A 70,181-nucleotide genomic window follows, 5' to 3' on the forward strand; every position below is an offset into this window, starting at 1 on the left:
ATGATGTTTACAGGGTAAGCACTAAATTATGCCAGAAGACACCGATTGCCTAGAGAAGCACACATTAAATTTGCAAGGAAAAAAGTGAGAGAGGTCTGGAGGGCTGCTGAAATGGACCCATGGTTTTCATCTAACTAGCCCATTGGTATGCTTGTGCTTGCAGTCTGTGTGATGACAATTTTGAACTACATGCACTTTTCAGACTGAAGTTCCCACAGGGGGTAAATTATTGGAGACTTTTTCAGTAAGCAGACCGTGGATATGTTGGACTTGACCTGGGCTTTGCAGCCTTTTGAGCTAAATGATATTTTGACTGTCCTTGGTTGCTTATGGCGCAAGGGAGCTGTGTGTAAGTTGTAGACCTGTGATGGTGAGCACATAAAACCCTCTCTGTGGGCACGTGCGCTGTTATCAGCTGCTCTTTTGGTTTACGGTGCACCGATGCACGCTGGCCAGCTGGTCTTCGCTGGCTGTGGAAAACAGCCTGAAAACGGCTCGAAGAATGCCCCAAAAACAGGGCTGGGGGGGGGCATTTTCAAAAACTGTTGCCTGCACAAAATTCTCTCTCACAGCGAACTGGTAGTAAACTGTTTAGGAACCCACCACTGGTGCAGATATGTCAGTTGCACAATCCTGGCAGCCATCTTAACTTTTTGAGCCTGTCCTGAACTTACCCAATGCTCTCACTTGTGTTATGAGGGAAACAGGAGTCCAAACAAGGGGGGACATATATCAATATTTACACAATAGATGGCACAATCCCATGGCTTCTTGTGCTCCCTCAGGCTGCTCAGTTTGTTCTCTCTGTGCTGGACAAAAAATTCCTGGAAGAACTTTCTAATCATTTGCCTACGGGACCTCCTGGAAGCAGTTCAGTGCATCCTGTCTGATTTTATAAACTATTCCGCCATGAGTGTTCAGCAAATGATTGTGGTTGTTAAAGGGAATCACACAACCACTCAGCGAATCCAGTATTCATTATCGATTGCCTGTGTCAGCTGGCCAGGAAGGTCCCAGTTCGTGTTGACATGAGCTAGGATGCTGAAACCATTCTAGGCCTATTACGGTCTCTTCCAATGGATATAAGTCTCTTCTCACAGTTCATTTAAACCTGACTAATCCTTTTTCCTCCCATCCTTCCAATCTAGAAGCATCCAAGGAGCCGCAGGTTGCCTTCAGAGGATGTGCTACCAAGGACCTGTGTGACATGGGAGCGGTGGCATTGTTTGCTGCTGGCCGCGATGTGGATGTCACAACCAACATGTGCAGTTTTGCACCAGGGATTTTTTCTCGACACAGCTTGGTCTGGTCTTTTCTAGTGGGGCTGCTCATTCTTGTTACTTGCTTCTGATATTTCCTAGAAACTCCCAGCTTTGCCTGTCTGGTCATCTTTGATGGTCCCTTCCTCCTTCTTCTTCTACTCTGTTGGTTCTGCTTACATCTCCCCTTTCAGACAGGTTGTCCCAAAGATACTTTTTTCAGGAGGCAACTGGACTTTCTTGGGGTTTTTTTGAAAATTTTTTGCTTCTCATTCAAGAGGTTTTCTTCAATTCTGACAGGATAGTGGGGAATGGAAGGATTATCCTGTCAGAGGTGAAGATGGATGAGAAGCAAAATAGAATAGATAGAATTCTTTATTGGCCAAGTCTGATTGGACGCACAAGGAATTTATCTTTGGTGCATAAGCTCTCAGTGTACTTAAGGAGAATGAAATACATTCATCAAGAATAAAAAGATACAACACTTAGTCAAGGTTACTAATAAGTTATCAAATCGCATTAGGAAACAAATAAAACAATATAAATTGAAAGATACAAGCAACATGGTTATAGTAATAAGTTGGAAGAGACAGATACTAAAAGGAAGAGAAGAAAAATAGTAGCACAGTGTTAGTAATTTAGTTGATTGTTGTGGGAGTTAGTTGTTAAGCAGAGTGATGGCATTGGGGGAAAAACTGTCCTGTGTCTTGTTGTTCTGGTGTGCAGTGCTGTATAGCAGCGTTTTGAGGGTAGGAGTTGAAACCATTTATGTCCAGGATGTGAGGGGTCTGTAGATATTTTGACAGCTCTCTTTTTGACTCATGCAGAATACAACAAAAGAAAAAACAAGGAAGTCCAGTTGCCTCCTGAAAAAGCACCTTTGGGACAATTATGTTGACTGAGAATTTCTACAGACTGTCAGACAAGTTATTGTAACTTTGATTTACCAAAGAACTGAGAAAGGCTGGCAAACCCTTTGTCAGCATTCCAAGTATCATGTAGAATTCAATCAGAGTCCATGGCAAAATGATTCTAAAAGTTCCAATTTAATAAATCAGACATCTTAGCACATCTGTCTAATCCCAATTCTGGAAATTACATCAGAATCCCACCCAGTTAAAAGTTCATGATCTTGTCCCCACACCCACAATCCATCACATGGTCCAATCTTCTTCCACGCTGGCGTCTCCACCCAGCTGCTTCTGATCAGGTGCAAAAGTGTGGAGACAAAAGATGATCTTGGTCTTCTAGAAAAGAATGACAACAATACATTCCACAATCCTTTCTATTCCCCCCTCCCAACTACTACACTAATGAAAAAGCATAATGAAATAAGAGAAAGTGTGGCAGGCCAAAATTCTAAAAGGAATATAATTGCAGGCCTGACACCCTTGTCTCTATTAGTAGTTTACCAGTGGCTAAACACCCAGCCTGAAATGTGAAGGGAAGTGTTGGACATGGAATCAAATTGTGCCGATTTCTTCGGACTTGGTCAGTGGGTTAGGTTTCTGCCCAGGGAAGAGTCCATTATTTTCCCCCAGAAGAGACAGGTTGGTAAAGTGTGAGTAGAGGAAGTCAGGGTGGTTTTAATGGATTTGAACATTGTTACTAAACGTTTCTGGTATTTAAGGTAATGGAGGAGCAATTTGAGTATTTTGATACCTGCACCCTAGTCCCACTCATGTTTTGCACTGCAGCTCTCAGCTAGCCACTCAGGAAATTCTACCCTCCTCTTTAGTGGGTAAAGAATTGGAATTGGACCAGGTCGAACACTTCACTTAGCTATGAGAAACAGAAGCTGTATTTACTCACAACATGGCTATTCCATTTCCTTTGTTTGCCCAACTGCAATATGGGCTAATCAAATCGGATCATGGAATATGGTCGGCCACCTAGCCCTATTTAAACACCAATTACACATATGAGAACACCGATTTAAGTTTGTAACGGACCTGATTAAGCCTGTTGTGTGAAGGCAGTCATGACTGGACATTTCAAAGGAGAAGGGATAGAGGAAAAAGGAAGCACATTTACTATTGCCCCTGAGTCTCGCCTCTCCCCACCGCACCCTTCTTTTTCATGGCTGTAAGAAAATAAGCTTTAAAAGGTATTGCCACTGCTATTCAGACAATTTTTACTCACTTGATGCTAGCTTAATGGCGGTTGAAAGTTAAGAAAGAATCTCACAGTGAGCTGGAAAATCCAAGCGTAGTAATTAAACCCCATCACCCATCACCAACTCAAATCACCAACTGTAATCTCGAATCTGAGTGTCTTTGATCCCAAATTCTTACGGCTCTTTGGATTAAGCCCTTAATTCCATCCCCACCCCATTGTTTTTGAAAAGCCATTCCATCCTTCCATTCCCTGAGGATCCTGACATTCTAATTTTTCAAGATTGAGACGAAGTAATCCATTCCCTTGTTCCGTTTCTCCTTTTGGGTAAGTACAAACATTCTGAGTTGCACATCCTTTGGCGTTGATTGTTACAGGGAATGCTGCCACTGGGGAAGAAAAGGGGGAGAAGGAAGCATTTAGGAAACCTTTCTTAATTTTCTCTTAATTTTTTTTTATTAAAAAGTTTTAATAAGTTTTACAATTCTATACCTTTCCCCTTCCCTCCCACCCCCACAATCCCACATCCTCCCCCCCCCCCCGCAACCTCCCAGGGCAAATACAGGGTATAAACATTTAGCAATCATACACTAAAATACGCTAACTAACTTTAGCATTGTACCTTCGCTTATACTTTAACTCCCCTTTTATAAAGCTAACTTTAGATATATTGTACAATCCTTGTTCATTCATTCATAAGCTAACTGAAATTTCTTAGTCCCATATTTATTTTGAATATAATCAGTCCATCTTCTCCATTCCAACTTGTATTTCTCATCTGAATGATCTTTGAGGTATGCTGATATTTTAGCCATCTCTGCTAAGTTTGTTACTTTTAATGTCCATTTTTCAATAGTAGGCAAATCTTCCTTCTTCCAGTACTGCGTCACCAACAATCTTGTTGCCGTTGTTAAATTCAGAATCAAATTAGTCTCTATAACTGTACAATCTGTAATTATACCTAACAAGAACAACTGAGGAGTAACCTTTATCCTCTTTTTAAGAATATTTTGAGTAATCTACCATATTTTTATCCAAAATGCTTTGACTTTTTTACATGTCACCATATTTGATAATACCTAGCATCAGCACAATCACATCTTCAGCATTTAGATTGTAAGTTTGGATTACATAAAAGCTAATTTTTTTAGGATCTAAATGCCATCTATAAAACATCTTATAAAAATTCTCTCTCAAGTTTTGGGCTTGCGTAAATTTTACATTTCTTACCCATATCTTTTCCCATGTTTCCATCATTATTGGTGCTTCAAAATTTTGTGCCCATTTTTTCATACAGTCTTTAACTTGCTCTGTTTCAGAATCTGTTTCTATCAATATATTATATAACCTTCTTATATGCATTTGACTCTGGTCCCTAATTTGTTTTACTAAATTATCCATCAAAATAATTACGTTGTTTTGGCCGAAGACTCCATCCACCTCAACTCTCCTCCCCTTCAGCTCCAAACCGTGTCATGCTGAATTGATGTGAGAGTAACCCAGGATATAAACAATCCCACAGCCCGGTCAGATTTAGGCTTGACACAGGGATGGGTTGCTGCTGGTTTTACTACTGGTTCACAACTCATGCACAATCGCTTCACTCGCACTTGCCAGATGTGTGCTGTGCCTGCACTACTCAATGGAAATTGCAGGACAATTTACAGTGAACTGCGCACGTGCAGTCAGTAAAATCCAACATGGCGGCGACATCAGCGGCGATGAGGGAAGCGGTTTGGTGGGGTGGGTGTCAAGCCTGGGGCGCTGCCAATTCTGCGACCCAGGCCTGAATTCCACTACCGGTTCGGCTGAACTGGGCCGAACCAGCAGCAACCCACATCTGGCTTCACATAAGGAGTGGTTGAGATGTTGGGTAGCCAAAAGACTTGGACAGTTTCTTCCCAGAGGCATGTCCTACCTCCCCCCGCCCCATGTCAGCTATCCCCAAATTACTAAAAATCTATTTTAAATCAAGCAGTATTTGGCCTCCCCTTTCATTAACAAGGGGGAGGGGAATCTATCTCAAGTTTTTAATTGAAAGATTTTCTTGTTGTTTTGGTTCTTAAAAAAAAAAAAAGAACTGAATGTTGCCGAAGACCGAAATATTCCCCCAAGGAATGAGTCCCATTTGGTTTTACTTTGCACTGTTTATATTTCCTTCATTTCCTGTATGCTTAATTTTATTTGGTGTCTAAAATATTCCTCCCCAAACTGATAAAGAATGAGGTACTTACATGCACGCATTCGGAGTTTCCCATTGTAACATTGGTCCTCATTGCCCAGACACAAGACGGTTCCATTTTCTATAGAGGAGCCATTTTCTTCATAAGCGCCTGGACAGGTCAACCCATTCGGTTTAAGGTCGTTATGTCGTAGTACTGTAGAGAGGAAGTTTTGGAGTTAGCAAATAGTTTTAACAACCACAATCCTTTCTGAGGTATTGAGAGCCCAATCGAGTGCCTAGATGTGGCCCCTGGGGACAGCCTTGAAACAGCCAGGAACCAGCCATGATGCCTCTGCCAGCAAAAATGGAGCTTGGGAAGACTGTGCATGGCCCTGCCAAGCTCCATTTTTGCTGGCAGAGGGCTGCAGGAAGCCATCACAACCAAAAACAGACCTCAGGAGCCCGTTTTCACTGGCAATGCTCGGGCTACCACAGGCGCCCTCCAACATGAGTAACGCCGAACTGGCCATGCCCCCCCGATGTCAAACACAACTCTGATGTGGCCCTCAATGAAAACGTGTTTGACCTGAGGTGGCAGGCTGAACCAAAGTAGGCCTCAAGCCTGAACCAAACTAGGGTTTCATGATATTAGGCTTTAACTGTTCATATATAGAAATTGCAAAGGTTTGCTTTTAGGAAGTCTGCACATGAAATCTGCTGAAGCAAAGTATCTAATTTAACCTATTTGCTGGCTTGACTGTAAATCTGCTTGGTAGACGCATATTGTTAGTTCTTCAAAATGTATGTTATGTTTGACCGTTGACATATGTATTATGACTTCCTGTAGACATAGTATTGCTGTAACTCAAGGGCAAACTTGAGGGGTGTATCCAAAACTAACAGATGGCTTTAGGTAAAAGCAATAAACTATATAAGGAATTTCCTGACTGTCACTCATTGTTCAGGCCATTCTTTCTGAACCTGCGCAATAAACCTTTCCTTCTCTGAAGAGCTGGCTTCCGTGTCCTGTCTTTTCTACAACAGAACCTTCTGCTCTAAGCATTTTGACTACACTTCTTGTCATTCTCAGTCAGGAAAAGATTTCTTTTCCCCTTGTGTTCATACTGGAGCAGGGCATTAAATTTAGAACCGCACCATTGTTTAACGAACCTTCAGGCGTCAAAGTTCCAAGTAACCCCCCCCGCCCCCCAAAATAAGAACTCTGAGGCAGGCATATTCCTCGAAGGACATGTTATTGGGATATATCATATTGGCACACTCAGTGGAAAAATGGCTCTGGGACCCTGCTGGTTTTCCACCCAATTAAAAGTAAAACTTTGCCACTTCCCCAGTAAAGCAGAGCGGGGGGGGGGGGGGCTGCTGCCAGTTTGGACCAGCTTGCTTGAACCAGTTGTTCTGATTCTACGTGGTTCGGAGAACTAGCAAATCAGCTGGTCCCGCCTATTTTTCGGGCCATTTTCAAACATTTTTCTGGGGAAAAATAGCGTGAAAAACGCCTCAAAAAAACCCGGCCTGAAAATGGCCAAAACCCAGGTCATTTTTCAGGCTTTTTTTCAAGCTGTTTTTCACGCCACTTTCAGGCTGCAAAATTGGCCCAGAAAATGACCCAAAAAACAGCTTGAAAATGGCCCCAAGAGGCTGGCTGCGAGAGAAAGAGAAGCTGGATGAGCCGACCCAGATTAACACTCACACACACTCTCTCTCCCTCTCCCTCCCCCACTCTCTCTCTCTCTCACACACTCACACCTACACACATGTTGGATATTTCTCCCCCAATCCCTGGAGACCCCTGGGTTCCCTTCCTAACCCTGCCTGTCCCATATAGGTACCACCCACACAAGTGACATAGGGCTGGCCATGCCCACTCAGTCATATGATACCCACCCAGCCACGCCCACTCAGCCTGTCCTTAGGAGAGAGAACTGGTTGTTAAATATTTGCAGCCCACCACTGCTGCAAAGTTGCCAGTCACATGAGCCAATAATCATCATATAGCCCAGTTGGTGGGCATCTTCCATCTTCTCTGCTCAAAAACCTGCAGAGGAACTCCAATCATTGCACTGATGCTGGAGGGCGTTTTGTAGCTATATTGTTCTGCTTTTAGCTGCAAGTTCTTTCTGAGGACTTTCATGCCAGTTGATCCCTCCAACGCTAAACACCCAGGGTGCCGAAAGGGATGAGAAGTTACTCGTTCACATGGAGGATCTGCTGCTGGTTGTTAGAACGAACATTTTAATCTCAGGTTACTTACTAGGAAGAGGTTCCCAATTACAGCCGTCACTCTCACAACACGCCACTATCATCTGCTGGTGTTTGTCGGCTAGCGATGTGGCGCCATAATAAGCTTTGGCACATTGGTCAGTTCTTGCACAGCCTTTGAAAGTAAAGGACAGCGTAGGAGTCACTGCAAATTTAATCAGAAGAAACAAAAACAAAAACCTCATTAGGGCAGGTAACAGAGGAATAAAAACATCAATCCTTCCAATTTAAAGGTTTAAGTTCAGATGCTTCAGATGATCAGTTCTAATTATTGGAGAGGGTTTCACCTGAGGATAGGGGCGGGAGGGAGGGGGGAAGAGATACATCTCATGCTTCTCCCTCCAGGATATCATGAGATGAAATGGAAATCATGGAGAGGTGCCATAAAGAGCTGCGGTGGTGCAGTGCTGACAGTGCAGTACTGCAGGCTACTTCTGCTGACTGCCGGATGTCTGCAATTTGGCAGATCGAGTCTCACCAGGCTCAAGACTGACTCAGGTGGGTAAAATGTGGACCGAGATTGTTGGGGCAATAAGCTGACTCTGTAAACCACTGTAAACAGCTATGAATATAAGTCTAAGGGGCATTGATTTTCCCTTTCCCTTTTCCTTTTCCCCTTTCCTCCTTCCTTTTCTTTTTCCTTTCCTTTCCTTTCCTGTTAGAGTGCAGCATTGCAGACTAACTTTGCCCACTGCCAGGAGTTCAATCCCGATGGGCTCAAAATCAACTCAGCCTTCCGTCCTTGAGGTCAGTAAAATAAGGCCCCAGATTGTTGAGGGCGAGAGGCTGACTCTGTAAACTGCTTAGAGAGGGCTGTAAAGCATCGTGAAGCAGTATATAGGTCTAAGTGCTATTGCTATTGGAGAGCATTTCAACACTTTTGACTTCACCCAGGAGAAAGGGAATATTTCTTTTTTTTAAGCTGAATGAGGCGCAGTATAATAAGATTGACAGAAGCCATTCTGTTCCTGGGTTAATGGCAACTAGACGTTGGAAACAGCCCAGGTACGGTGAAATGTCTGTTGTGACTCCCACCACTATAAGTTACTCCTTGATGCTTTGGGGACCAAGGGATGAACATGGCAAACATCGTTAAGACTGAAAGTGCATTTCACTCACTCATAGTGCTGTGATAGGAAAGTGTAAGACAATGTCCTTCATTCACTTTACATTCCACCATCTTCATGTCCTCGTTTCTGCATTCTCCCCTGCTGGAAATGCAGGTCTGACATTTTAAAGATGCCCCTGCAAATAAAAGAAGAAAATAAGGAAGGAAGGAAGGAAGGAAGGAGGGAAGGAAGGAAGGAAGGAAGGAAGCATCTAATCAGTCATGCTGTAGTTCTAGCATTGTTCAAGATCTGTAATGAGATAATAACCATATTTTTTGGAGTATAAGATGCACCGGAGTATAAGACGTACCAAAGTTTTGAAGAGGCAAATAAAAAAAAAGGTTTTGCACTCTGCAAACCTTCCAAAAATGGCCCATTTTTCATGAAAATGCACCCATTTTTTAAAAAGTCATGAAGCTATGGAGGTGGGGGTCAAAATTGAGCAAAAATCCAGCCTGTTTTTCACTCATTTCTGCCCTCCCCAGCCCCCAGAGATTCTCTGAAAGCCTCCTACAGGCTCTGAACGGTCATTTTGGAGAAGGGGACGGGGTTTCAGGAGGCAAAAAAACCTACTGTATTCAGTGTATAAGATGCACCCAGATTTTCATCCTCTTTTTTGAGGGAAAAAGGTGCGTTTTATACTCTGAAAAATACGGTAACAGGTAGTCCTCAACTTATGGTGATCATTCAAAATAGAGAGATTACTTGAGAGGACCCACAATTGAAGTTCTTCCTTACTGTGGGAAAATCCTTAACCACAATTTAGTCCAAATGCTTCCAAATTTCTCTTACCTCACATATTTACCACTGGTGTTACTTACCTGTTGAGATGACCGAAGACAGGAGGAACAAGACAAAAATTCTAGCAGACATTATGGATCGACTGTGTTTAGGAAAGGCAGTGTGAGATTTTTATAGTTGCTGGGGTTTGCCTACTGTGGAGGATGAGTTGGAAGAATTCTGCTGTGGAGGTGGAAAGGGAGTGGAGATGACAATCAAATCCCATACAGAGGAATAGAGCAACATCAATTTACACAAGAAGTTGGGGAAAGGGAAAACTTGTACAGAATCCCTCAAGATGAGTAAGGCAGTTTGTCATATTGACAATTACGTGCGGCCCATTTTTAGCAGAAGGTTTGTGCGTCAGTAATGCCCATCTATTAATGGGTCATTACTGGGGTAAGAAATGAAGATCAAAATCACCATTGGGTTGAGATCACTTTTTTAACATTTCAGGAGGAAGTGTGATCAGGCAGTAGAAGCACCTGGCTCAACAGTGGTGACTGTGAGAGGGATCTTGGAGACCTAGTGGACAATCACTTAAATATGAGCCAACAGTGTATTTCAGCCGCCAAAAAAGCCAACACAGTCCTAGGCTTCGTTAACAGAGGGATAGAATGAAGACTATGTGAAGTGTTAGTACTGGTTTATAATGCCCTGGTAAGATCACACTTTGAATATTGTATCCAGTTTTGGTCCCCACAATGTGCAGAGAAGAGCAACAAAGATGATTAGGGGACTGGATGATAAAACATATGAAGAACAATTGCTGGACTTGGGTAGAAAAGAAGGACCAGGGGTGACATGATAGCAGTGTTCCAATATCTCAGGGGTTGCCCCAAAGAAGAGGGAGTCAAGCTATTCTCCAAAGCACCTGAAGGCAGGACAAGAAGCAATGGGTGGAAAACCAATCAAGGAGAGAAAGAAGATAGAACTAAGGAGAAATTTCCTAACAGTTAGAACAATTAATCAGTGGAACAGCTTGGCTCCAGAAGTTGTGAATGTTCCAGCACTGGAAGTTTTTAAAGAAGATGTTGGATAACCATTTGTCTGAAGTGGCATAGGGTTTCCTGCCTGAGCAGGGGGTTGGACTAGAAGACCTCCAAGGTCCCTTCCAACTCTGTCATTCACCATGGGCTGAAAAACTGGGGACACTCCTAGTTGAACATGTCTACTCTGTCCATCGAGGCCAGTTTACCACTCTCAAAGATAGGAAACACACATGATACACTCAAAGAACCAGCCATTCCTAGAAACTGTTGATTGTAAATCACCCTGAATTTAATGTCGTTGCTTTCCATTTGTGTTGCACAGGATTGCAGCACAACACTTGGGAAGAATTCACATAAATTAAGCTCTGCAACTTTTTGGACCATTCCATAAGAAAGTCCAGAATCATGAGCTGTGTGGGGGAGGGAAAGGATGATGGATAGATGTGGGAAAGAGTAGCTGGTTGAATGAGAAAAGAGTGGAACCTGGTCCCTCTAAGGCTTGGCCCCAGCTCCCTTGTCCCTTCAGCCTTAGGGCAAAACTGCTTTGCAAAGAGCAGAAAGACTCGTTTGGCGTCATTGAATACTTTAGAGATATATAAAGACATATACAGACATATTTATATTACTTACATTGCTATAGGATAATTGATTGTGGATTAACATAGATAAAATAAGCTAAGTTAAGGAATTACTTTAATTTTTTAATTTTTTTAAAAGTAATTAATTAAAAAACAACAAACTTAACAGCAAAGCAAGTATACTATACTATCAGTAGTAATTAGTGTAACAGAATATATTAATAGCAAACAGAAATTTCCTAAACCAGAAGAGCAGCTGACAACAGCGCACATGCCCACAGAGAGGGTTCTACGTGCTATCTCTGGCACGGGTGCCATCGGTTCACCATCACAGGTCTACAACTTACACACAGCTCCCTTGCGCCATAAGCAACCAAGGACAGTCAAAATATCATTTAGCTCAGAAGGCTGCAAATAATTTACCCCCTGTGGGAACGTCAGTCTGAAAAGTGCATGTAGTTCAAAATTGTCATCACACAGACTGCAAGCACAAGCAAACCAACGGGCTAGTTAGATTAAACCATGGGTCCATTTCAGCAGCCCTCCAGACCAAGGACAAGGCCTATGCAGAATGGCAGACTGGCCCATCCTCTGTCTCAAAGAAAGACAAGTTTAAACACAAGATGTCCAAAGTACAAGTGGAAGGACGAGAAATGCAGGACAAGCAGAGAAAGTCTGAGCAGATTGTTAAATTAGTCAAGACCTGCAATCCACCGGAGAGGTGTATTTTTTCCCAGTACAGTTAAAGCAGTCTATAGTAGGGTGGATAAAAAGCAATGCTTTTTTAAAAAAGTTCTTTTTTAATGGTTTTTAAAAAACTTTAAATTGGATTTTTTAAATTTAAATGGGAGTTTTTGATTTTTATCAAATTTATTTTAATAAAATGCTTTGGGAGAAAAAAATCTTTCTAAAGATAGTTTACTATTTGAGATACATTCATGACGTATTTTATTCAGCATGAAACGGAGCTTAGTGATGTAGCAAGTGATGTAGCATGAGGCTGTATATTCTGCAATATGGCGACTGTCGCTGAGTCAACAGCGGGTCAGAGGAGGAGCCACTGCGGGACAGAGATGATAGCGGCCCTTTAAAAATCATGGTTTAAATCGAGTCGATTAAAATCGAGCTTTTTTACTCATGATTTAAATCGACTTGATTTCAATCAAATCCACCTTGGTTTACGGTCCTTCTAAATCAGGATGCTCCCCCTTGCTGACATTGAGCCTGATCAAGGACCAGGAAGAACTGAAAAACACAGCCATTCAAAAAAAAAAACCCTTTACTGCTGACTGTGCACGCATGACATACAAAGACAGTGATCTGGCTTCTAGATTCTAACTCCTCCTTACTGCTCTCTTCCTCTTCTGGGCCTGCCAGTTGCTCATATAAATCCTGTGCCTTCTCCAGATTATCAACTTTAATCCTTTTCTCCTGCCAAGTTGCCAGCATCCCTTCAGGGACCAACCACCTAAATAGTAGATCCTATTTAACTAATTGTATTGCTAAAAATCGATAGCCTCTCCGTTGTTACCTCACTCTTCATGGAATTTGTTTCAGGGTTTGTATCTCCTTTCCTTTTTATATCATTGGTTCATCTCTTATTATTCTATAAATTATATCCCTCACTTTTTTCCTTGCATATTTAATGTGTTCTTCTCTAGGCAATCGGTGTCTTCTGGCATAATTTAGTGCTTACCCTGTAAACATCGTTCAACTCATTTAGTATCTCATGCTTTTCTCTTTGTAACATCTCTGCTATTATTTCTGTCATTATCATTTGTAAATCTTCCTCTTGTTTCTGTTACGTTTTGGAATCAGAGATAGAATGCTGCACAGTCCATTTCCAGATGGATGAGGGAGTTTTCTAAGTCTTTGTTTGATGTTTTCATCTTTTTTTCAACTATCTCTAGTTTCTTCTCCATTTATTCTGTTCTTTTTTCTACCACTTTTATTGACTATTCACTTTTTTCCAGTGTTTGTTGTATTATTCCCATTTTATCATCTAGTTTCTGTACATCATTTTTAACTTCATTTTTCATTTCACTCATCTCTGTTTTCATTTCATTCATCTCCGCTTTCAATTCACTGTGGTTTTTAGTTATTGCCTCTTGAAGGTTGATCATGGTTTCTTGAATGACTCGCAATGTAGCCTGCACATTTTGGATATTCAATGCTGTATTTTGCTTTTCCATTGTGGCCTTTACTTTTGTTGACCTTTGGGATGCTGGAGAGGCAGTCAATACTATTATTGCTGGATTTGCAGTTGTCTTTTTTCTGTCTTTCAAAGATGTTGTTGTGATACTTGTCATCTCTTTTAAAATTTTATCTCGTTCTTTTAATATAGTGTACATGTTGTCCCAAAGTTGCATCCAATATCTTAACTATTATTTTATTTCAACTTAACTTCTTTCTATCTATAAATATTCTTTTTTCTTTTTTGATCACAGTCCCAAATTTGCTATTAATAAGATATATTCTGTTTCACTAATTACTACTGATAGTATAATATATTTGCTTTGCTGCTAAGTTTGTTGTTTTTTAATTAATTACTTTTAAATTTTGTAAAATTTTTTTAAAGTAATTCCTTAAATTAGGTTATTTTATCTATGTTAATCCATAATCAATTATCCTATAGCAATGTAAGGAATATAAATATGTCTGTATATGTCTTTATCTATCTCTAAATTATTCAATGAGACCAAACGAGTCTTTCTGCTGTTTGCAAAGCAGTTTTACCCTAAGGCTGAAGGGACAAGGGAGCTGGGGCCAAGCCTTAGAGGGACCAGGTTCCACTCTTTCCTCATTCAACCAGCTACTCTTTCCCACATCTATCCATCATCCTTTCCCTCCCCCACACAGCTCATGATTCTGGACTTTCTTATGGAATGGTCCAAAAAGTTGCAGAGCTTAATTTATGTGAATTCTTCCCAAGTGTTGTGCTGCAATCCGGTGCAACACAAATGGAAAGCAACGACATTGAATTCAGGGTGATTTACAATCAACAGTTTCTAGGAATGGCTGGTTCTTTGAGTGTATCATGTGTGTCTCCTATCTCTGAGAGTGGCAAACTGGCCTCGATGGACAGAGTAGACATGTTCAACTAGGAGTGTCCCCAGTTTTTCAGCCCATAGATAAAGAGGCTAGAGAAAAGGATCTGGAGGACATTCTTCTTTCATCACATCTTCCTGGTGAATGACAGAGTTGGAAGGGACCTTGGAGGTCTTCTAGTCCAACCCCCTGCTCAGGCTGGAAACCCTATGCCACTTCAGACAAATGGTTATCCAACATCTTCTTTAAAAACTTCCAGTGTTGGAACATTCACAACTTCTGGAGGCAAGCTGTTCCACTGATTAATTGTTCTAACTGTTAGGAAATTTCTCCTTAGTTCTAAGTTGCTTCTCTCCTTGATTAGCTTCCATCCATTACTTCTTGTCCTGCCTTCAGGTGCTTTGGAGAATAGCTTGACTCCCTCTTCTTTGGGGCAACCCCTGAGATATTGGAACACTGCTATCATGTCACCCCTAGTCCTTCTTTTCTACCCAATTCCAGCAATTGTTCTTCATGTTTTATCATCCAGTCCCCTAATCATCCTTGTTGCTCTTCTCTGCACATTGTGGGGACCAAAACTGGATACAATATTCAAAGTGTGATCTTACCAGGGCATTATAAACCAGTACTAACACTTCACATAGTCTTCATTCTATCCCTCTGTTAATGAAGCCTAGAATTGTCTTGGCTTTTTTGGTGGCTGCAACACACTGTTGGCTCATATTTAAGTGATTGTCCACTAGGACTCCAAGATCCCTCTCACAGTCACCACTGTTGAGCCAGGTGCTTCTACTGCCTGATCACACTTCCTCCTGAAAAGTTACCAAACTGATCTCAACCCAATGGTGATTTTGATCCTCATTTCTTACCCGAGTAATGATCCATTAATCGATGGGCATTACTGACACACAAACCTTCTCCTAAACATGGCCCCCACGTAATTGTCAATATGACAAACTGCCTTACTCATCTGGATGGATTCTGTACAGGTTTTCCCTTTCCCCGACTTCTTGTGTAAATTGATGTTGCTCTACTCCTCTGTATGGGATTTGATTGTCATCTCCAACTCCCTTTCCACCTCCACAGCAGAATTCTTCCAACTCATCCTCAAAAGTAGGCAAACACCAGCAACTATAAATGTTTCGCGCTGCCTTCCCTAAACACTGTCGATCCATAATGTCTGCTAGAATTTTTGTCTTGTGCCTCCTGTCTTCAGTCATCTCAACAGGTAAGTAACACCAGTGGTAAATATGTGAGGTAAGAGAAATCTGGAAGCATTTGGACTAAATTGTGGTTAAGGATCTGCCCAAAGTAAGGAAGAATTGTGGGTTCTCTCAGGGAATCTCCCTATTTCAAATGATCACCATAAGTTGAGGACTACCTGTTACCTTAGTTTTCAGAATATAAGATGCACCTTTTTCCCTCAAAAAAGAGGCTGAAAATCTGGGTGCATTTTATACACTGAATACAGCAGGGTTTTTTGCCTCCCGAAACCCCATCCCTTTCTCCAAAATGACCGTGCAGAGCCTGTAGGAGGCTTTCAGAGAACTCCTGGGGGCTGGGGAGGGCAGAAATGAGTGAAAAACAGGCTGGGTTTTTGCTCAATTTTGACCCCCACCTCCAAGCCCCAAGAGTACTGTGCAAGTGCCCTAAACGCTATTCATGACTTTTTTTTTAAAAATGGGCCTATTTTCATGAAAAACGGGCTGTTTTTGGGAAGTTTGCAGAGTGCAAAACCTTTTTTTTATTATTTGCCTCTTCAAAACCTTGGTGCGTCTTATACTCCAGTGCGTCTTATACTCTGAAAAATATGGTAATTATCTCATTAGAGATCTTGAACACTGCTAGATCTACAGCATGACTGATTAGACGTTTCCTCCCTCCCTCCCTCCCTTCCTTCCTTCCTTCCTTCCTTCCTTCCTTCCTTCCTTCCTTCCTTTTTTTCTTCCTTTATTTGCAGCGGCATCTTTAAAATGCCAGACCTGCATTTCCAGCAGGGGAGAATGCAGAAACGAGGACATGAAGATGGTGGAATGTAAAGCGAATGAAGGACATTGTCTTACACTTTCCTTTCGCAGCACTATGAGTGAGTGAAATGCACTTCCAGTCTTAACGATGTTTGCCATGTTCATCCCTTGGTTCCCAAAGCATCAAGGGGTAATTTAGAGGTGTTGGTGGGAGTCACAACAGACATTTCACTGTACCTGGGCTGTTTCCTATGTCTAGTTGCCATTAACCCAGGAACAGAATGGCTTCTGTCAATCTTATCATACTGCACCTCATTCAGCTTAAAAAAAGGAAATATCCCCTTTCTCCTGGGTGAAGTCAAAAGTGTTGAAATGCTCTCCAATAGCAATAGCACTTAGACTTATATACTGCTTCACAGTACTTTACAGCCCTCTCTAAGCAGTTTACAGAGTCAGCCTCTTGCCCTCGACAATCTGGGTCCTTATTTTACTGACCTCAAGGACGGAATGCTGAGTTGATCTTGAGCCCATCAGGATTGAACTCCTGGCAGTGGGCAAAGTTAGCCTGCAATACTGCATTCTAACAGGAAAAGAAAGGAAAGGAAAAGGAAGGGGGAAAGGGGGAAAGGGGGAAAGGGGGAAAGGGGGAAAGGGGGAAAGGGGGAAAGGGGGAAAGGAAAAGCAAAAGGAAAAATCAATTGCCCTTAGACTTATATTCATAGCTGTTTACAGCGGTTTACAGAGTCAGCTTATTGCGCCCAACAATCTCGTTCCACATTTTACCCACCTGAGTCAGTCTTGAGCCTGGTGAGTCTCGATCTGCCAAATTGCAGACATCCGGCAGTCAGCAGAAGTAGCCTGCAGTACTGCACTGTTCACCACGGCGCCACCGCAGCTCTTTATGGCACCTCTCCATGATTTCCATTTCATCTCAGGATATCCTGGAGGGAGAAGCATGAGATGTATCTCTTCCACCTTCCTCCCGCCCCTATCCTCAGGTGAAACCCTCTTCAACAATTAGAACTGATCATCTGAAGCATCTGAACGTAAACCTTTAAATTGGAAGGCTTGATGTTTTTATTCCTCTGTTACCTGCCCTAATGAGGTTTTTGTTTTTGTTTCTTATGATTAAATTTTGCAGACACTCCTACGCTGTCCTTGGCTTTCAAAGGCTGTGCAAGAACTGACCAATGTGCCAAAGGTTATTATAGCGGCACATCGCTAGCCGACAAGCACAAGCAGACAAGAGTAGCGTGTTGTGAGAGTGACGGCTGTAATTCGGGACCTCTTCCTAGTAAGTAACCTGAGATTAAAGTGTCTGTTCTAACAACCAGCAGCAGATCCTCCGTGTGAACGAGTAAGTTCTCATCCCTTTCGGCACTCTGTGTGTTTACTGTTGGAGGGATCAACTGGCATGAAAGTGCTCAGAAAGAACTTGCAGCTAAAAGCAGAACAATATAGCTAGAAAATGCCCGCCACCATCAGTGCAATGATCAGGGGTCCTTCTGCAGGTTTTTGAGCAGAGAAGATTGAAGATGCCCACCAACTGGGCTATATGATGATTGGCCCATGTGACTGGCAACTTTGCAGCAGTGATGGGCTGCAAATTTTTAACAACCAGTTCTCTGTCCTAATGACTGGCTGGGTGGGCGTGGCTGGGTGGGTGTCATGTGACTGACCGGGCATGGCCAACCCTATGTCGCTTATGTGGGTGGTACCTATATGGGACAGGCAGAGTTGGGAAGGGAATCCAGGGGTCTCTGGGGATTGGGGGAGAATGATCCAACGTGTGTGTAGGTGTGAGTGTGTGTGAGAGAGAGAGAGTGGGGGAGGGAGAGGGAGGGAGAGGGAGAGAGAGTGTGTGTGAGTGTCAGTCTGGGTCTGGCTTACCCAGCCGGGGAAAAGAAATCTTTTCCTGACTGCGAATGACAAGAAGTGTAGTCAAAATGCTTTGAGTAGGAGGTTCAAACAGGTTTACATTGAGGGCCGCCTCAGAGTTGCGTTTGACATTGGGGGGGGGGCATGGCCAGCTCAGCATGACTCATGTTGGAGGGCACCTGTGGTAGCCCGAGCACTGCCAGTGAAAACAGGCTCCCAAGCTCTGTTTTTGGTGGTGATTTTTTTAGAGATTTTTTAGAGATTTTAATAAGACTTATAGGCCGCCCTTCTCCCTGAGGGGACTCAGGGCGGCTTACAATCACGAAGGGAAGGGTGTGCAATAACAAGACAAACTATAAGTGACCAATAATAAAATAGTAAACCACAACATACATTCAACAATCAACATTCGGGCGGGTAAATTGAAAACCTATCCCCAGGCCTGCTGGGAGAGCCAGGTCTTGAGGGCTGTGCGGAAGGTCTGGATGGTGGTGAGGGTACGAATCTCAACGGGGAGATCATTCCACAGGGTCGGAGCTGCAACAGAAAAGGCTCTCCTTCGTGTAGTCGCCAGTCGGCATTGACTGGCGGATGGGATCCGGAGGAGGCCCAGCCTGTGTGATCTAATCGGTCGGAGGGAGGTAATCGGCAGAAGGCGGTCTTTCAAGTATCCAGATCCACTACCATGGAGTGCTTTAAAGGTGGTCATCAGTACCCTGAAGCGCACCCGGAGACCAACAGGCAGCCAGTGCAGCTCGCGGAGGATGGGTGTAATGTGGGCGAACCGTGGTGCGCCCACTATCACTCGCGCGGCCGCATTCTGGACTAACTGCAGTCGCCGGGTGCTCTTCAAGGGCAACCCCATGTAGAGCCCATTGCAGTATTCCAGCCTAGAGATCACAAGGGCTCGAGTGACTGTTGCGAGAGCCTCCCGGTTCAGGTAGGGCCGTAACTGGCGGACCAGGCGAACCTGGGCAAATGCCCCCCTGGTCACAGCCGACAACTGGTGGTCGAGAGTCAGCTGTGGATCCAGGAGGACTCCTAAGTTACGGACCCTATCTGAGGGGTATAAAATTTGACCCCCCAGCCTGAGTGTTGGAATGTCGGCCAAATTATTGGGAGGAAAGCACAACAGCCACTCGGTCTTGTCCGGGTTGAGTACCAGTTTGTTAGCGCTCATCCAGTTCTTAACGGCCTCAAGGCCCTGGCTCATCACGTCCACCGCTTCTTTGAGTTGGCACGGGGCGGACAGATACAATTGTGTATCGTCCGCGTATTGGTGGTATTTTATCCCGTGCCTCCGAATGATCTCGCCCAGCGGTTTCATGTATATGTTAAATAGTAGGGGGGATAAGACCGAGCCCTGCGGCACCCCATATGTTAGGGGCCTCAGGGACGATCTCTGCCCCCCGACCAACACCGACTGTGACCTGTCCGAGAGGTAAGAGGAGAACCACTGCAAAACAGTGCCTCCCACCCCCACCTCCCACAGTCGTCGCAGAAGGATACCATGGTCGATGGTATCGAAAGCCGCTGAGAGGTCAAGGAGAACCAGGATGGACGCATGGCCTCCATCTCTGGTCCTCCAGAGATCATCGGTCAATGCGACCAAAGCGGTTTCTGTGCTGTAACCAGGTCTGAAGCCGGACTGGAAGGGGTCAAGATAACTAGCTTCCTCCAAGGCCCGTTGAAGCTGGAAGGCCACCACCTTCTCAACAACCTTCCCGATAAAGGGGAGGTTGGAGACAGGACGATAGTTGTTTAAAATGGCTGGATCCAAGGATGGTTTCTTCAGGAGGGGTCTCACCACCGCCGTTTTAAGTACGGCGGGGAAGTGCCCCTCCCGAAGGGAGGCGGTCACAACCGCCTGGATCCAGCCATGTGTCACCTCCCTGCTGTTGGCAACCAGCCAGGAGGGACACGGGTCCAAAATACAGGTGGAGGCACTTACAGCTCGAATGGCCTTGTCCACATCCCCGGAGGCAACATCCTGGAACTCAACCCAGAGATGGTTTGCCAAGTAATCTCCCTGTGTCTCGGCTGAATCTACTGCGGTGGAGTCCAAGTCCGACCGAAACCGAGCAACTTTGTCCGCCAAGAACTGAGCATAGTCCTCAGCCCTACCCTGCAAGGGGTCTCCCACATCCCTCTTATTAAGGAGGGAGCGGGTGATCCTAAACAGGGCGGCTGGGCGTGACTCGGCAGACGCAACCAAGGCGGAGATATGCGTTCTTTTGGCAGCTCTCAGTGCCCGATTGTAATCCTTGGTGCAGGTGGTCAGAAGTGCTCGGTTCGCCTCGGACTTATCGGACCTCCACAGGTGCTCTAGGCGTCTCCTCCGGCGCTTCTTCTCCCGGAGTTCCTCGGTGAACCAAGGAGATCTCCGGGATCCACTGACCCGGAGGGGCCGTAGTGGCACAATCCGGTCAAGAGACTCCGATGCCGCCGAATGCCAGGCGGCAACCAGAGCCTCCGCCGAACTGTGGGCGAGAGCGTCAGGAATTACCCCAAGCTCCGTCTGGAACCTCAAAGGGTCCATAAGTCGCCTGGGGCGGAACCACCTGGTCGGTTCCTCCTCCCTACGGTGGGGGTTTGGCCTCCGGAAGTCAAGCCTCAGTAGGCAGTGGTCTGACCACGACAGGGGTATGATCTCATTACCCCTCAGACCAAGATCACACATCCACTGCTCCGAGAGGAATACGAGGTCGAGCATGTGACCCGCTGTATGGGTTGGGCCCCGAATTACCTGGGTCAAGCCCATGGCTGTCATGGAAGCCATGAACTCCTGCGCCCCGTCAGAGCGTTCACTGAGCGATGGCAAGTTAAAGTCCCCCAGAAAAATAAGCCTGGGGAGCTCAACTGCCAGCTCGGCTACTGACTCAAGGAGCGAGGGGAGGGATGCTGCAACGCAGTTGGGAGGCAGGTACGTTAGCAGCAAACCCACTTGACCCTTGAGGTCCAACTTTATCAGCAGGGACTCACACCCGACAAGCTCAGGAGCAGGGACCCTACGAGGTAACAAAGACTCCCGGATAACAATAGCCACACTGCCACCCCTTCCCTGGGCTCTCGGCTGATGAAGCACCTGAAAACCCTCTGGGCACATCTCTACAAGGGGGACTCCTCCTTCTGTGCCCAGCCAGTTTTCAGTAATACATGCCAGGTCTGCCCTCTCGTCAACAATTAAGTCCCGGACGAGAGGAGCCTTCTGAATAACAGACCTGGCATTTAGCAACAGCAGCCTGAGACCAGGGTCCTGGCTACTCGCGCCATCTGGTCTTGGAGTGGGACTCATAGGGCCGGAAGGAGGGATCTCTGTAATGTAGCGAACCCTCCTTCCCCGGTAATGGCTAGCCCTAAAGTCCCCGCCATATCTGCCCCTCCCTGTCATGACCGCAATGCTCCGACCCACTCCCGTGGCCATGGTCCCCCCAACCACCCCGGTACCCCCCGCTTTCCCCAGCAGGTCCTCCGAATCAGACATACTCACACACTCACACAGCCAGTCCCCACGTAATTATTAAAAAACACAAATACAGCAGTAACAACAATAAAAGTGGGTCACACACACACTCACATACAATCCCATATACTCAGCATACCTGTTTAGAAATTAAGATTTAGAAGTGGAGAAAGAAAGAGGGGAAAGGGAAGAGAAGGGGATTTGTTAAGAAGGAGAAAGAGAGGAAAAAAGTTATAAAATGCGCGAAAGTTCTATTAAAGTTGCGAGTTCCGGGGGAGGCCAAATAGTTCTCCACAGATGGCTTCACAGTCAGCAATAATGATGTTAGAACCAGGACAATAATGATGTTAAAAACGAAGGCTAAGCCACGGGGCAAAGCAGGGAGGAGGGGAGGGCGTCTGTGAGAGTTGTGATGATGGCAGTCACAGTCAATCCCATAATTTGGGCAGCCTCTACAGGCACCCAACCCCAATCCACGTCCTCTAAAGTAATGTCGGTTTGTTTGTCCGTTTGGGGAAGAAACCGGAAGTTCAGTCAGCTGGGCACTGTTAGTTAAAAAATGCTGCGGGGATTCAATGAGGATGCCCAATGCCGCCATCATCTGTCCACCCGCAGTCTCAATGGTAGCCCAGCCCAAGGGTCTTCTTTCTGGGGGTAAAACCACCCCAGGGAGTTCCCACAATCTCACCGTCAGTGGCAGGCAAAGCGAAAAGGTGAAACAGGCACTAAAATGGCCAGGGAACGTTGCTGCTGTTCTCAGAATAAAGCCTGCCTCCTCGGTGTCAAACGGCCAGAGTAGTGCTAAAATCACCGGAGTCTCCGACACTACTGGGATCGTCACGGTCTGCACAGCACAGGGGCGGTCTCCCCAAGACCTCGTCTTTGCCGTCCTCGCCGCTGGTAGACAGGGCAGGGAGGTGGAATAAGCGACAAAGCCTCCGAGGAGCGCCGTCACTGTTATCCGGCTGGAACTCTTTCCCTCACCGTCACACAGCCGGAACAGCCGGAAAAGCTGGAAAAGCACGGAAGCCGCCAGAGTCGCTGGAGCCGGCGTCGTCCAGGGTCATCCCAAAGTGGCAACCCCTACCGCTGGCTGGTCTTCCTGGGTCCCCAGAAACTTAAGCATCCTGGGCAAACCTTCTTTCTCCGGTTCAGAATCGCTGCCGGAGGTTTTTTTAGGCATTTTCGTCGGAGAAACTCACGACGAAAAAAGCCTCGCAGCCATCTTGGATCTTGCACATGTGAGAAGTTATGGCTTCCTGCAACCCTCTGCCAGCAAAAATCGAGCTCGGCAGGGCCATGCACAGTCTTCCCGAGCTCCAATTTTGCTGGCAGAGGCATCATGGCTGGTTCCTTGCTGTTTCCAGGCTGTCCCCATGGGCCACATCTAGGCACTCGATTGGGCTCTCAATACTTCAGAAAGGAATTTGCTAACTCCGAAACTTCCTCTCTGCAGTACCACGGCATAACGACCTGAAACCGAATGGATTGACTTGTCCGGGCGTTTATGAAGAAAATGGCTCCTCTATAGAAAATGGAACCGTCTTGTGTCTCGGCAATGAGGTCCAATGTTACAATGCGAAACTCCGAATGCATGCATGTAAGTACCTCATTCTTTACCAGTTTGGGAAGGAATATTTTAGACACCAAATAAAATTAAAAATACAGAAAATGAAGGAAACATAAACTGTGCAAAGTAAAACCAAATGGGACTCATTCCTTGGGAGAATATTTTGGTCTTTGGCAATGTTCAGTTCTTTTTTTTTTAAGGACCAAAACAACAAGAAAACTTTCAATTAAAAACTTGAGATAGATTCCCCCCCCCATTGTTAATGAAAGGGGAGGCCAAATACTGCTTGATTTAAAATAGATTTTTAGTAATTTGGGGATAGCTGACATGGGGCGCAAGGAGGTAGGACATGCCTCTGGGAAGAAACTGTCCGAGTCTTTTGGCTACCCAACATCTCATCCACTCCTTATGTCAAGCCAGAGGTGTGTTGCTGCCGGTTCGGCCCAGTTCAGCCGAACCGGTAGTGGAATTCAGGCCGGGTTCGTAGAACCAGCAGCGACCCAGGCCTGACACACACACACACCCGAACCGCTTACCTCACTGCCGCTGATGTTGCCGCCATGTTGGATTTTAGTTTGGTTTGGTTTGATTTATTGAATTTATATGCCACCCTTCTCCCAAGGACTCAGGGCTGCGTACAACGTTAAAAAAAACACATATTTTTTTCTTATGTATGTATGTGTGGTTTATGTAATAAAAATAAATAAAAAAAAACACATATTACAAAAGTTAAAAAGAATTAAATAGAATATCCCAAACAAACCCAATTCGGATTAACAATAACATTTTTTTTAAAAAAATTGATTAAAATTAACAATGATCAATAATTTGTTTTGTTTTGTTCAGGCCAGGCTGGCTTGCTGGAAAAGCCGACTTTTTAGGGCGCGTTGGAAGGACCGGAGGTCGGGGATTATACGAAGCTCCGGGGGCAGCTCATTCCAGAGGGAAGGCGCTCCCACAGAGAAGGCTCTCCTCCTGGGGGTCACTAGCCGACACTGTCTGGCCGACGGCACCCTGAGGAGGCCGACTCTGTGGGAATCGCACTCGATGGTGGGAGGCTACCGGTGGCAGTGGGTGGTCTCGCAGGTATCCTGGGCCTAGTGACTGCACGTGTGCAGTTCACTGTAAATTGTCCTGCAATTTCCATTGAGTAGTGCATGCACAGCACACATCTGGCAAGCACGAGTGAAGCGATTGTGCACGAGCTGTGAACCAGTAGTAAAACCAGCAGCAACCCATCCCTGTTTCAAGGCTAAATCTGACCGGGCTGTGGGATTGTTTATATCCTGGGTTACTCTCACGTGAATTCAGCATGACATGGTTTGGAGCTGAAGGGCAGGAGAGTTGAGGTGGATGGAGTCTTCGGCCAAAACAACGTAATTGTTTTGATGGATGCATCCATGATGGATGCATTACTTGGAACTTGATACCTTATTTACTTCACAAGGAAGGGAAATGTTCAACAGACCTTCTCTAGATGACCAGACATATACATTACGTTCATTAATGGATCTCAGTGTTGCACCATTAAAAATGAAGAGAAAACAAAATGAGGATAATTTAGTAAAACAAATTAGGGACCAGAGTCAAATGCATATAAAAAGGTTATATAATATATTGATAGAAACAGATTCTGAAACAGAGCTAGTTAACGATTGTATGATAAAATGGGCACAAAATTTTGAAGAACCAATAATGATGGAAACATGGGAAAAGATATGGGTAAGAAATGTAAAATTTACACAAGCCCAAAACCTGAGAGAGAATTTTTATAAGATGTTTTATAGATGGCATTTAGATCCTAAAAAAATAGCTTGTATGTATCCGAACTTACAATCTAAATGCTGGAGATGTGATTGTGCTGATGCTACATATTATCAAATATGGTGACATGTAAAAAAGTCAAAGCATTTTTGATAAAAATATGGTGGATTACTCAAAATATTCTTAAAAAGAGGATAAAGGTTACTCCTCAGTTGTTCTTGTTAGGTATAATTACAGATTGTACAGTTATAGAGACTAATTTGATTCTGAATTTAAAAACGGCAGCAAGATTGTTGGTGACGCAGTACTGGAAGAAGGAAGATTTGCCTACTATTCAAAAATGGACGTTAAAAGTAACAAACTTAGCAGAGATGGCTAAAATATCAGCATACCTCAAGGACCATTCAGATGAGAAATACAAGTTGAAATGGAGAAGATGGACTGATTATATTCAAAATAAATATGGGACTAAGAAATTTCAGTTAGCTTATGAATGAATGAACAAGGATTGTACAATATATCTAAAGTTAGCTTTATAAAAGGGGAGTTAAAGTATAAGCGAAGGTACGATGCTAAAGTTAGTTAGCTTATTTTAATGTATGATTGCTAAATGTTTATACTCTGTATTTGCTCTGGGAGATTGGGGGGAGAGGATGTGGGATTGTGGGGGAGGGAGGGAAGGGGAAAGGTATACAATTGTAAAACTTTTTAATAAAAAAAAATGAAGAGAAAATTAAGAAAGGTTTCCTAAATGCTTCCTTCTCCCCCTTTTCTTCTCCAGTGGCAGCATTCCCTGTAACAATCAATGTCAAAGGATGTGCAACCCAGAATGTTTGTACTTACCCAAAAGGAGAAACGGAAACGGGGAATGGATTACTTCGTTTCAATATTGAAAAAATGGAATGCCAGAATCCTCAGGGAATGGAAGGATGGAATGCCTTTTCAAAAACATTGGGGTGGGGATGGAATTAAGGGCTTAATCCAAAGAACCATAAGAATTTGGGATCAAAGACACTCAGATTCGAGATTACACTTGGTGATTTGAGTTGATGATGGGTGTTGATGGGGTTTAATTACTACGCTTGGATTTTCCAGCTCACTGTGAGAATCTTTCTTAACTTTCAACCGCCATTAAGCTAGCATCAAGTGAGTAAAAATTCCCTGAACAGCAGTGGCAATACCTTTTAAAGCTTATTTTCTTACAGCCACGAAAAAGAAGGGTGAGGTGGGGCTTCTTTTTGCCTCTATCCCTTCTCCTTTGAAATGTCCAATCATGACTGCATTCACACAACAGGCTTAATCAGGTCTGTTACAAACTTAAATCAGTGTTCTCATATGTGTAATTGGTGTTTAAATAGGGCTAGGTGGCCTACACAGATGTGCTAAGATGTCTGATTTATTAAATTGGAACTTTAAAGATCATTTTGCCTTGGACTCTGATTTAATTCTACATGATACTTGGAACGCTGACAAAGGGTTTGCTAGTCTTTCTCAGTTCTTTGGTAAATCAAAGTTACAATACCTTGTCTGACAGTCTGTAGAAATTCTCCGTCATCCAGGTCATGGTTGTCCCAAAGGTGCTTTTTCAGGAGGCAATTGAACTTTCTTGTTTTTTCTTTTGCTGTATTCTGCATGAGTCAAAAAGAGGGCTGTCAAAATATCTACAGACCCCTCACATCCTGGACATAAATGGTTTCAACTCCTACCCTCAAAATGCTGCTATACAGCACTGCACACCAGAACAACTAGACACAAGAACAGTTTTTCCCCATCACTCTGCTTAACAACTATCTCCCACAACATTCAACGAAATTACTAACACTGTGCTACTATTTTTCTTCTCTTCCTTATTAGTATCTGTCCCTTCCAACTTATTACTATAACCATGTTACTTGTATCTTTCAATTTATATTGTTTGATTTGTTTCCTAATGCGATTTGATAACTTATTAGTAACCTTGACTAAGTGTTGTATCTTTTTATTCTTGATGAATGTATTTCATTCTCCTTAAGTACACTGAGAGCTTATGCACCAAAGATAAATTCCTTGTGTACAACCACAATCATTTGCTGAACACTCATGGCAGAATAGTTTATAAAATCAGACAGGATGCCCTGAACTGCTGATCCAGAGTGTTTCAAATAGGTCCCATAGAAAAGTGATTAGAAAGTTCTTCCTCAATTTTTTTGTCTAGCACAGAGAGAACAAACTGAGCAGCCTGAGGGAGCACAAGAAGCCATGGCATTGTGCCAACTATCGTGCAAATATTGATATATGCCCTCCCTTGCTTGGACTCCTTTTCCCCTCATAACACAAGTGAGAGCATTGGGTAAATTCAGGACAGGCTCAAAACAGTAAAAATGGCTGCCAGGATTGTGCAACTGACATATCTGCACCAGTGCTGGGTTCCTAAACAGTTTACCACCAGTTCGCTGTGAGAGAGCATTTTGTGCAGGCAAAAGTTTTTGAAAATGCCCCCCCCCCAGCCCTGTTTTGGGGGCATTCTTCGAGCCGTTTTCAGGCTGTTTTCCACAGCCAGCGAAGACCAGCTGGCTGGCGTGCATCGGTGCACCGTAAACCAGAAGAGCAGCTGATAACAGCGCACGTGCCCACAGAGAGGGTTTTATGTGCTCACCATCACAGGTCTACAACTTACACACAGCTCCCTTGCGCCATAAGCAACCAAGGACAGTCAAAATATCATTTAGCTCAGAAGGCTGCAAACCCAAGCCAAGTCCAAGATATCCAAGGTCTGCTTACTGAAAAAGTCTCCAATAATTTACCCCTTATGAGAACTTCAGTCTGAAAAGTGCATGTAGTTCAAAATTGTCATCACACAGACTGCAAGCACAAGCATACCAATGGGCTAGTTAGATGAAAACCATGGGTCCATTTCAGCAGCCCTCCAGACCTCTCTCACTTTTTTCCTTGCAAATTTAATGTGTGCTTCTCTAGGCAATCGGTGTCTTCTGGCATAATTTAGTGCTTACCCTGTAAACATCATTGAACTCATTTAGTATCTCATGCTTGTCTCTTTGTAACAACTCTGCTATTATTTCTGTCATTATCATTTGTAAATCTTCCTCTTTTGTTTCTGTTATGTTTTGGAATCAGAGATAAAATGCCGCACGGTCCATTTCCAGATGGATGAAGGAGTCTTCTAAGTCTTTGTTTGATGTTTTCATCTTTTTTTCAACTAGCTCTAGTTTCTTCTCCATTTGTTCTGTTCTTTTTTCTACCACTTTTATTGACTATTCACTTTTTCCCAGTGTTTGTTGTATTATTCCCATTTTATCATCTAGTTTCTGTATATCATATTTAACTTTATTTTTCATTTCACTCATCTCTGTTCTCATTTCATTCATCTCCGCTTTCAATTCACTGCGGTTTTTAATTATTGCCTCCTGAAGGTTGATCATGGTTTCTTGAATGGCTCGCTTGAAAGGCAGTCGATACCATTATTGCTGGACTTACAGTTGTCTTTTTTCTGTCTTTCAATGATGTTGTTGTGATACTCTTCATCTCTTTTAAAATTTTATCTCGTTCTTTTAATATAGTGCACATGTTCTACCAACGTTGCATCCAATATCTTAACTATTATTTTATTTCAACTTAACTTCTTTCTATCTATCAATATTCTTTTTTTCTTTTTTGATCACAGTCCTAAATTTGCTATTAATATATTCTGTTACACTAATTACTACTGATAGTATAGTATATTTGCTTTGCTGTTAAGTTTGTTGTTCTTTAATTAATTACTTTTAAAAATTTTTTAAATTTTTTTTAAAGTAATCCCTTGATTTAGGTTATTTTATCTATGTTAATCCACAATCAATTATCCTATAGCAATTTAAGAAATATAAATATGTCTGTATATGTCTTTATATATCTCTAAATTATTCAATGACACCAAACGAGTCTTTCTGTTGTTTGCAAAGCAGTTTTACCCTAAGGCTGAAGGGACAAGGGAGCTGGTGCCAAGCCTTAGAGGGACCAGGTTCCACTCTTTCCTCATTCAACCAGCTACTCTTTCCCACATCTATCCATCATCCTTTCCCTCCCCCACACAGCTCATGATTCTGGACTTTCTTATGGAATGGTCCAAAAAGTTGCAGAGCTTAATTTATGTGAATTCTTGCCAAGTGTTGTGCTGCAATCCAGTACAACACAGATGGAAAGCGACGACATTGAATTCAGGGTGATTTACAATCAACAGTTTCTAGGAATGGCTGGTTCTTTAAGTCATATGTGTCTCCTATCTCTGTGAGTGGCAAACTGGCCTCGATGGACAGAGTAGACATGTTCAACTAGGAGTGTCCCCAGTTTTTCAGCCCATAGATAAAGAGGCTAGAGAAACGAATCTGGAGGACATTCTTCTTTCATCACATCTTCCTGGAGAATGACAGAGTTGGAAGGGACCTTGGAGGTCTTCTAGTCCAACCCCCTGCTCAGGCAGGAAACCCTATGCCACTTCAGACAAATGGTTATCCAACCTCTTCTTTAAAAACTTCCAGTGCTGGAACTTTCACAACTTCTGGTGGCAAGGTGTTCCACTGATTAATTGTTCTAACTGTTAGGAAATTTCTCCTTAGTTCTATGTTGTTTCTCTCCTTGATTAGTTTCCACCCATTGCTTCTTGTCCTGCCTTCAGGTGCTTTGAGAATAGCTTGACTCCCTCTTCTTTGGGGCAACCCCTGAGATATTGGAACACTGCTATCATGTCACCCCTAATCCTTCTTTTCTACCCAATTCCAGAAGTTGTTCTTCATATGTTTTATCATCCAGTCCCCTAATCATCTTTGTTGCTCTTCTCTGCACGTTGGGGGGACCAAAACTGGATGCAATATTCAAAGTGTGATCTTACCAGGGCATTATAACCCAGTACTAACACTTCACATAGTCTTAATTCTATCCCTTTGTTAATGAAGCCTAGGATTGTGTTGGCTTTTTTGGTGGCTGCAACACACTGTTGGCTCATATTTAAATGATTGTCCACTAGGACTCCAAGATCCCTCTCACAGTCATCACTATGGAGCCAGGTGCTTCTACTGCCTGATCACACTTCCTCCTAAAAAGTTACCAAAATGATCTCAATCCAATGGTGATTTTGATCTCATTTCTTACCCCAGTAACTACCCATTAATCGATGGGCATTACTGACACGCAAACCCTCTGTTAAACATGGGGCCCATATAATTGTCAATATGACAAATTGCCTTACTCATTTGGATGGATTCTGTACAGGTTTTCCCTTTCCCCGACTTCTTGTGTAAAATGATGTTGCTCTACTCCTGTGTATAGTATTTGATTGTCATCTCCAACTCCCTTTCCACCTACACAGCAGAATTCTTCCAACTCATCCTCCACAGTAGGCCAATGCCAGCAACTATAAATGTCTCTCACTGCCTTCCCTAAACACAGTCGATCCATAATGTCTGCTAGAATTTTTGTCTTGTGCTTCCTGTCTTCAGTCATCTCAACAGGTAAGTAACACCAGTGGTAAATATGTGAGGTAAGAGAAATCTGGAAGCATTTGGACTAAATTGTGTTTAAGGATTTGCCCAAAGTAAGGAAGAACTTCAATTGTGGGTTCTCTCAGGGAATCTCCCTATTTCAAATGATCACCATAAGTTGAGGACTATTTGTTACCTTATATTTCAGAATATAAGATGCACATTTTTCCCTCAAAAAAGAGACTGAAAATCTGGGTTCATCTTATACACTGAATACAGCATTTTTTTTGCCTCCCAAATCCCCATCCCCTTCTCCAAAATGACCATGCAGAGCCTGTAGGAGGCTTTCAGAGAACTCCTGGGGGCTGGGGAGGGCAGAAACGAGCAAAATACAGGCTGGTTTTTTGCTCAATTTTGACCCCCATCTCCAAGCCCCAGGAGCACTGTACAAGTCCCCTAAAGGCTATTCATGCCTTTTTTAAAAAATGGGTGCATTTTCATGAAAAATGGGCCTCTTTTGGGAGGTTTGCAGAGTGCAAAACCTTTTTTTTATTATTTGCCTCTTCAAAACCTTGGTGCGTCTTATAATCCAGTGCATCTTATACTCCGAAAAATATGGTAAATATCTCATTACAGATCTTGAACACTGCTAGAACTACAGCATGACTGATTAGAAGTTTCCTTTCTTTCTTCCTTTTTTTCTTCTTTTATTTGCAGGGGCATCTTTAAAATGCCAGACCTGCATTTCCAGCAGGGGAGAATGCAGAAACGAGGACATGAAGATGGTGGAATGTAAAGCAAATGAAGGACATTGTCTTACACTTTCCTTTCGCAGCACTATGAGTGAGTGAAATGCACTTTCAGTCTTAACGATGTTTGCCATGTTCATCCCTTGGTCCCCAAAGCATCAAGGGGTAATTTGTAGGTGTTGGTGGGAGTCACAACAGACATTTCACTGTACCTGGGCTGTTTCCTACGTCTAGTTGCCTTTTACCCAGGAACAGAATGGCTTCTGTCAATCTTATCATACTGCGCCTCATTCAGCTTAAAAAGAGGAAATATTCCCTTTCTCCTGGGTGAAGTCAAAAGTGTTGAAATGCTCTCCAATAGCAATAGCACTTAGACCTATATATTCCTTCACAGTGCTTTACAGCCCTCTCTAAGCAGTTTGCAGAGTCAGCCTCTCACCCTCGACAATCTGGGTCCTCATTTTACTGACCTCAAGGACGGAAGGCTGAGTTGATCTTGAGCCCATCAGGATTGAACTCCTGGCAGTGGGCAAAGTTAGCCTGCAATGCTGCACTCTAACAGGAAAGGAAAAGAAAGGAAAGGAAAAGGAAGGGGGAAAGGGGGCAAGGGGGAAAGGGGGCAAGGGGGAAAGGAAAAGGAAAAGGAAAAATCAATTGCCCTTAGACTTATATTCACAGCTGTTTACAGCGGTTTACAGAGTCAGCTTATTGCGCCCAACAATCTCGGTTCACATTTTACCCACCTGAGTCAGTCTTGAGCCTGGTGAGTCTCGATCTGCCAAATTGCAGACATCCGGCAGTCAGCAGAAGTAGCCTGCAGTACTGCACTGTCACCACTGCGCCACCGCAGCTCTTTATGGCACCTCTCCATGATTTCCATTTCATCTCAGGATATCCTGGAGGGAGAAGCATGAGATGTATCTCTTCCCCCCTCCCTCCCGCCCCTATCCTCAGGTGAAACCCTCTCCAATAATCAGAACTGATCATCTGAAGCATCTGAACTTAAACCTTTAAATTGGAAGGCTTGATGTTTTTATTTCTCTGCTACCTGCCCTAATGAGGTTTTTGTTTTTGTTTCTTTTGATTAAATTTTGCAGACACTCCTATGCTGTCCTTTACTTTCAAAGGCTGTGCAAGAACTGACCAATGTACCAAAGGTTATTATAGCGGCACATCGCTAGCCGACAAACATGAGCAGAAGAGAGTAGCATGTTGTGAGAGTGACGGCTGTAATTGGGGACCTCTTCCTAGTAAGTAACCTGAGATTAAAATGTCCGTTTTAACAACCAGCAGCAGTTCCTCCGTGTGAACGAGTAACTTCTGATCCCTTTTGGCACCCTGGATGTTTAGTGTTGGAGGGATCAACTAGCATGAAAGTCCTCAGAAAGAACGTGCAGCTAAAAGCAGAACAATATAGCTAGAAAACGCCATCCAGCATCAGTGCAACGATCGGAGTTCTTCTGCAGGTTTTTGAGCAGAGAAGATTGAAAATGCCCAGCAACTGGGCTATATGATGATTGACCCATGTGACTGGTGACTTTGCAGCAGTGGTGGGCTGCAAATTTTTAACAACCAGTTCTCTGTCCTAATGACTGGCTGGGTGGGCGTGGCTGGGTGGGTGTCATGTGACTGAGAGGGCATGGCCAACCCTATGTCGCTTGTGTGGGTGGTACCTATATGGGACAGGCAGGGCCACATCTAGGCACTCGATTGGGCTCTCAATACCTCAGAAAGGAATTGTGGTTGTTAAAACTATTTGCTAACTTCGAAACTTCCTCTCTGCAGTACTACGACATAATGACCTTAAACCGAATGGGTTGACCTGTCCGGGAGCTTATGAAGAAAATGGCTCCTCTATAGAAAATGGAACTGTCTTGTGTCTCGGCAATGAGGTCCAATGTTTCAATGCGAAATTCCAAATGCGTGCATGTAAGTACCTCATTCTTTATCAGTTTATCAGTTTATCAGTTTGAGGAGGACTTGGGGAGGAATATTTTAGACACCAAATAAAATTAAGCATACAGGAAATGAAGGAAATTTAAACAGTGCAAAGTAAAACCAAATGGGACTCATTCCTTGGGAGAATATTTCGGTCTTTGGCAGTGTTCAGTTCTCTCTTTTTTTTAAGGACGGAAACAACAAGAAAACCTTTCAATTAAAAACTTGAGATAGATTCCCCCCCCCTTAATTAATCAAAGGGGGGAAGAAACTGTCCAAGTCTATTGGCTACCCAACATCTCATCAACTCCTTATGTCAAGCCAGAGGTGAGTTGCTGCCAATTCGGCCCAGTTCAGCTGGAATTCAGGCCTGGGTGGCAGAACCAGCAGTGACCCACACCGGACACACACAAACCCCCAAACTGCTTCCCTCACCGCCGCTGATGTCGCTGCCATGTTGGATTTTAGTGACTGCACGTGTGCAGTTCACTGTAAATTGCCCTGCAATTTCCATTGAGTAGTGCAGGAGCAGCGCACATCTGGCAAGCGTGAGTGAAGCGATTGTGCACGAGTTGCGAACCAGTAGTAAAACCAGCAGCAACCCATCCCTGTGTCAAGCCTAAATCTGACCGGGCTGTGGGATTGTTTATATCCTGGGTCAGCTTGACACGATTTGGAGCTGAAGGGCAGGAGAGCTGAGGTGGATGGAGTCTTCGGCCAAAACAATGTAATTGTTTTGATGGATGCATCCATGATGGATGCATTACTTGGAACCTGATACCTTATTTACCTCACAAGGAAGGGAAATGTTCAACAGACTTTCTCTAGATGACCGGATGTATACATTACGTTCATTAATGTATCTCAGTGTTGCACCATTAAAAATGAAGAGAAAACAAAATGAGGATAATTTAGTAAAACAAATTAGGGACCAGAGTCAAATGCATATAAAAAGGTTACATGATATATTGATAGAAACAGATTCTGAAACAGAGCTAGTAAAAGACTGTATGATAACATGGGCACAAAATTTTGAAGAACCAATATGATGGAAACATGGGAAAAGATATGGGTAAGAAATGTAAAATTTATGCAAGCCCAAAACTTGATAGAGAATTTTTATAAGATGTTTTATAGATGGCATTTATATCCTAAAAAATTAGCTTGTATGTATCCGAACTTACAATCTAAATGCTGGAGATGTGATTGTGCTGATGCTATGTATTATCAAATATGGTGACATGTAAAAAAGTCAAAGCATTTTTGATAAAAATATGGTGGATTACTCAAAATATTCTTAAAAAGAGGATAAAGTTTACTCCTCAGTTATTCTTGTTAGGTATAATTACAGATTGTACAGTTATAGAGACTAATTTGATTCTGAATTTAACAACGGCAGCAAGATTGTTGGTGGTGCAGTACTGGAAGAAGAAAGAATTGCCTATTCTTCAAGAATAGACGTTAAAAGTAACAAACTTAGCAGAGATGGCTAAAATATCAGCATACCTCAAGGACCATTCAGATGAGAAATACACGTTGGAATGGAGAAGATGGACTGATAATATTCAACATAAATATGGGACTAAGAAATTTCAGTTAGCTTATGAATGAATGAACAAGGAATGTTACAATTTATCTAAAGTTAGCTTTACAAAAGGGGAGTTAAAGTATAAGCGAAGGTACGATGCTAAAGTTAGTTAGCTTATTTTAATGTATGATTGCTAAATGTTTATACTCTGTATTTGCTCTGGGAGATTGGGGGGAGAGGATGTGGGATTGTGGGGGAGGGAGGGAAGGGGAAAGGTATACAATTGTAAAACTTTTTAATAAAAAAAAGAAGAGAAAATTAAGAAAGTTTTCCTAAATGCTTCCTTCTCCCCCTTTTCTTCCCCAGTGGCAGCATTCCCTGTAACAATCAATGTCAAAGGATGTGCAACTCAGAATGTTTGTACTTACCCAAAAGGAGAAACGGAAACGGGGAATGGATTACTTCGTTTCAATATTGAAAAATTAGAATGCCAGAATCCTCAGGGAATGGAAGGATGGAATGCCTTTTCAAAAACAATGGGGTGGGGATGGAATTAAGGGCTTAATCCAAAGAGCCGTAAGAATTTGGGATCAAAGACACTCGGATTCGAGATTACAGTTGGTGATTTGAGTTGGTGATGGGTGGTGATGGGGTTTAATTACTATGCTTGGATTTTCCAGCTCACTGTGAGATTCTTTCTTAACTTTCAACTGCCATTAAGATGGCATCAAGTGAGTAAAAATTGCCTGAATAGTAGTGGCAATACCTTTTAAAGCTTATTTTCTTACAGCCACGAAAAAGAAGGGTGAGGTGGAGCAGGGAGAGACTCAGGGGCAATAGTAAATGTGCTTCCTTTATCCTCTATCCTTTCTCCTTTGAAATGTCCAATCATGACTGCATTCACACAACAGGCTTAATCAGGTCTGTTACAAACTTAAATCGGTGTTCTCATATGTGTAATTGGTGTTTAAATAGGGCTAGGTGGCCGACCATATTCCATGATTCCATTTGATTAGCCCATATTGCAGTTGGGCAAACAAAGGAAATGGAATAGCCATGTTGTGAGTAAATACAGCTTCTGTTTCTCACTGACCAAGACCGAAGAAATTGGAACTAGGTGCACAATTTGATTCCATGCCCAACACTTCCCTTCATGTTTCAGGCTGGGTGTTTAGCCACAGGTAAACTACTCCTAGAGACAAGGGTGTCAGGCCTGCAATTATATTCCTTTTAGAATTTTGGCCTGCCACACTTTCTCTTATTTCATTATGCTTTTTCATTACTGTAGTAGTTGGGAGTGGGGAATAGAAAGGATTGTGGAATGTATTGTTGTCATTCTTTTCTAGAAGACCATGGTCATCTTTTGTCTCCGCATTTTTGCACCTGACTGGAAGCAGCTGGGTGGAAACGCCAGTTTGGAAGAAGAAGTTTGGACCTTGTGATGGATTGTGGGTGTGGGAACATGAACTTTTAATTGGGTGGGATTCTAATGTAATTTCCAGAATTGGGATACACATATTTCCTAAGATGTCTGATTTATTAAATTGGAACTTTAAGAATCATTTTGCCTTGGACTCTGATTTAATTCTACATGATACTTGGAACGCTGACAAAGGGTTTGCCGGCCTTTCTCAGTTCTTTGGTAAATCAAAGTTAGAAGAACTTGTCTGACAGTCTGTAGAAATTCTCCGTCATCCAGGTGATGGTTGTCCCAAAGTTGTCAGGAGGCAACTGGACTTTATTGTTTTTTTCTTTTGCTGTATTCTGCATGAGTCAAAAAGAGGGCTGTCAAAATATCTATTGACCCCTCACATCCTGGACATAAATGGTTTCAACTCCTACCCTCAAAACGCTGCTATACAGCACTGCACACCAGAACAACAAGACACAGGACAGTTTTTCCCCCAATGCCATCACTCTGCTTAACAACTAACTCCCACAACAGTCAACTAAATTACTAACACTGTGCTCCTATTTTTCTTCTCTTCCTTTTAGTATCTGTCTCTTCCAACTTATTACAATAACCATGTTGCTTGTATCTTTCAATTTATATTGTTTTATTTGTTTCCTAATGCACCTTGACTAAGTGTTGTATCTTTTTATTCTTGATGAATGTATTTCATTCTCCTTAAGTACACTGAGTGCTTATGCATCAAAGATAAATTCCTTGTGTGTCCAATCAGACTTGGCCAAAAAGAATTCTATCTATTCTACTTTGCTTCTTATCCATCTTCACCTCTGACAGGATAATTCTTCCATTCCCCATTATCCTGTCAGAACTGAAGAAGCTTCTTGAAGGAGAAGCAAAAAATCTTCACCAAAAAAAAAACAAGGAAGTCCAGTTGCCTCCTGAAAAAAGTACCTTTGGGACAACCTGTCTGAAAGGGGAGATGTAAGCAGAACCAACAGAGTAGTAGAAGAAGGAGGCAGGGACCATAGAAGATGACCAGACAGGCAAAGCTGGGAGTTTCTAGGAAAAATCAGAAGCAAGTATCAAGAATGAGCAGCCCCACTAGAAAGGACCAGACCAAGCTGTGTCGAGAAAAAATCCCTGGTGCAAACCTGCACATGTTGGTTGTGACATCCACATTGTGGCCAGCAGCAAACAATGCCACTGCTCCCATGTCGCACAGGTTCTTGGTAGCACATCCTCTGAAGGCAACCTGCTGGTCCTTGAATGCTTCTAGATTAGAAGGATGGGAGGAAAAAGGATGAGTCAGGTTGAATGAATTGTGAGAAGAGACTTATATCCATTGGAAGAGACCGTTATAGGCCTAGAATGGTTGCAGCATCCTAGCTCATGTCATCACAAACTGGGACCAAACTGGGAAAATAATAATAACACCCAGTCCCCAAAGTAAGAATAAAGCGGCGATCTTGACACTTATTGGACTGCTATTAGAAGATTTCCTGCTCTAGTTAGTAATGAAGTTTTGTGGATTGAAGTAATTGCAACCTTTCCTGTCTCCCTGCTTGTAGTCTATGGACTGATCTTCTTTTTCTATTTTTTCCTTTTTACTACCTTTTTTTTGGTTGGCTAAATTAAACTTATTTTCTTACTTCAACAATTTTTTTCCTTTTATTGGTTAAAATTATATGAAAGATATTTAAGGGAAAGCAAAAAACAAAACAATTGACTAATTATTGAATCTGCCACCTGGAAGCCAAAGTCTGAACTTTGTTTCTGTTTTGGTTACAATGTATCTTTTGTTCTCCTTCACTTGGTTTCACTGACCTTGCAATGGAAGGGTTTGGAAAAACTTGAAAAGCACGAACCTTGTTTTTGTTAGTGCTTCTGGTAAATATTTTGGCAAGAGAAGGAAAAAGACAAGCAAGAATAAAAACTTTCCTATTTTAAAAAACCTTGAAAGAACTGGTGTTTAAGATTCAAAATAAATACAGACACACTTCCTAAAATTTTGACAGGCTAGAGTGGCAGATTCCTCTTCCTATTTCTTTTCCTTTATATTTCTTTGCATTTTGAAAAATGGATCAATATTCAGAGGCAGAAAATTTAATAATCCAAAACATCCTGGCTGGACTTCAAAATATTGCAGAAGGACTTAAGAGATTTGACAAGAAATGGGACAATTTATGGGGTGCTACAGTTAAAGAGGAGGGGGTTGGAGCCCCAGAGATTAAAGAAGAGAATGGAAATATAGAAAATAAAGACAAGATGTCAGATGAATCTATCAATGGACTAAATACGAGCGAAAGTGAAAAGAAGGGAAGCTGGAAAAGTGTTTTTGACAACTTGGAGCCTTTCTTTCAACTTCAAGATGTAGGAGGGAAAAAAAGAGTTAAAAAAATGGAACTAAGAAGACAAATATATTCAGAAACAAGTTTGATAACCAAAGTTAAGCCTACGTTAATAACAATTAAAGAGTGACGAAATTACATGAGAGATCCTTCAAGCTACAGAGTGCGGCGAGAAATGATAAATTCTGAAAAGATTCTAATAAGAGAGATGACACAGCTGCTGGCGAGAGAGAAAGATTTATTTTGCTACTGGAAGGACACTGGTTGATAATGCCAATTGATGATAAAATTAGTTAATTTTTGATGGTTAATAAGTAGGGATTTTAGTATTTTGTAGACTCTTATAGATTATTATTGAATGTTTAGTTGCTAACATGTAATATATCATGATATTAACAATGAAAGGATAACCTTAATTAGGATAAATAACCAGGCCACAAATTGCAACTGAGATCTGGTGGAATGATAAAACCTATAAATTTGTGCTTTAGACCTTCTGATGAAGCTATAAATAATTTGGATTAGAATAAGAGGTGATGTGATGTAAATAGCAAACAACTGTTTTTTTTCCCTTTCCTTCTCTGTCTTTCTCTAATTACAATAATAAAAGGGAATGTTAATGCACATCTTGGAGATTTTCAATTAGAAATTTTAATTTGGAGTAGAAATGGCAAACAACTGGTTTTTTTTCTCCCTGTCTTTCAACTATAAAAACAAAAGGGAAGGTTAACATATACTTTGGTGATTATGAATTAGAAATGTCAATATTTCTTTCTTTTTTCTTTAGATTGTCTTAGATTTTAAATGGTCATTTCGTTAACACATATTAATAGATTGCTCTTTAGAGATTGTTGCTTTTTGCGTTTGTGGAGAGAAGAGGAGAGAAAAATGTAAATAACCCTTAGTTAACTATAATAATAACAAAGATATGTTAGAGAGAGGAAATATAAGATGTCCTACTAATTGACTTTATTTATTTTTTTAGAATATGTTGTAAGGATATAGAGATATGGCATATTGACTGGAACTGGGGGAAGGGAAAAAAAATGCCAGCAGGCCGCTGTGTTTTTGAAATCTTGAAAATTGTGAATTGGTGATAGTAAAATATATAAATTTTTAACATGTACAACCTAGACTGAATGGAATATATGTGATTGTGGACAGAACGCACGAAATGTACTTGTGACCAATGGATACGCTTTCTACAAGATGTAATGACAGATGATGGTTTGTTTTGTGTGTGTTTTTTTGTTTTGTAATAAAACTAATAAAAAAAATTTATTAAAAAAAAATGCAGGAGAAGCAGAGAAAGTCTGAGCAGATGGGAAATTAGTCAAGACCTGCAAGCCATCGGAGAGGTGTTATTTTCCCAGTACAGTTAAAGCAGTTTATGGTAGGGTGGATAAAAAGTGATGCTTTTTTTAAAAAGTTCTTTTTTAATGGGTTTTTTAAAAACTTTAAATTGGATTTTTTTAAATTTAAATGGGAGTTTTTGATTTTTATCAAATTTATTTTAATAAAATGCTTTTGGAGAAAAACAAAAATTCTAGCAGACATTATGGATCGACTGTGTTTAGGGAAGGCAGTGCAAGACATTTATAGTTGCTGGTGTTTGCCTACTGTGGAGGATGAGTTGGATTTCTGCCTGGATGGTCTCTTGTGACGAGCCGAAGGACAGAGAATAGAAGTAGTGATCTTCCCATATTTGGGCATACCGGGGGTTGTAAAAATCTTATATACATACATATATATATATATATATATATATATATATATATATATATATATATATATATATATATATATATATATAGAGAGAGAGAGAGAGAGAGAGAGAGAGAGAGAGAGATAGATATAGATAGATATAGATATAGATATAGATATAGATATAGATATAGATATAGATATAGATATAGATATAGATATAGATATAGATATAGATATAGATATAGATATAGATATAGATATAGATATAGATAGATAGATAGATATATTATGCACAACTATAGAATCAGAAAAAGGTCCAAAACAATCCAAATATATGAATGTAGGAATTAAGGTGAAACACAGTCAGGAGGGGCAAAGGATACAACAGATATAGAAAATTATAGTAGGATATAAATTCACCTTTAGAAGCTAAACTAAGCTTTGAAAAAGCAGAGGAAGATGTAGAGATGTAGTAAACAAGAAATCATAGCCCCATTTGGCTGCCGAGCAAAGTTTATTTTGTGTATATTTTCTAAGAACATCGCTATCTTTCCTAATGGAATTTGGCTTCTGCCCTGCCTGAGTTTGCTATCTCTGCTAGCCAATCATTTCTGACCCTACATTCCACCTCCAGCAGCTGATTCTTCACAAACGTTTCCCCAGTTGCAAAGCTGAGCAGTAGGTGGCTTCAGGAAAGGCAGCGGAGTTGACTTCTACCAACATGAGGGCAGCTGGAATTCTTTTTTTTTTTTAAATTATTTTTATTTTTTGTTACACAGACAACAATGGGAAAGGGAGAGGATGGGAAAAAAAAGAGGGGGGGAGGGGAAACCCATCTTCACATACAATATGTCGTTTAATCACAGGTGCATCCCTACTAAGTTTATACATCCCGTATCTCTCTATTGTATATTTAATAAGCACCACAATAAGCTAGGGTTTAAAAAACAAAAAACAACAAAATAAAACAAGGGAGAGAGGGGAAAAAAGGGTGGGGGGAGGGGGGGAGGCCAAAAAGGACAAAAACAAGGTCCAAGAAGGAAAGGGGGAAAAAAAGGGTGGGGGAAGGGGGGGAGGCCAAAAAGGACAAAAAAAGGTCCAAGAAGGAAAGGGAAGGGAAAAAAAAAACCATCATCACATGCAGCATGTCGTTTGATTACGGTTGTTTTAACATCTACATCTTCAAATAATGTTTACCATCTCAGATATTTCCTCTAATGTAACTAAAGGTCTCATTTTCCTTCTACCATATATATTCAGTTAACATTAGCATTGTTTTCCCCCAGAGAATATACTTCTATTCATTGTTAATCTTGCATTTCATACCTTTAAACAGAGATCTTATTCCTTCATTGTTCAACAAGGCATCGCTGCCTATATATACCAGTTTTCATTTGTTCCCCTATTAGAATTGCCTTATCAGCAGCGAGATATCATTATAATAAGTTCTTAACCTTATACATTATATCACCAGACCTTATATTAGTACTTCCTTATATCATTGTTGAATTATTTCACAGCATAATTATATCATCATTTACTTTTTCCAATTAAGGCATAAGTGTATCATTTTTCATTTCCAAAATTTTGTTTTTTTCCCCTTAGCCATTGATAAAACAAGTCCCATATCTTATAAAATTGTTCATCCTCTTGCTCTCTAATTTCAAATGTCAATTTACTCATTTCGGCACAGTCCATTATTTTTCGAATGATTTCTTCCTCTTTTGGTATTGTTTCATTTTTCCAGTTTTTTGCAAATACAATTCTGGCTGTTGTTAACACATTTACAATCAAATATTTTAAGTCTTTGTTGTAGGTTTCTGGTAAAATTCCCAATAGAAAGACCTCTGGTTTAAAGTCTATTTGTTTGTGTATCATTTTCTCCAACCACATGTGGATTTTAGTCCAGTATCTTTTGGCTTCAGTGCAAGTCCACCACATGTGGTAGTATGAGCCAGGTATCTGGTGACATTTCCAACACTTTTCTGATTTATTCTTGAACATTCTTGCGATTCTGGTCGGGGGTAGATGCCACCTGTAAAACATCTTATACAAGTTTTCTCTATATGCAGTAGACATTGTCATTTTGTAATTTTGAGACCACAATTTCTGCCAATTCTCTAAATCAATCCCATACTTAAAATTTTTCCCCCAAGCAATCATAGTTTCTTTAACTTGTTCTTCATGCAATTTAAACTCCAATAAATATCCATATAGTTTTTTAATTACTTTTTCATCAGTACCTGTTAGAATTTTGTCTAGCTCAGTCATTTTATTATAGAGACCTTTAGTTTTTCTATCTTCATTATATCTAGATTGTATCTGTACATATGAATACCAGTTCATTTCCATCCCTTCTTGCTTCAACTCTTGACTAGATTTGAGCTCACCCTCTGTATTCAATAATTCTATATATCTAACTGTTTGTTCCTTTTTATGTATTATCGGATACGAGAATGCTTCAATTGTTGATGTCCAGACTGGAATTTTTAAATAATGTAATTTTTTTATCTTTTCCCAATTTAACAACAACGCCTCCCTTATATAATGTCTTCTAAAATAACCATGTGGTTTAGTTCCCTTATACCATAAGAAAGCATGCCATCCCAACAGCAAATCGTGACCTTCTACGTTCAATAATCTAAAGTTGTAGTTTACAGCTTGTTTTAGTCCGTTGTGGCGTTTGTTAATTACTAATTGTTAAAAAAAAACATCAAAAGGGCTAAAAGGCAACGAAGAAAAACAAACAAAAAAACCCCCAGATCTTCAAAGCACTTTAAGTTTGAGATTTAGTGCCCCATTCGATTCAAAGTTAAAGATATCGACAACAAAGAGAAGGAACGCAAAAACCGATTCAAATTACAGGAAAGTCCAGCCCGGCTTCCAGGAATTAAAAAAAAGGAACAGAAAAATAAACTTCCAAATGGCAAACATTTATCACCGCCGCTTTTCTCACTTATCAGCCTTATTTTAAACTAAGTTTCCAAATTTAGAGTGTTCTCTTTCCAACAAGAAAAAAGGATTTAAAACTCACATCAAACGACATGTTCATATTCAGCTCTCTCTCTGGGCCTTTGCAGTTGCAGTCGGCATCGAGCCGATCCGGAAGTCACTGGATTAGGAAGGCTTTCCTTAGGTTCCCAGAGATTTTGCGAACATCTCTGGGACCACTGGAGTTCCCCCCACGTCACTGTCTCTACGGGACAGCTTAGATTCAAACGAATCCTTCAAAAAAGACTCCGGTATAGATGGTCATTCAGGAAATGCCTGAAAGTCCGTCTTCTCACTGCTAAGCCCCGCCTTCTTCCTCCAGGGCAGCTGGAATTCTTGTCCTCTGCCTCTTCTCCTCCATCCTGTCAACAGGTAAGGAATTTAATTTCCTTGAAACTGAGATATAGAAACTTCAGGAGACTTCAGGAAAGGGGTGGAAGACAGGCAGGTTGAGGAAGCCTCTGGTCAATTGTTCTACTACAGGTCCATTTGTTCTGTGGCCATCTGAAGTTAGAACAGAACTGAAAAAAGTGATTTACAAATGGTCATAAAACTTTCAACAACGGCAGTATTCCCACAGCCAGGTATCAAATTTTGGGCATGAAACAGCTGGCATGTGTTTATATCCGTTGCATGTCTTGGGACATATGATCTCCATTTGCAACTTTCTTGACCAGGAGCATCAGTAGGGGAAGGCAGATTTGTTAAACAGCCATGTGATTCACTTAATGACTGCAGTTATTAACTACCATGAAAAGGTTGTAAAACTGGGCACAACTCACTTAACAATGTTACTTAGCACAAGCTCCAGTCCCAATTGTGGTCCTATGTCAAGAACTACCTGTAGTAGCTACCTGTAGCAGGATCAATGATCATTTCTTCAGAATATCAAGAGAGCCAATTTGGTTTAATAGCTGAAGGTTTTGGATTAGGACTAGGGCACTATGAGTCTAGTCATTCATTAGGAACACAAAGTAGGCAAGTGAAATTCGACCATTGGGCCAAAAACTAGGCTGGTGACTCTTTCTCTCAGCCTTAAGAAGATATCTATTGGAACAACACATCTAGAATGTGCCCAAATCCTGCATCACCAGGAATCAAGAGTCAAAGCTGATATCAATAATTATTAGGAATACATAGACATTCAGGATTCACTTCCTGCATCCAAAGGGCTTCTTCAGAAAATTAGTCTGCAGCATAAATAAAAAAGATAAGACGATCCAGTGTCATATTAAAATGTTGGAGGTCTGAGAGGAAGCAGATATCAAAAATTATTCAGAATTCATAGACATTGAGAATTCAGGTGCTTGCAAATAAAATTTTGTTTTACTGTACTTGGTAATAGTTCTTTAGGTAAGTGAAAGTTAAGTTTGTTCTTAAACATGTCCATGACTTGGTTTTTGCACCATCAAGGAATAACCTGCCCATGTTTCTCACTTTTATATAATATGCATATATTTATTAGAACACAGAACCGAGTTAGAAGGAACCTTGGAGGTCTTCTAGTTGAACTCCCTGCTCAGGCAGGAGACACTAGATTAGACCATTTCAGACAAATGACTGTCCAGTCTCTTCTTACAACCTCCAGTATTGGACCATTCACAACTTCTCAAGGCAAGCCGTTGCACTGATTGATTGGTTTTATTGTCAATAAATTTCTCCTTAGTTCTCGGTTGCTTATATCCCTGCTTCTTATCCTGCCTTCAGGTGCTTTGGAGGATAAGTTGACCCCCAATTCTAGTGGAAGCCCCTCAAATATTGGAACACTGCTATCATGTCACTGCTAGTCCTTCTCTTTACTAGACCTACCCAATTCCTGCAACCGTCCTTCATAAGCTTTAGCCTCCAGTCCCCTAATCATCTTTGTTGCTCTTCTCCACATATGTCACCCATTTCACTGTCAAACAACAGTAAAATGCTAACATTTAGCATCTAGGTTGTACTAAAATGTGATTGTTTGGGACATTCCTTCAATGACTTTTCTTGAGAGTTCAGTGAGAGACAGTAGGAGAAATCCAATGTTATTTACCAGATGCAATTTTTAAACATTGGTGAATTGACATGTACAAGGGGACCAGAGAGGACAAGTTGTGAAACACACATCCTGACGTAGCAATCTACACTTTGTCCATTTGAATGTGCATCACAAATTTCAAGGTAAACAGAAGGAGTTTGGATTACTTTGTCATCATTCTGCAAAAGCTCCAGATTCTGCAGTTGCCTGTGCTTATATGTTTCTTGGGAATAAATAAATCTTCAATGATGTCAACATCTATATGAAAGACAGTGAGGTTTAGTAGCACAGGTAAAATTTACGAGCCAGTAGATCAACATTCTTGTCGTTCCTCAGTTGCAGAAGTTTAACTGGTTAGTTAATATCTGCAGGTGCAAGAACTGGAATATTGGGATATGTGCTGGGTTGGAAGGAGGAAAACACAGCCATGGAAGTTCACTCAAAAGTTTGGGTCAGTACTAGAGGTGGGTTCCTACCAGTTCACACCTATTCGGTAGAACCGGTTCATCAAATCTACCAAACCGGTTAGAGGAGGTTCCACCAGTGAATCCGGAAAGCAGGCCACACCTACAGAAGAGCTTCCAAACTTTTTTGAAACCCACCACTGGTCCTTGGATATGATTATTCTACACTATCATGCTCATATTTATAAAACTCAGTGCCTCTGTGAAAGGTAAGGATGACTACTGCGTTTGTGGTGCAATCAGAACATTGCATGTGTTGAAGTTGTTTTAACGCAAACCGAAGATGCCTTTTAAAAAACAAGTTTACATCCTATTCTTTTGCATGCCAGTGCTGTGTGAGAGGTAATTTAAGGTGGTTCTGACAAGTGACGTCGGCATCTTCATATCCGGTCACATGGGCAGCAAGCCACTCCCACAAAGGAGGCCACACCCACAGAATAGGTTCAAACAATTTTTGAAACCCACCACTGGTCGGTACAACATTTCTTAAAGTGAAATAAACACAGGTATTTAGCTATTTCTTCCAAAATAAAACAGCCAAATGAACAAGTTTGATATGCAATTTGTCATTTTCTGCTGAGTTCGATATTTTTTCTAATGCCCTTCTGCAGCCAAAAGTCCAGTGAGTTCAATTATCAAGGAATGTGCAACCCGTGAGGCGTGTCTGGATGGCCTCTACAGCACCACAACAGTAGATGGTAGATTTAACATAGCTAGAGGTAACTGTTGCCAAACCGATCTCTCTAATGCAGAACCGCTTCCGTGTAAGTATCTACACCTTAATACAACCTTTTCAAACTCTACCTTTTTGAGCTTCAATTGATGGACTTAGTTCATATAATACCTATCACCTACTCCAAGCTATAGACCTTGAGCGACATACAATAATTCAATGAAAAGAAACATTACTATATGTAATTTAGTTACATGTAATATGTAGTTCTCCAGTTATGACCAAAATTATTCTATCCATTATGAACTAATGTAGAACCACTTCTGTATAAATATCTACACTTCAATACACTCTTTTCCAACTGCAGCTTTTTAAAAAACTCTTGCTTGTTGCAAAGAATCTTGGGTTCCTTGATTCCATCCGAGCTGGAATTGAACTCAAGTATGTGAAAAGAATGTCAAGTTGGATAGACATTTAAAGGGTTAGTGGTGATCATGAAACTTTGCTAACTGGAAAATTTGCTTCCTCCAGTGGAGAATTATGAAGACTTTCAACCAAATGGGTTAGAGTGCCCAGGCTGCTTTGCACTAGATGAGGATTCTTGTGAAGCCAATCAAACTGTAGCCTGCGTCGGCGAACAGGATCAGTGTCTTACCATAACTCATACAAAAGTAGCAGAGTTTTGTGAGTAGACATTTCCTTCCTTCCTTTTTTCCTTTTATTTATATAGGAATATGATCTATTTAGAGAAACTTTATTAAACATTTAATAAATGGAAACCAGATTTGCATCAGCTTTTTCAACGATCTTTATGGTTTCATAAAGGTCACAAGAACATCTAAGCCAAACAGTGGAAATAACAAGGAAACAATATGCATTACTTTGTAATATCTATGCTATAGAGTCTCATCTGCACCTTTTCTTCTTTTTCTTAGCCTCACTTGGAAGTTTGTCTGTGAAGGCCACTCTCCAAGAATGTACGACAAAGAGTTCATGTTCCGTCCGTCAAGGATATTCTAAGATGGCTGGTGGGCTGATTCACTTGAATGTCACCATCCTGGAATGCAGAAATGCATCTTCTTCTGAACCTGATCATCAGTGATTGTTGGGAAGAGCGAACCTTCTTTGCAAATATTGGGAAATTTGTAAAAAATTGGAAAATTGGAGATTTAATAGTGAATTAAGTAGAGATTGGAATAACAGATGCTTGTGAGTCCTACCTGAGTCAGTAGCGGGAAGCTAGAAATTTGGGTCAAAAATGTTGACTATCATGCTTTGAGACCACAGCTCAATAAAATAAGTGTTTTCCACAGAATCATCATAAAAATAAATTGCTATGACAAAGAAATTTGCATTCAGTATCTTTTTCTTTAGAATTTATGCACTGGCATGCATAAGAATATGATGTAAACTTGTTTTTTGAAAGGCATCTTTAGTTTGCGTTAAAACAACTTCAACACACGCAATGTTCTGATTGCACCATAAATGCAGGAGTCATCCTTACCTTTCACAGAGGCACTGAGTTTTATAAAGATGAGTATGATAGTGTAGAATAATCATATCCAAGGACCAGTGGTGGGTTTCATAAAATTTTGGAACCTCTTCTGTAGGTGTGGCCTGCTTTCCGGGTCCACTGGTGGAATCTCTTCTAACCGGTTCGGTAGATTTGATGAACCGGTTCTACCAAATAGGTGCGAACTGGTAGGAACCCACCCCTGACTAATTATTACTGATAGTATAATATATTTGCTTTGCTGTTAAGTTTGTTGTTTTTTAATTAATTACTTTTAAATTTTGTAAAAAAAAATTAAAGTAATTCCTTAACTTAGGTTATTTTATCTATTTTAATCCACAATCAATTATCCTATAACAATGTAAGTAATATAAATATGTCTGTCTTTATATATCTCTAAATTATTCAGTGACACCAAACGAGTCTTTCTGCCCTTTGCAAAGCAGTTTTACCCTAAGGCTGAAGGGACAAGGGAGCTGTTGCCAAGCCTTAGAGCGACCAGGTTCCACTCTTTTCTCATTCAACCAGCTACTCTTTCCCACATCTATCCATCATCCTTTCTCTCCCCCACACAGCTCATGATTCTGGACTTTCTTATGGAATGGTCCAAAAAGTTGCAGAGCTTAATTTATGTGAATTCTTGCCAAGTGTTGTGCTGCAATCCTGTGCAACACAAATGGAAAGCGACGACATTGAATTCAGGGTGATTTACAAACAGTTTCCAGGAATGGCTGGTTCTTTCAGTGTATCATGTGTGTCTCCTATCTCTGAGAGTGGCAAACTGGCCTCGATGGACAGAGTAGACATGTTCAACTAGGAGTGTCCCCAGTTTTTTAGCCCATAGATAAAGAGTCTAGAGAAAAGAATCTGGAGGAATTCTTCTTTCATCACATATTCAGAATGACAGAGTTGGAAGGGACCTTGGAGGTCTTCGAGTCCAACCCCCTGCTCAGACTGGAAACCCTATGCCACTTCAGACAAATGGTTATCCAACATCTTCTTTAAAAACTTCCAGTGCTGGAACTTTCACAACTTCTCCTTAGTTCTATGTTGTTTCTCTCCTTATTAGTTTCCACCCATTGCTTCTTGTCCTGCCTTCAGGTCCTTTGGAGAATAGCTTGACTCCCTCTTCTTTGGGACAGCCCCTGAGATATTGGAACACTGCTACCATGTCACCCCTAATCCTTCTTTTCTACGCAATTCCAGCAATTGTTCTTCATATGTTTTATCATCCAGTCCCCTAATCATCCTTGTTGCTCTTCTCTGCACATTGTGGGGACCAAAACTGGATACAATATTCAAAGTGTGATCTTACCAGGCCATTATAAACCAGTACTAACACTTCACATAGTCTTCATTCTATCCCTCTGTTAATGAAGCCTAGGATTGTGTTGGCTTTTTTGGCGGCTGCAACACACTGTTGGCTCATACTTAAGTGATTGTCCACTAGGTCTCCAAGATCCCTCTCACAGTGACCACTCTTGAGCCAGGTGCTTCTACTGCCTGATCACACTTCCTCCTGAAATGTTACCAAAATGATCTCAACCCAATGGTGATTTTGATCCTCATTTCTTACCCCAGTAATGACCCATTAATCGATGGGCATTACTGACACGCAAACCCTCTGTTAAACATGGGGCCCATATAATTGTCAATATGACAAACTGCCTTACTCATCTGGATGGATTCTGTACAGGTTTTCCCTTTCCCCGACTTCTTGTGTAAATTGATGTTGATCTACTCCACTGTATAGTATTTGATTGTCATCTCCAACTCCCTTTCCACCTACACAGCAGAATTCTTCCAACTCATCCTCCACAGTAGGCCAACGCCAGCAACTATAAATGTCTCTCACTGCCTTCCCTAAAGACAGTCGATCCATAATGTCTGCAAGAATTTTTGTCTTGTGCCTCCTGTCTTCGGTCATCTCGACAGGTAAGTAACACCAGTGGTAAATATGTGAGGTAAGAGAAATCTGGCAGCATTTGGACTAAATTGTTTTAAGGATTTGCCCAAAGTAAGGAAGAACTTCAATTGTGGGTTCTCTCAAGGAATCTCCCTATTTTGAATGATCACCATAAGTTGAGGACTACCTGTTACCTTATATTTCAGAATATAAGATGCACCTTTTTCCTTCAAAAAAGAGGCTGAAAATCTGGGTGCATCTTATACACTGAATACAGCATTTTTTTTTGCCTCCCGAAACCCCGTCCCCTTCTCCAAAATGACCATGCAGAGCCTGTGGGAGGCTTTCAGAGAACTCCTGGGGGCTGGGGAGGGCAGAAACGAGCAAAAAACAGGCTGTTTTTTTGCTCAATTTTGACCCCCACCTCCAAGCCCCAGGAGCACTGTGCAAGTCCCCTAAAGGCTATTCATGCCTTTTTTAAAAAAATGGGCCCATTTTCATGAAAAACGGGCCGCTTTTGGGAGGTTTGCAGAGTGCAAAACCTTTCTTTTATTATTTGCCTCCTCAAAACCTTGGTGTGTCTTATACTCCGGTGCGTCTTATACTCCGAAAAATATGGTAATTATCTCATTACAGATCTTTAACACTGCTAGAACTACAGCATGACTGATTAGAAGCTTCCTTCCTTCCTTCCTTCCTTCCTTCCTTCCTTCCTTCCTTCCTTCCTTCCTTCCTTTTTTTCTTCTTATATTCGCAGGGGCATCTTTAAAATGCCAGACCTGCATTTCCAGCAGGGGAGAATGCAGAAATGAAGACATGAAGATGGTGGAATGTAAAGCGAATGAAGGACATTGTCTTACACTTTCCTTTCGCAGCACTATGAGTGAGTGAAATGCACTTTCAGTCTTAACGATGTTTGCCATGTTCATCCCTTGGTCCCCAAAGCATCAAGGGGTAATTTGTAGGTGTTGGTGGGAGTCACAACAGACATTTCACTGTACCTGGGCTGTTTCCTATGTCTAGTTGCTATTAACCCAGGAACAGAATGGCTTCTGTCAATCTTATCATACTGCACCTCATTCAGCTTAAAAAAAGGAAATATCCCCTTTCTCCTGGGTGAAGTCAAAAGTGTTGAAATGCTCTCCAATAGCAATAGCACTTAGACCTATATACCGCTTCACCATGCTTTACAGCCCTCTCTAATCAGTTTACAGAGTCAGCCTCTTGCCCCCAACAATCTCAGTCCTCATTTTACTGACCTCAAGGACGGAAGGCTGAGTTGATCTTGAGCCCATCAGGATTGAACTCCTGGCAGTGGGCAAAGTTAGCCTGCAATGCTGCACTCTAACAGGAAAGGAAAGGAAAGGAAAGGAAAAGGAAGGGGGCAAGGGGGCAAGGGGGCAAGGGGGCAAGGGGGCAAGGGGGCAAGGGGGCAAGGGGGCAAGGGGGAAAGGAAAAGGAAAAGGAAAAATCAATTGCCCTTAGACTTATATTCATAGCTGTTTACAGTGGTTTGCAGAGTCAGCTTATTGCCCCCAACAATCTGGGTCCACATTTTACCCACCTGAGTCAGTCTTGAGCCTGGTGAGACTCGATATGCCAAATTGCAGACATCCGGCAGTCAGCAGAAGTAGCCTGCAGTACTGCACTGTCACCACTGCGCCACCGCAGCTCTTTATGGCACCTCTCCATGATTTCCATTTCATCTCAGGATATCCTGGAGGGAGAAGCATGAGATGTATCTCTTCCACCCTCCCTCCCGCCCCTATCCTCAGGTGAAACCCTCTCCAATAATTAGAACTGATCATATGAAGCATCTGAACTTAAACCTTTAAATTGGAGGGCTTGATGTTTTTATTCCTCTGTTACCTGCCCTAATGAGGTTTTTGTTTCTTTTGATTAAATTTTGCAGACACTCCTATGCTGTCCTTGACTTTCAAAGGCTGTGCAAGAACTGACCAATGTGCCAAAGGTTATTATAGCTCCACATCGCTAGCCGACAAATACGAGCAGAAGAGAATAGCGTGTTGTGAGAGTGACAGCTGTAATTGGGAACCTCTTCCTAGTAAGTAACCTGAGATTAAAATGTCCGTTCTAACAACCAGCAGCAGATCCTCTATGTGAACGAGTAACTTCTCATCCCTTTCGGCACCCTGAGTGTTTAGCATTGGAGGGATCAACTAGCATGAAAGTCCTCAGAAAGAACTTGCAGCTAAAAGCAGAACAATATAGCTAGAAAACGCCCTCCAGCATCAGTGCAACGATCAGGGGTCCTTCTGCAGGTTTTTGAGCAGAGAAGATTGATGATGCCCAGCAACTGGGGTATATGATGATTGGCCCATGTGACTGGCGACTTTTCAGCAGTGGTGGGCTGCAAATTTTTAACAACCAGTTCTCTGTCCTAATGACTGGCTGGGTGGGCGTGGCTGGCTGGGTGTCATGTGACTGAAAGGGCATGGCCAACCCTATGTCGCTTGTGTGGGTGGTACCTATATGGGACAGGCAGGGCCACATCTAGGCACTCGATTGGGCTCTCAATAACTCAGAAAGGAATTGTGGTTGTTAAAACTATTTGCTAACTCCGAAACTTCCTCTCTGCAGTACTACGGCATAACGACCTTAAACCGAATGGGTTGACCTGTCCGGGCGCTTACGAAGAAAATGGCTCCTCTATAGAAAATGGAACTGTTTTATGTCTCGGCAATGAGGTCCAATGTTACAATGCGAAATTCCAAATGCGTGCATGTAAGTACCTTATTCCTTATCAGTTTATCAGTTTATCAGTTTATCAGTTTATCAGTTTATCAGTTTATCCGTTTATCCGTTTACCCGTTTACCCGTTTATCCGTTTATCCGTTTATCCGTTTAGCCGTTTAGCCGTTTAGCCGTTTATCCGTTTATCCGTTTATCCGTTTATCCGTTTATCCGTTTATCCGTTTATCCGTTTATCCGTTTATCCGTTTATCCGTTTATCCGTTTATCCGTTTATCAGTTTGAGGAGGACTTGGGGAGGAATATTTTAGACACCAAATAAAATTAAGCATACAGGAAATGAAGGAAATATAAACAGTGCAAAGTAAAACCAAATGGGACTCATTCCTTGGGAGAATATTTCGGTCTTTGGCAATGTTCAGTTCTTTTTTTTTTTTTAAGGACTGTCCAAGTCTATTGGCTACCCAACATCTCATCCACTCCTTATGTCAAGCCAGAGGTGAGTTGCTGCCGGTTCGGCCCAGTTCATCTGGAATTCAGGCCTGGGTGGCAGAACCGGCAGCGACCCAGGCCTGACACACAGACACACCCGAACTGCTTCCCTCACCGCCGCTGATGTCGCCGCCATGTTGGATTTTAGTGACTGCATGTGCGCAATTCACTGTAAATTGTCCTGCAATTTCCATTGAGTAGTGCACGCGCAGCGCACATCTGGCAAGCGCGAGTGAAGCGATTGTGCACGAGCTGTGAACCAGTAGTAAAACAAGCAGCAACCCATCCCTGTTTCAAGCCTAAATCTGACCGGGCTGTGGGATTGTTTATATCCTGGGTTACTCTCATGTGAATTCAGCTTGACACGGTTTGGAGCTGAAGGGCAGGAGAGCTGAGGTGGATGGAGCCTTCAGCCAAAACAACGTATTTGTTTTGATGGATGCATCCATGATGGATGCATTACTTGGAACCTGATACCTTATTTACCTCACAAGGAAGGGAAATGTTCAACAGACCTTCTGTAGATGACCGGACATATACATTACATTCATTAATGGATCTCAGTGTTGTACCATTAAAAATGAAGAGAAAACAAAATGAGGATAATTTAGTAAAACAAATTAGGGACCAAAGTAAAATGCATATAAAAAGATTATATGATATATTGATAGAAACAGATTCTGAAACAGAGCTAGTAAAAGACTATGATAAAATGGGCAGAAAATTTTGAAGAACCAATAATGATGGAAACATGGGAAAAGATATGGGCAAGAAATTACCTCCCTTAGACAGATCAGATCTCACATGTTAGGTCTCCTCTGAATTCCATCTGCCAGCCAATGTCGGCTGGCAACTCCCCGGGGGAGAGCCTTCTTTGTTGCAGCTCCGGCCCTCTGGAATGACCTCCCCGTGGAGATCCGGACCCTTACTACTCTCCCGGCCTTCCGCAAAGCCACCAAGTCCTGGCTGCTCCGGCAGGCCGGGGGGGCTTGTGAAATAGCCAGCCCCACTGTAACTATGAATGTTGCGTATTTTAAAGTTTTGTTTTGTTTATTTATCCCCTTCCCTTGTTTATTATAAGCCGCCTGGTGTCCTTCGGGAGTGGGCGGCATACAAGACCAATAAACTCAAACTCAACTCAAACTCAAACTCAAATGTAAAATTTACGCAAGCCCAAAACTTGTAGAGAATTTTCATAAGATATTTTATAGATGGCATTTAGACCCTAAAAAATTAGCTTGTATGTATCCGAACTTACAATCCAAATGCTGGAGATGTGATTGTGCTGATGCTACGTATTATCAAATATGGTGGACATGTAAAAAAGTCAAAGCATTTTTGATAAAAATATGGTAGATTACTCAAAATATTCTTAAAAAGAGGATAAAGTTTACTCCTCAGTTATTCTTGTTAGGTATAATTACAGATTGTACAGTTATAGAGACTAATTTGATTCTGAATTTAACAACGGCAGCAAGATTGTTGGTGGCGCAGTATTGGAAGAAGGAAGTATTGCCTAGTATTCAAGAATGGGCGTTAAAAGTAATAAACTTAGCAGAGATGGCTAAAATATCAGCATACCTCAAGGATCATTCAGATGAGAAATACAAGTTGGAATGGAGAAGATGGACTGATTATATTCAAAATAAATATGGGATTAAGAAATTTCAGTTAGCTTATGAATTAATGATCAAGGAATGTTACAATTTATCTAAAGTTAGCTTTACAAAAGGGGAGTTAAAGTATAAGCGAAGGTACGATGCTAAAGTTAGTTAGCTAATTTTAGTGTATGATTGCTAAATGTTTATACCCTGTATTTGCTCTGGGAGATTGGGGGGGAGGGCAGGAGGGGTAAAGGTATACAATTGTAAAACTTATTAAAACTTTTTAATTAAAAAAAATGAAGAGAAAATTAAGAAAGGTTTCCTAAATGCTTCCTTCTCCCCCTTTTCTTCCCCAGTGGCAGCATTCCCTGTAACAATCAATGTCAAAGGATGTGCAAACCAGAATGTTTGTACTTACCTTAAAGGAGAAACGGAACAAGGGAATGGATTACTTCGTCTCAATCTTGAAAAAATGGAATGCCAGAACCCTCAGGGAATGGAAGGATGGAATGGCTTTTCAAAAACAATGGGGTGGGGATGGAATTAAGGGCTTAATCCAAAGAACCGTAAGAATTTGGGATCAAAGACACTCAGGTTCGAGATTACAGTTGGTGATTTGAGTTGGTGATGGGTGGTGACGGGGTTTAATTACTACGCTTGGATTTTCCAGCTCACTGTGAGATTCTTTCTTAACTTTCAACCGCCATTAAGCTAGCATCAAGTGAGTAAAAATTCCCTGAACAGCAGTGGCAATACCTTTCAAAGCTTATTTTCTTACAGCCACAAACAGAAGGGTGAGGTGGGGAAGGGAGAGACTTGGGGGCCATAGTAAATGTGCTTCCTTTTTCCTCTATCCCTTCTCCTTTGAAATGTCCAATCATGACTGCCTTCACAGAGCCAAGGTGGCGCAGTGGTTAAAAGCAGCACTGCAGGCTACTGCTAGATCAGCAGGTCAGCGGTTCAAATCTCACCGGCTCAGGGTTGACTCAGCCTTCCATCCTTCCGAGGTGGGTAAAATGAGGACCCAGATTGTTGGGGGCAATATGCTGACTCTCTGTAAACCGCTTAGAGAGGCCTGAAAGGCCTATGAAGCGGTATATAAGTCTACTGCTATTGCTATTGCTATTCACACAACAGGCTTAATCAGGTCTGTTACAAACTTAAATCGGTTTTCCCATGTGTGTAATTGGTGTTTAAATAGGGCTAGGTGGCCGACCATATTCCATGATCCCATTTGATTAGCCCATATTGCAGTTGGGCAAACAAAGGAAATGGAATAGCCATGTTGTGAGTAAATACAGCTTCTGTTTCTCATAGCTAAGTAAAGAGTTCGACCTGGTCCAATTCCAATTCTTTACCCACTAAAGAGGAGGGTAGAATTTCCTGAGTGGCTAGCTGAGAGCTGCAGTACAAAACATGAGTGGGGCTAGGGTGCAGGTATCAAAATACTCAAATTGCTCCTCCATTACCTTAAATACCAGAAACATTTAGTAACAATGTTCAAATCCATTAAAACCACCCTGACTTCCTCTACTCACACTTTACCAACCTGTCTCTTCTGGGGGGGGGGGAGAAATGGACTCTTCCCAGGGCAGAAACCTTCCCCACTGACCAAGACCAAAGAAATCGGAACTAGGTGCACAATTTGATTCCATGCCCAACACTTCCCTTCACGTTTCAGGCTGGGTGTTTAACCACTGGTAAACTACTACTAGAGACAAGGGTGTCCGGCCTGCAATTATATTCCTTTTAGAATTTTGGCCTGCCACACTTTCTCTTATTTCATTATGCTGTTTCATTAGTGTAGTAGTTGGGAGGGGTGAATAGAAAGGATTGTGGAATGTATTGTTGTCATTCTTTTCTAGAAGACCAAGGTCATCTTTTGTCTCCTCACTTTTGCACCTGACTGGAAGCAGCTGGGTGGAAACGCCAGTTTGGAAGAAGAAGATTGGACCTTGTGATGGATTGTGGGTGTGGGGACAAGATCATGAACTTTTAATTGGGTGGGATTCTGATGTAATTTCCAGAATTGGGATACACATATGTACTAAGATGTCTGATTTATTAAATTGGAACTTTAAGGATCATTTTGCCTTGGACTCTGATTTAATTCTACATGATACTTGGAACGCTGACAAAGGGTTTGCCAGCCTTTCTCAGTTCTTTGGTAAATCAAAGTTACAATAACTTGTCTGATAGTCTGTAGAAATTCTCCATCATCCAGGTGATGGTTGTCCCAAAGTTGTCAGGAGGCAACTAGACTTTCTTTCAAAAAACAAGTTTACATCATATTCTTATGCATGCCAGTGCATAAATTCTTTTTTTTTAAAATAAATGTTTTTTTTAATTTTAATTTAAAACAGGTACAACATCTTTCTTTACATCTGTAGAAAATGTGTCAATCAATTACAGATAAGTTTTGGTACATCTCCTCCACAGTCAACCAACATAACTCATATTAACTCAAGCATTATTATATATCCATTTTCATTTAACTGTAATTATTATTTAGAGATATTAATAAAAGTAGTAATCTTGAACAATACCTGCCCACAGGTATAATACAAAAAAAAGACAAAAACGACAAGAGACAAGGCAGGAAGACAAAACAAAACACAGGTATCTATTATAAAAAAAAAAAGAAGTATATCAACTGGTTACAACATGCTTTGGTGCTTCTCTTCCATTAACTCATATTAATTCAAATATCTTAACTCAAATATTTACCATATCAACATCATTATACCTCCAGTTTTAATTACCTATGGTTATTTAAACATCCTTCATCCTTAGCTATGCCAAAGAATTAATCCATAACACATGCTGACATTTCATTTACTTATTTGTAAAATCCTCTATTATCATCAGATCCTCATGTCCTATTTTAGCTGAACATCCATAATATTTAATTATATCATATATCATAACATTTTCCCAGTATTGATTAACATTTGATTGTATGTATTTTATTTAGTTTTTTTAATAGTGATAATTATTGTAGTTAATACTCTTTATGTATAATCTAAAAATGTTTTCTCATATCCAATTGTTAGTTATCATATCAACTCCACATTATATACGTTACTATCAATATCAGTTATTATTCAACTATATCTGTTACAAAAAAGAGCAATTAAGTTTAGCTAGTTTTCAATTGTATTCTTCAATCTATCAGCCAGTTCCAAATTATATACATTACTATCCATATCAGTCATTATTCAGCTATATCTATTACAAATTAAGGTAATCAGATTTAGCTAATTTTAAGTTGTGTTCTTCCATCTGTCAGCCTGTGTCTCTCCAATAGCAAAATCTTCTCAAACCAATTGCCACGCATTGGATAAATTTACCAAATGTTTTTATAAGCAAATCCAAACAAAGATATCTTCGCACCTTTGGGCTCTGAATGTCGGTGATGAAATAATAGTGTTGTCCCGGGCTTGTAAAGTTTTTCAAATTGACTTTAATTCTCAGGGGTGGAGTTTTCATTTTTCTTATACTCTGTCTCTTTAAATGAATCTTCTTTATAGCTCCCCCCCTCCTTTCTTCCTCTGAGATAGACCAGACGCCATTTCTCACATTTTCCATTTGTATTTCAGGAACATTCAAACATTCAACGATCTCAGTTTTTCCTTCATATTTTAAAATCAGATCCAATTGTCTTTCCAATCTCTGATAAGAGTCAAAAAGCTCTCGACATGCGGAAAAAAGAATCTGGAGTGAAGCCATGATGTGTCGCAGTTAAAAATTACAAGTAAAAAGATGCTGAAAACTGTGCAATCTTATCTGATCGTAAACACAACCAAGTAATAAAAATGTCAAATTGTGAAAGACTAATTAGTAGAGAGTAAACTTTACGATCCACTTAGAGAGAATCAGAGGGGGGGGGGATGTCGAAGAGTTCCTTGAAGCTTTTAAGAAATAAAGTAGCCACCAACCATAAATCCATAAAAAGGAGACCAATTCGCCGCTAAATTCTTCTATTCTTTGGTTTCAATTAGCTTAGGCTTTTAACGCGGACCGTCTCTCTTGAATAATAAAATCAGCTTACCAGATGACATCACTTCTACCATTCTTAGGGGCAACCTGCAGTTTCATTTAGCACGCAGCTAATCCAGAAAGGAATTGGCAAGAGGGGTTAATACCCCCCCCCCCAGAGACTTTGCGAACGTCTCTGAGGTCACTGGGTCTCCCCTCACCTTTCACTGTCGTCTACGGGACAGCTAGGGTTCAAAAACCCGTCCAAAAATCCTTCGGTATAGAGGAATTTCAGGAATAGCCTGAAACTCCATCTTCTCACTGCTAAGCCCCGCCTTCTTCCTCCAGTGCATAAATTCTAAAGAAAAAGATACTGAATGCAAATTTCTTTGTCATAGCAATTTATTTTTATGATGATTCTGTGGAAAACACTTATTTTATTGAGCTGTGGTCTCAAAGCATGATAGTCAACATTTTTGACCCAAATTTCTAGCTTTCCCCTACTGATTCAGGTAGGACTCACAAGCATCTGTTATTCCAATCTCTATTTAATTCACTATTAAATCTCCAATTTTCCAATTGTTTACAAATTTCCCAATATTTGCAAAGAAGGTTCGCTCTTCCCAACAATCACTGATGATCAGGTTCAGAAGAAGATGCATTTCTGCATTCCAGGATGGTGACATTCATGTGAATCAGCCCACCAGCCATCTTAGAATATCCTGGACGGAAGGAACATGAACTCTTTGTCGTACATCCTTGGTGAGTGGTCTTCTCAGAGAAACTTCCAAGTGGGGCTAAGAAAAAGAAGAAAAGGTACATATGAGACTCTATAGCATAGATATTACAAAGTAATGCATATTGTTTCCTTGTTATTTGCACTGTTTGGCCTAGATGTTCTTGTGACCTTTATGAAACCATAAAGACCATTGAAAAAACTGATGCAAATCTGGTTTCCATTTATTAAATGTTCAATAAAGTTTCTCTAAATAGATCATATTCCTATATAAAAAAAAGGAAAAAAGGAAGGAAGGAAGGAAATGTCTACTCACGAAACTCTGCTACTGTTTTATGAGTTATGGTAATACACAGATCCTGTTCGCCGACGCAGGCTACAGATTGATTGGCTTCACAAGAATCCTCATCTAGTGCAAAGCAGCCTGGGCACTGTAACCCATTTGGTTGAAAATCTTCATAATTTTCCACTGGAGGAAGCAAATTTTCCAGTTAGCAAAGTTTCATGATCACCACTAACCCTTTTAATGTCTATCCAACTTGACATTCTTTTCACATACTTGAGTTCAATTCCAGCTTGGATGGAATCAAGGAACCCAAGATTCTTTGCAACAAGCAAGAGTTTTTTTAAAAAGCTGCAGTTGGAAAAGAGTGTATTGAAGTGTAGATACTTACACAGAAGTGGATCTACATTAGTTCATAATGGATAGGATTATTTTGGTTATAACTGGAGAACTACATATTACATGTAACTAAATTACATATAGTAATGTTTCTTTTCATTGAATTATTGTATGTCACTCAAGGTCTATAGCTTGGAGTAGGTGATAGGTATTATATGAACTAAGTCCATCAATTAGAGCTCAAAAAGGTAGAGTTTGAAAAGGTTGTATTAAGGTGTAGATACTTACACGGAAGCGGTTCTGCATTACAGAGATCGGTTTGGCAACAGTTACCTCTGGCTATGTTAAATCTACCATCTACTGTTGTGGTGCTGTAGAGCCCATCCCAACACGCCTCTCGGGTTGCACATTCCTTGATAATTGAACTCACTGGAATTTTGGCTGCAGAAGAGCATTAGAAAAAAATATCAAACTCAGCAGAAAATGACAAATTGCATATCAAACATGTTCATTTGGCTGTTTTATTTTGGAAGAAATAGCTAAATACCTGTGTTTATTTCACTTTAAGAAATGTGTACCGACCAGTGGTGGGTTTCAAAAATTGTTTGAACCTACTCTGTGGGTGTGGCCTCCTTTGTGGGAGTGGCTTACCACCCATGTGACCGGATATGAAGATGCCGATGACACTTGTCAGAACCACCTTAAATTACCTCACACATAGCCCTGGCAAGCATAAAAATAGGATGTAAACTTGTTTTTTAAAAGGCATCTTTGGTTTGCATTAAAACAACTTCAACAGGCGCAATGTTCTGATTGCACCACAAACGCAGTAATCATCCTTACCTTTCACAGAGGCACTGAGTTTTATAAATATGAGCATGATAGTGTAGAATAATCATATCCAAGGACCAGTGGTGGGTTTCAAAAAAGTTTGGAAGCTCTTCTGTAGGTGTGGCCTGCTTTCCGGGTCCACTGGTGGAACCTCCTCTAACCGGTTTGGTAGATTTGATGAACCGGTTCTACCGAATAGGTGTGAACTGATAGGAACCCACCTCTACTACTGACCCAAACTTTTGAGTGAACTTCCATGGCTGTGTTTTCCTTCTTCCAACCCAGCACATATCCCAATATTCCAGTTCTTGCACCTGAAGAGATTAACTAGCCAATTAAACTTCTGCAACTGAGGAACGACAAGAATGTTGATCTACTGACTCCAAAATTTTACCTGGGCTACTAAACCTCACTGTCTTTCACATATTTGTTGACACCATTGAAGATGTATTTATTCCCAAGAAACATATAAGCAGAGGCAACTGCAGAATCTGGAGCTTTTGCAGAATGATGACTGTTCCATTGTGACAAAGTAATCCAAACTCCTTCTGTTTACCTTGAAATTTGTGATGCACATTCAAATGGACAAAGTGTAGATTGCTACATCAGGATGTGTGTTTCACAACTTGTCCTCTCTTGTCCCCTTGTACATGTCAATTCACCAATGTTTAAAAATTGCATCTGGTAAATAACATTGGATTTCTCCTACTGTCTCTCACTGAATTCTCAAGAAAAGTCATTGAAGGAATGTCCCAAACAATCACATTTTAGTACAACCTAGATGCTAAATTTTAGCATTTTACTGTTGTTTGACAGTGAAATGGGTGACATATGTCGGCAAAGATGTTGAGGCTCCGGAAAGAGTGCGGAGAAGAGCAAAAAAGATGATTAGCGGACTAGAGGCTAAAACCTATGAAGGACGGTTGCAGGAATTGGGTAGGTCTAGTAAAAAGAAGGAGTAGCAGTGACATGATAGCAGTGTTCCAATATTTGAGGGGCTGCCACTGGAATTGAGGGTCAACTTATCCTCCAAAACATCTGAAGGCAGGATAAGAAGCAAGGATATAAGCAACCAAGAACTAAGGAGAAATATACTGACAATGAGACCAATCAATCAGTGGAACGGCTTGCCTCGAGAAGTTGTGAATGGTCCAATACTGGAGGTTGTAAGAAGAGACTGGACAGTCATTTGTCTGAAATGGTCTAATCTAGTGTCTCCTGCCTGAGCAGGGAGTTGGACTAGAAGACCTCCAAGGTTCCTTCTAACTTGGATGTTCTGTGTTCTAATAAATATATGCATATTATATAAAAGCGAGAAACATGGGCAGGTTATTCCTTGATGGTGCAAAAACCAAGTCATGGACATGTTTAAGAACAAACTCAACTTTCACTTACCTATAGAACTATTACCAAGTACAGTAGAACAAAATTCTTCATCTTCTTTGCACTCCACCACCTTCACATTCTCTTCTTTACATTCAATTCCAACATTAACACATTGTTGACACTTTAGAGATGTCACTATAAATAAAAGACATAGTCATGCCAATGATCAGTGTCACCTTTCTATGTTTTTCTCTCCTCCTAGCATTTACATTCAAGACTCCTGTTATAATCTGGTTGACTAAGCATGTCTCCCTTCTTCTTGTTTTATTCTGCTGGGGATCTTCGGAAGGATGGGAGAGGAGATCAGCTTGTGGAAATGGAAGAGAAGTTGAGACTAAGGGAGAGATTCACCTTCTTGTACTGCTAGCATTTTAATATGACACTGGAGCATCCCATCTTTTGATATTCATACTGTTGACCAGTTTTGTGAAGAAGTCATTTGGATGCTATTTTTTTTTGCAAGCACCTGAATTCTCAATGTCTATGAATTCTGAATAATTTTTGATATCTGCTTCCTCTCAGACCTCCAACATTTTAATATGACACTGGATCGTCCTATCTTTTGTTATTTATGCTGCAGACTAATTTTCTGAAGAAGTCATTTGGATGCAGGAAGTGAATCCTGAATGTCTACGTATGCTTAATAATTGTTGATATCAGCTTTGACTCTTGATTCCTGGTGATGCAGGATTTGGGCACATTGTAGATGCGTTATTCCAATAGATATCTTCTTAAGGCTGAGAGAAAGAGTCACCAGCCTAGTTTTTGGCCCAATGGTCGAATTTCACTTGCCTACTTTGTGTTCCTCATGAATGACTAGACTCATAGTGCCCTAGTCCTAATCCAAAACCTTCAGCTATTAAACCAAATTGGCTCTCTTGATATTCTGAAGAAATGATCATTGATCCTGCTACAGGTAGCTACTACAGGTAGTTCTTGACATAGGACCACAATTGGGACTGGAGCTTGTGCTAAGTAGCATTGTTAAGTGAGTTGTGCCCACTTTTACAACCTTTTCATGGTAGTTAGTAACTGCAGTCATTAAGTGAATCACATGGCTGTTTAACAAATCTGCCTTTCCCCTACTGATGCTCCTGGTCAAGAAAGTTGCAAATGGAGATCATATGTCCCAATAGCAATAGCAGTAGACTTATATACCGCTTCATAGGGCTTTCAGCCCTCTCTAAGCAGTTTACAGAGAGTCAGCATATTGCCCCCAACAATCTGGGTCCTCATTTTACCCACCTCGTAAGGATGGAAGGCTGAGTCAACCCTGAGCCGGTGAGATTTGAACCGCTGAACTGCTGATCTAGCAGTAGCCTGCAGTGCTGCATTTAACCACTGCGCCACCTCGGCTCTAAGACATGCAACGGATATAAACTCATGCCAGCTGTTTCATGCCCAAAATTTGATATCTGGCTGTGGGAATACTGCCATTGTTGAAAGTTTTATGACCATTTGTAAATCACTTTTTTCAGTTCTGTTCTAACTTCAGATGGCCACAGAACAAATGGTCCTGTAGTAGAACAATTGACCAGAGGCTTCCTCAATCTGCCTGTCTTCCACCCCTTTCCTGAAGTCTCCCAAAGTTTCTATATCTCAGTTTCAAGGAAATTAAATTCCATACCTGTTGACAGGATGGAGGAGAAGAGACAGAGGACAAGAATTCCAGCTGCCCTCATGTTGGTAGAAGTCAACTCCGCTGCCTTTCCTGAAGCCACCTACTGCTCAGCTTTGCAACTGGGGAAATGTTTGTGAAGAATCAGCTGCTGGAGGTGGAATGTAGGGTCAGAAATGATTGGCTAGCAGAGATAGCAAACTCAGGCAGGGCAGAAGCCAAATTCCATTAGGAAAGATAGTGGTGTTCTTAGAAAATCTACACAAAATAAACTTTGCTCAGCAGTCAAATGGGGATGTGATTTCTTGTTTACTACATCTCTACATCTTCCTCTGTTTTTTCAAAGCTTAGTGTAGCTTCTAAATGTGAATTTATATCCTACTATAATTCTCTATATCTGAGTTGTATCCTTTGCCCCTCCTGACTGTTTTTCACCTTAATTCCTACATTCATATATTTGGATCATTTTGGACCTTTTTCTGATTCTATAGTTGTGCATAATATGTATGTCAGTACTTTGTTATATATTAATGATAAGTCCCTGAACATTTCCATTATTATATTTTTATTTTTCTAGACAGATTTTAATTTCTGGCCCTTAGTTTCTATCACTTGTGACTATATTTATTGATATCCCCATCTATGTGTAACAGGGGTGTGAAACTCAATTTCATTGAAGGCCACATCAGGACGGTGGTTGACCTCCAGCCAACGTCCCTATGTCAAAAGTCAAAAGTCCAAACCACAAGGTTGAGATAAAGTTCATTATTGACACATAATCCATACCTGTAACGAAAGGAGAAGTAAGACCCTCATCTCCTTATAAGGCTTTTTCCTCAAGGTAACCAATAAGAAATGAGTTAAGTGTTGCCTTTGAGAATGTATAAGAATGTGTGCTTTGATAATGAAGGTTGTTCAGAATTTGCAATGTTAGCCATTTCGCTAACTTTCTGAACCTGGTTGCCAAATAAACTTTTCCTGTATCCTGAGAAGGCTTAAGGCCGTCATGTTCTGCAACAATTCTTTGCTCCTTATGTCATAATTGTGATCATAATTCTTCCCACCCTGGATTCAGAGGTGCTATGTAATTAACTGACAAATTTCTATCCTTCCTTTTCCAGTGGAGATTATTGAGATGGAGATGAGGGAGCAATTACAGAATGGCTGATATCTGGGCCATTTAAATTGGCTACAGGCATGGGATGGAAAAGGCCTTGGTCATAGAAGCGGGTGGCCTTGGTCAAGATCTATATTGGTGTAGTAGACCTCTTTTGCTTCTTTTAAAACTCTCTCTGACCATTGCCCTCTACTGGTCCAATTTTGAGGATGAGGAGTTGATTGAAGTACTGATTTGCAATAGTTCCACTTTTCTTCAATGGGCAACTTCATCTGTAATGTTGGAAAGAACTGATCTCTTGGGTGGGGGTGTAAAGGGATTTGACACTGATGACCAGTGGTCAGATTCAGCCGGTTTGCACCGGTTCAGTCAAAGCAGTTGTTAACTTTGTGTGCAGGTCGGTGAACTGGCTGAATCACCACGCCTCACGCCACACCCCTCCCCTCCCAGATATTCCTCGCCTTGCCCAGCCTGACCTGAGGCTATTTTGGCATCTTAGAGCTCCTCTAACCAGCCCTCCGGCCCCAGACTGTGTGGTGGACTGTGGCACCGGATGATTCCAGAGACACACACAGAGGGATGGATGGGCGACTGAGCAGCTGGCAGGAGGGAAGGAGAAGGAGCAGGGAAAGGGGAAAAGAGACCTCCTCCTCCCCTCACACTGGCCACTCAGTTGCCCATTTCTCCATTGTAGGGCAGTGCCATGAAACTTGTCTCCCCCATCCCACCCCACCTCCTCTGAGGCCTTTGCTTCCCCCAAGCATTTCTTTGCCTGACTTCCAGCTCCATCTCATTTTCCCATCATGTTTCTTGGCATTGTGTGCAGGGAAACAAAGTTTTTTGGGACTAAAAAGAGTTTGGTCAATCAATCCAAATTCTCACACGAAAAATGACACAAAGCCTTTTCTCTTTCCCTGCTCCTCCTTCTCTCCTGCTGGTTGCTCCATTTCCCATTTCTCTATGGCAGCACAGCTATTTTATTCAGAACACCTTTGCTTATATAAATTCCAAAGAAAAAAATACTGAATGCAGATTCCTTTGTCATAGCAATTTATTTTTATTCTGCTTTTGTGGACTTTGAGGATTGAAAAACATATTTTATTGAGCTGTGGTGTCAAAGGATTATATTTCAATATTTTTGCCCCAGCTTTCGAGTTTTCCACCATTCAGGTAAGACTCAGAAGCGTCTTTGATTTCAAGCTCTACTTAATTCACTATTAAATCTCCCGCTTTCTCATTTTCTAAAAATATCCCAATAATTGCAAAGAATGTTTGGTTCTTCCCAACAATCACTGATGATCAGGTTCAGGAGAAGCTGCATTTCTGCATTCCAGAGTGGTGGTATTGAACTGAATCAACCCATGAGCCATCTCAGACGCTCCTAAAGGGAAGGAACATGAATTCTTTGTCGTACATCCTTGGTAAGTGGACTTCTCAGTGAAATTTGAAACTGTGGATAAGAAAAAGGCAGAAAAGGTGCATATGAGACTCTATAGCATAGATATTATAAAGTAATGCAGATTGTTTCTTTGCTATTTATACTGTTTGGCCTTGATGTTCTAGTGGCCTTTATGGAACCATCAAGATTGTTGAAAAACCTGATACAGATCTGGTTACCATATATTAAATGTTCAATAAAGTTTCCCCAAATAGATCATCTTCCTTTATTAAAAAATGGAAGGAACGAAGGAAGAAAGGCAGGAAGAAAAAAAGGAAGGAAGGAAATGTCTACTCACAAAACTCTGCTACTATGGTATAGGTTATGTTAAGACACCGATCCTCTTGGCCAACGCAGGCTACAGATTGATTGGCTTCACAAGAATCCTCATCTAGTTCAAAGCAGGCTGGGCACTGTAACCCATTTGGTTGAAAGTCTTCATAATTTTCCACTGGAGGAAGCAAATTTTCCAGTTAGCAAAGTTTCATGATCACCACTAACCCTTTAAATGTCTATCCAACTTGACATTCTTTTCTCATATTTGAGTTCAATTACAGCTCAGATGGAATCAAGGAACCCAAGATTCTTTGCAACAATGAAGAGTTTTCAAAAAACCTAGAGATGGAAAATAATGTATTAAAGTGTAGATACTTATACAGAAGGGGTTCTACATTAGTTCATAATGGATAGGATAATTTTGGTCATAACTGAGCCAAGGTGGCATAGTGGTTAAATGCAGCACTGCATGCTACTTCAGCTGACTGCAGTTCTGCAGTTCGGCTGTTCAAATCTCACCGGCTCAGGATTGACTCAGCCTTCCATCCTTCCGAGGTGGGTAAAATGAGGACCCGGATTGTTGGGGGCAATATGCTGACTCTGTAAACTGCTTAGAGAGGGCTGAAAGCCCTATGAAGTGGTGTATAAGTTTAACTGCTATTGCTATTGCTAACTACATATTACATGTAACTACATTACATATAGTAATGTTTCTTTTCATTGAATTATTGTATGTCGCTCAGAGTCTATAGCTTGGAGTAGGTGATAGGTATTATATAAACTATGTTCATCATTGAAGCTCAAAAAGGTAGAGTTTGAAAAGGTTGTATTAAGGTGTAGATACTTACACGGAAGCACTTCTGCATTACAGAGATCGGTTTGGCAACAGTTACCTCTGGCTATTTCAAATCTATCATCTACTGTTGTGGTGCTAAAGAGGTCTTCAAAACACTCCTCACGAGTTGCACATTCTTTGACAATTAAACTCACTGGAGCTTCGACTGCAGAAGGGAATTAGAAAAAGAAATATGGAACTCAGCAGAAAATGACAAATTGTGTATGAACCATGTTCATTTGGCTGTTTTATTTTGGAAGAAATAGCTAAATACCTGTGTTTATTTCACTTTAAGAAATGTGTACCGACCCAAACTTTTGAATTTCCATGGCTGAGTTTTCCTCCTTCCAACCCAGCACATATCCCAATATTCCCGTTCTTGGACCTGCAGAGATTAACTGTCCAGTTGACCTCTGCAACTGAGGAAGGACAAGAATGTTGATTTTCGGGCTCCTAAATTTTACCTGTGCTACTAAATCTCACGGTCTTTCTCATAGATGTTGACACCTTTGCAGATTTATTTATTCCCAAGAAACATATAAGCACAGGCAACTGCAGAATCTGGAGCTTTTGCAGAATGATGACTGTTCCATTGTGACAAAGTCGTGTAAGCTCCTTCTGTTTAGCTTGCAATTTGTGTTGCAGATTCAAAAGGGCAAAGTGTAGATTGCTACATCAGGATGTATGTTTCATAACTTGTCCTTTCTTGTCCCCTTGTACATGTCAATTAATCAAAGTTTTAAAAATTACATAGGACTTCTACTATCCCTCACTGAACCCCCAAGATGACACCCATTGAAGGAATGTCCCAAACCTAATCACATTTTAGAACAACCTAGATGCCAAATTTTAGCATTTTACTGTTGTTTGACAGTGGAATGGGCGACATATGTCGGAAAAGATGTTGAGACTCCAGAAAGAGTGTGGAGAAGAGCAACAAAGATGATTAGGGGACTGGAGGCTAAAGCTTATGAAGGACGGTTGCAGGAATTGGGTAGGTCTAGTAGAAAGAAGGACTAGTACTGTATGATAGCAGTGTTCCAATATTTGAGGGGCTGCCACTGGAATTGTCAACTTATCCTCCAAAGCATCTGAAGGCAGGATAAGAAGCAAGGATATAAGCAACTAAGAACTAAGGAGAAATTTACTGACAATGAGACCAATCAATCAGTGGAACGGCTTCTCTCGAGAAGTTGTGAATGGTCCAATACTGGAGGTTGTAAGAAGAGACTGGACAGTCATTTGTCTGAAACGGTCTAATCTAGTGTCTCCTGCAAGAGCAGGGAATTGGACTAGAAGATCTCCAAAGTGCCTTCTAACTCGGATGTTCTGTGTTCTAATAAATATATGCATATTATATAAAAGTGGGAAACATGGGCAGGTTATTCTTTGATGATGCAAAAACCAAGTGATGGACATGCCTGAGAACAAACTCAATTTTCACTTACATAAAGTGGAATTGACAACTATAGTAGAACAAAACTCTTTATCTTCTTTGCACTCCACCACCTTCACATTATCTTCTTCACATTCAGTTCCAAGGGCAACACATTGTTGACACTTTAGAGACGTCACTATAAATAAAAGACATAGTCATGCCAATGATCAGTGTCACCCCTCTATGTTTTTCTCTCCTCCAAGCATTTACATTCAAGACTCCTGTTATAATCTGGTTGACTAAGCATGTCTCCCCTGTTGTTGTTTTTCTGCTGGGGACCTGTGGAAGGGTGGGAGAGGAGATCAGCTTGTGGAAATGGAAGTTGAGATTGAGAGAGAGATTCACCTTTTTGTACCGCTAACCTTTTTGTGGTAGTTAATAACTGCAGTCATTAAGTGAATCACATGGCTTTTCAGCAAATCTGCCTTCCCCCCATTGACGCTGCTGGTCAGGAAGTTTGCAAATGGGGATCATATTTCCCAAGACATGCAACGGATATAAGCACATGCCAGCTGCTTCACGCCCAAAATTTGATAACTGGCTGTGGGAATACTGCCGTTGTTGAAAGTGTTAGGACCATTTGTTAGTCACTTTTTTTCAATTCTGTTCTAACTTCCGATGGGAACAGAACAAATTGATTTGTAGTAGAAGAATTGACCAGAGGCTTCCTCAACCTGCCTGCCTTACATCCCTTTCCTGGAGTCCTCTAAAGTTTCTATATCTCATTTTCAAGGAAATTAAATTCCTCACCTGTTGACAGGATGGAGGAGAAGAGGCAGAGGACAAGAATTCCAGCTGCCCTCATGTTGGTAGAAGTCAATTCTGCTGCCTTTCCTGAAGCCACCTACTGCTCAGCTTTGCAACTGGGGAAAAGTTTGTGAAGAATCAGCTGCTGGAGGTGGAATGTAGGGTCAAAAATGATTGGCTAGCAGAGATAGCAAACTCAGGCAGGGCAGAAGCCCCATTCCATTGGGAAAGATAGGGGTGTTCTTAGAAAATATACACAAAATAAACTTTGCTCGGCAGTCAAATGGGGCTGTGATTTCTTGTTTACTACATCTCTACATCTTCCTCTGTTTTTTCAAAGCTTAGTGTAGCTTCTAAAGGTGAATTTATATCCTACTATAATTCTCTATATCTGAGTTGCATCCTTTGCCACTCCTGACTGTTTTTCACCTTAATTCCTACATTCATATATTTGGATCGTTTTGGACCTTTTTCTGATTCTATAGTTGTGCGTAATATGTATGTCAGTACATTGTTATATATTAATGATAAGTCTCTGAACATTTCCAGCATTTTATTTTTATTTTTGGAGACAGATTTTAGTTCCCGGCCCTTAGTTTCTATTACTTATGACTATATTTATTGACCTCCAAATTTACTTACAAGAAATAAAGATTAAAATACAGGTATAATTTAACTGTATTCAGTGC

At 41.2% G+C, this 70,181-nt stretch overlaps 5 protein-coding genes across 5 annotated transcripts; 3 read left to right on the top strand and 2 right to left on the bottom strand.

Moving 5' to 3' along the window:
- Positions 1 to 16,319: 16,319 nt before the first annotated feature.
- LOC116515206 (phospholipase A2 inhibitor and Ly6/PLAUR domain-containing protein-like) lies at positions 16,320 to 26,341 on the top strand. The gene is made up of 4 exons (XM_032227114.1): positions 16,320 to 16,411; positions 17,434 to 17,586; positions 23,090 to 23,233; positions 25,749 to 26,341. Exons 1-4 carry the CDS (start codon positions 16,345 to 16,347, stop codon positions 25,937 to 25,939), a joined length of 555 nt encoding a protein of 184 aa, XP_032083005.1. The 5' UTR covers positions 16,320 to 16,344; the 3' UTR covers positions 25,940 to 26,341.
- A 14,394-nt stretch (positions 26,342 to 40,735) lies between these two features.
- Positions 40,736 to 47,591, top strand: LOC116516209 (phospholipase A2 inhibitor and Ly6/PLAUR domain-containing protein-like). Its single transcript, XM_032228632.1, has 5 exons — positions 40,736 to 40,827; positions 43,415 to 43,464; positions 46,182 to 46,334; positions 46,775 to 46,927; positions 47,179 to 47,591. The coding sequence occupies exons 1-5, from the start codon at positions 40,823 to 40,825 to the stop codon at positions 47,343 to 47,345; spliced, it is 528 nt and encodes a 175-aa protein (XP_032084523.1). The 5' UTR covers positions 40,736 to 40,822; the 3' UTR covers positions 47,346 to 47,591.
- Positions 47,592 to 51,580: 3,989 nt separating this feature from the next.
- On the top strand, positions 51,581 to 55,276 carry LOC116515200 (phospholipase A2 inhibitor subunit gamma B-like). The gene is made up of 3 exons (XM_032227106.1): positions 51,581 to 51,727; positions 52,264 to 52,407; positions 54,827 to 55,276. Exons 1-3 carry the CDS (start codon positions 51,583 to 51,585, stop codon positions 55,015 to 55,017), a joined length of 480 nt encoding a protein of 159 aa, XP_032082997.1. The 5' UTR covers positions 51,581 to 51,582; the 3' UTR covers positions 55,018 to 55,276.
- A 3,556-nt stretch (positions 55,277 to 58,832) lies between these two features.
- LOC116515281 (phospholipase A2 inhibitor and Ly6/PLAUR domain-containing protein-like) lies at positions 58,833 to 63,806 on the bottom strand. Its single transcript, XM_032227222.1, has 5 exons — positions 63,651 to 63,806; positions 62,033 to 62,158; positions 60,095 to 60,247; positions 59,501 to 59,653; positions 58,833 to 59,245 (listed from the first exon to the last, which is right to left on the bottom strand). Exons 1-5 carry the CDS (start codon positions 63,703 to 63,705, stop codon positions 59,079 to 59,081), a joined length of 654 nt encoding a protein of 217 aa, XP_032083113.1. The 5' UTR covers positions 63,706 to 63,806; the 3' UTR covers positions 58,833 to 59,078.
- A 2,086-nt stretch (positions 63,807 to 65,892) lies between these two features.
- On the bottom strand, positions 65,893 to 69,619 carry LOC116515285 (phospholipase A2 inhibitor and Ly6/PLAUR domain-containing protein-like). Its single transcript, XM_032227226.1, has 5 exons — positions 69,496 to 69,619; positions 68,756 to 68,881; positions 67,321 to 67,473; positions 66,495 to 66,647; positions 65,893 to 66,208 (listed from the first exon to the last, which is right to left on the bottom strand). Exons 1-5 carry the CDS (start codon positions 69,548 to 69,550, stop codon positions 66,048 to 66,050), a joined length of 648 nt encoding a protein of 215 aa, XP_032083117.1. The 5' UTR covers positions 69,551 to 69,619; the 3' UTR covers positions 65,893 to 66,047.
- Positions 69,620 to 70,181: the final 562 nt, after the last annotated feature.

This window comes from Thamnophis elegans, chromosome 12 (assembly GCF_009769535.1).
Source record: "Thamnophis elegans isolate rThaEle1 chromosome 12, rThaEle1.pri, whole genome shotgun sequence".
Classification (NCBI taxonomy): Eukaryota; Metazoa; Chordata; class Lepidosauria; order Squamata; family Colubridae; genus Thamnophis; species Thamnophis elegans.

Coding starts and splice junctions, on each gene's coding strand:
- LOC116515206 (XM_032227114.1), top strand. CDS start 16,345: ATGAAGATGGTGGAATGTAAAGCGAATGAAGGACATTGTCTTACACTT. Junction 17,587..23,089: donor TAATTCGGGACCTCTTCCTA/GTAAGTAACCTG, acceptor TCCTCTCTGCAG/TACCACGGCATAACGACCTG. Junction 23,234..25,748: donor GAAACTCCGAATGCATGCAT/GTAAGTACCTCA, acceptor TTTCTTCTCCAG/TGGCAGCATTCCCTGTAACA.
- LOC116516209 (XM_032228632.1), top strand. Junction 43,465..46,181: donor CTCCTCCATCCTGTCAACAG/GTAAGGAATTTA, acceptor GCCCTTCTGCAG/CCAAAAGTCCAGTGAGTTCA. Junction 46,335..46,774: donor TAATGCAGAACCGCTTCCGT/GTAAGTATCTAC, acceptor TGCTTCCTCCAG/TGGAGAATTATGAAGACTTT.
- LOC116515200 (XM_032227106.1), top strand. CDS start 51,583: ATGCTGTCCTTGACTTTCAAAGGCTGTGCAAGAACTGACCAATGTGCC. Junction 51,728..52,263: donor TAATTGGGAACCTCTTCCTA/GTAAGTAACCTG, acceptor TCCTCTCTGCAG/TACTACGGCATAACGACCTT. Junction 52,408..54,826: donor GAAATTCCAAATGCGTGCAT/GTAAGTACCTTA, acceptor TTTCTTCCCCAG/TGGCAGCATTCCCTGTAACA.
- LOC116515281 (XM_032227222.1), bottom strand. CDS start 63,705: ATGAGGGCAGCTGGAATTCTTGTCCTCTGTCTCTTCTCCTCCATCCTG. Junction 60,248..62,032: donor ACTTGGTAATAGTTCTATAG/GTAAGTGAAAGT, acceptor GCTCTTCTGCAG/CCAAAATTCCAGTGAGTTCA. Junction 59,246..59,500: donor TAAAACAGTAGCAGAGTTTC/GTGAGTAGACAT, acceptor TCTTTTTCTTAG/CCCCACTTGGAAGTTTCTCT.
- LOC116515285 (XM_032227226.1), bottom strand. CDS start 69,550: ATGAGGGCAGCTGGAATTCTTGTCCTCTGCCTCTTCTCCTCCATCCTG. Junction 68,882..69,495: donor CTCCTCCATCCTGTCAACAG/GTGAGGAATTTA, acceptor TTTTATTTATAG/TGACGTCTCTAAAGTGTCAA. Junction 66,209..66,494: donor TACCATAGTAGCAGAGTTTT/GTGAGTAGACAT, acceptor TCTTATCCACAG/TTTCAAATTTCACTGAGAAG.